This window comes from Hibiscus syriacus, unplaced genomic scaffold (assembly GCF_006381635.1).
Source record: "Hibiscus syriacus cultivar Baekdansim isolate YM2019G1 unplaced genomic scaffold, ASM638163v2 tig00110156_pilon, whole genome shotgun sequence".
Taxonomy (NCBI): domain Eukaryota; kingdom Viridiplantae; phylum Streptophyta; class Magnoliopsida; order Malvales; family Malvaceae; genus Hibiscus; species Hibiscus syriacus.
The window spans coordinates 3780140-3852228 of NW_024062606.1; the positions used below are offsets into that span (position 1 = coordinate 3780140).

The 72089-nt window shown below is 33.7% G+C and overlaps 6 protein-coding genes and 5 pseudogenes across 6 annotated transcripts; 4 read left to right on the plus strand and 7 right to left on the minus strand.

Moving 5' to 3' along the window:
- Window positions 1–4418: 4418 nt before the first annotated feature.
- Window positions 4419–6953, minus strand: LOC120216131 (annotated as a pseudogene).
- Window positions 6954–11493: 4540 nt separating this feature from the next.
- Window positions 11494–12466, plus strand: LOC120216132 (hevamine-A-like). The gene has a single exon (XM_039213647.1). The coding sequence runs from the start codon at window positions 11513–11515 to the stop codon at window positions 12407–12409; it is 897 nt and encodes a 298-aa protein (XP_039069578.1). The 5' UTR covers window positions 11494–11512; the 3' UTR covers window positions 12410–12466.
- A 2383-nt stretch (window positions 12467–14849) lies between these two features.
- LOC120216134 (plastidial pyruvate kinase 2-like) lies at window positions 14850–20138 on the plus strand. Its single transcript, XM_039213649.1, has 12 exons — window positions 14850–15192; window positions 16126–16413; window positions 16641–16806; window positions 17177–17311; window positions 17458–17568; window positions 17664–17752; window positions 18097–18159; window positions 18291–18466; window positions 18818–18920; window positions 19053–19201; window positions 19520–19628; window positions 19811–20138. The coding sequence occupies exons 1-12, from the start codon at window positions 14956–14958 to the stop codon at window positions 19916–19918; spliced, it is 1734 nt and encodes a 577-aa protein (XP_039069580.1). The 5' UTR covers window positions 14850–14955; the 3' UTR covers window positions 19919–20138.
- A 225-nt stretch (window positions 20139–20363) lies between these two features.
- LOC120216135 (WD repeat-containing protein 91-like) lies at window positions 20364–21501 on the minus strand. Its single transcript, XM_039213650.1, has 4 exons — window positions 21383–21501; window positions 20858–21181; window positions 20664–20772; window positions 20364–20573 (listed from the first exon to the last, which is right to left on the minus strand). Exons 2-4 carry the CDS (start codon window positions 21169–21171, stop codon window positions 20454–20456), a joined length of 543 nt encoding a protein of 180 aa, XP_039069581.1. The 5' UTR covers window positions 21172–21181; window positions 21383–21501; the 3' UTR covers window positions 20364–20453.
- A 2668-nt stretch (window positions 21502–24169) lies between these two features.
- Window positions 24170–26255, minus strand: LOC120215854 (annotated as a pseudogene).
- Window positions 26256–29578: 3323 nt separating this feature from the next.
- Window positions 29579–35061, plus strand: LOC120216133 (annotated as a pseudogene).
- Window positions 35062–36170: 1109 nt separating this feature from the next.
- On the minus strand, window positions 36171–38777 carry LOC120215880 (reticulon-like protein B1). Its single transcript, XM_039213409.1, has 5 exons — window positions 38521–38777; window positions 37619–37799; window positions 37386–37527; window positions 36408–36477; window positions 36171–36328 (listed from the first exon to the last, which is right to left on the minus strand). Exons 1-5 carry the CDS (start codon window positions 38717–38719, stop codon window positions 36171–36173), a joined length of 750 nt encoding a protein of 249 aa, XP_039069340.1. The 5' UTR covers window positions 38720–38777.
- A 2397-nt stretch (window positions 38778–41174) lies between these two features.
- On the plus strand, window positions 41175–59697 carry LOC120215856 (annotated as a pseudogene).
- A 2739-nt stretch (window positions 59698–62436) lies between these two features.
- Window positions 62437–64596, minus strand: LOC120216136 (UDP-glycosyltransferase 88A1-like). Its single transcript, XM_039213651.1, has one exon. It carries the CDS (start codon window positions 64589–64591, stop codon window positions 63161–63163), a length of 1431 nt encoding a protein of 476 aa, XP_039069582.1. The 5' UTR covers window positions 64592–64596; the 3' UTR covers window positions 62437–63160.
- Window positions 64597–65030: 434 nt separating this feature from the next.
- On the minus strand, window positions 65031–67538 carry LOC120216137 (protein SGT1 homolog). Its single transcript, XM_039213652.1, has 10 exons — window positions 67283–67538; window positions 67115–67184; window positions 66768–66892; window positions 66504–66636; window positions 66322–66418; window positions 66127–66192; window positions 65848–65986; window positions 65668–65750; window positions 65480–65584; window positions 65031–65371 (listed from the first exon to the last, which is right to left on the minus strand). The coding sequence occupies exons 1-10, from the start codon at window positions 67440–67442 to the stop codon at window positions 65264–65266; spliced, it is 1086 nt and encodes a 361-aa protein (XP_039069583.1). The 5' UTR covers window positions 67443–67538; the 3' UTR covers window positions 65031–65263.
- Window positions 67539–68995: 1457 nt separating this feature from the next.
- LOC120215882 overlaps window positions 68996–72089 on the minus strand; it is a 3312-nt pseudogene continuing 218 nt past the window's right edge.

The window sequence follows — 72089 nt, forward strand, 5'->3', positions numbered from 1 at the left end:
TTGTTTTCTTTTATGTTCTTTTTTCCATTGCTTTTCTCGCATGGCCTTTCCTCGTGAAGAAAGAGAGGTTCAGACAAATCAATTAACAAACGCGGCTCTCTCATTGATAGGTTGTTGAGAAACGAAAGCACGACTGTTGGATATTCTGGAATGGGACATAAATGAAAAATTAAAAGGATGAAAGGGATTCAATTGAATAATTATTTTTTAAGAGAGCAAATGAAAATTATGTTAGGAACCCCTGCATGCAGTGAACGGGGGTATGTCATATGTGTAAGGTTGGAGGGCCATGGCCCCTAAAAACTTTGGTTTAATTGATTTTTAGGCCCTCTTAATTTGAAACTAAGAGGGCCTAAAAATCAATTAAACCGATTAGATTTGATTTTTGCTTTTAAGCTCCGTTTCTTATGCAATTTATTTTCCCTTGTATCCGATATATTTTGGGGCGTTGAATTCAAGTTCAAGGGCTATTGAATGGAGTTGAAATGATCGACCGATTTGACATGAAAATGGAGGTAATACTTACTACTATTTGCATGATTTACTAAACACATTGAGATTGATTATTGTATGAATGAATTTTATTGGACAATTTTGCATAGTTAATTATTGGTGGACTTGAACCGGATTCGATAAAAGTTTGGTAAACTGTATAACACTCGAGGGAATCGTATAAGAAATTGGAAGACCGATAAGAAAAAAAATTAAAGCTCAGTGATTATTCAGTAAATTAATTAACCTCAGGATCTGTAAGCTTTGATTGTTTTCTCTAAAGGATAAATGCTTAAATTATAGAGATAAGAATTTATGAAAATACCCTTGTGAAGTAAAAACGATATGAATGGACCTGAGTTAGGGAATTGACCTGAAGATGTATTTCTATCTTGATAGAATTATAGAATTACCGATTGAACTTCTGATTTGTCCGGAAGTCTTGAAATTTGGTTTCTAACCCTCGAAACCACATCAAACTCAATATTTTGACTTATGAATAAATATATGAAGACTGACCTATTGGAAGTATTTTATATATACATGAATTGGATTAAATGATTGGAATATCCTTAGACCCGTAATACCTAAAATAACCCTGAAAAGTCATACCTGAACTTAAAGAGCTACGTTGCACTTGTTAAATATTCGTGTTGTTTAGAAAAATTTTGATAATCGATTTTAATCCTCGAGTTGGCAAAATATTTAGAATTTTCGAATTCTAGAATATTCACCCGAGGACTAAATTATTGGAAATGATACATATGACTGAATTGAAGAAAATAATTGGAATGCCCTTGTGTTGAGAAATGATGAAAATACCCTCAAGTTCTGAAATGACCTAAATACCCTCATGACTTGGATTAAGTGAATTACTTTGGATAAGTTTCGAAAATATTGGTAAAACTTTAAATGTCGTTTTGGCTACAAGGATTATGAAGTATGACTCAAGTATCAAGTATGTCAGCTATTCGTAATACCCATTCGACACGAGAATAAAGATAAATAAATGGTGTACGAATGCACTTGAATCTCTTTGGCACCAGTGCAAAGAATTTAAGAAGATAAATTGTTCAACTTCTAGGTTCAATGGAATTAAGGAACCAATCCATAAAGTGTTCCTATAGAAGTTCTGGGTATATACCGAAATGGTGAGACCTATGTAGTTCGTTTGGACTTGGGAGTCGATAAAGTTATTAGGAATCTCGAATACTCCAAATTTCAGTTTATCCTTATTTAGTCGTCTTGCAGAAGTTTCTTCAAGAATCAAGCGACTAAAATGCCCTTCATGCCTGAATATTGGAACCTTTCAGATATATCTAAAATCGTGAATCGCCCTGATGTCGCAGTCCCTAAATACTCTGTTGATGTATATGAATCCCAAATTTCCCGATGTATCAGCCTCGAATGTTTGATTTGATTCGTAGGACTTTACTCATGGAATCAGTTCGAAATCTATCTAAAATTCTGCCACCTATTTTCTTACAACTATCCAATACTTCTGAGAAATAAATTGGACCCTCTAGTGTGTTCCACACATTTGATTATTTTTCTCTAATTTAAAAATGAGATTTAATATCTTGAATAAAACGCAATCTCTGATTTCTGATTTATGTTTTCTGATACAACCATGTTTGGATCATGATTTTTCGATATTACTGTTTTTCTATTCTGGGTTGGTATATTGAAGGAAGTATCTCAGGCATAGTCTATGACTACTAAATCTTTACCGCAAGCTTCTTTACTTTGTGCTTAGACTAATACCTTAACGCATGCTCTTCTGCTTTGTGCTCAGGCTAAGACCTTACCTTTTTTTTTTTTTCTGAAGTCTGATATTTTCCGCTACATTGATGGAACACACTAGATTCCTAAATTCAAACTCTTGAATACGTCCGATTCTTCTAATCTGTAGACTCTCTGACCATTATTTTCGCGGATAAATTAAAGAAGTTCGAATTTCTCTCTGGAATTCGTAAATACTTGTTTCACTAAGAAATTTTATGTATTACTTTTATCTGTTTGTTCTTTAGCACCTTATGGTAGTTTTGTATTACTGAGCTTTTTCAAAGCTCACTATATTACTATCATTTCAGGTTAAAGAAATTATCTTCTACTTTTATCGACATAAATGGAAGTTTCACTGGCGTCACATGTAGAGTACGGAGCATGTAATTAGGATGCATGTAGGTTATAGTTTACTTTTATATTACTGTCTGAAACTTGTTTTTACATAATGTATTATTGAATTCTATTTTGATATTTGAATTTATTTATTTATTAAAAATGTTTTAAGGTTTGTCGGTTAAAGTTTTCCTGTTTGTTCCGGACTTTCAGAGTGAGTCGCTCTGGTTGCCCTAATGTGACACCTCAGATTGGATCGGGTCACCCATATCGATCTGTGGGTGTTACAAAGCAACTTCCTAGAGTCGAAGGAATGTTCTGTAACTTTTATAGTCAAGATACTCAATGAAACATTATCCAGTAGTCGGGGACCATTTGTGTACTTTACCCTAAAATTAAATAAATTGATTCCTAACTCTTGTTTTAAAATTTAAATTAATGGTTTAATTATTATTTTATATCTAATTATGAAATTTTAGCTCGACTCCGTCCCTGTATATGTGCAGCCATATTTTCACAGCTATCCGTTGCCGTTTTGGTAAAATATTATAATATATGGGTATATTATTTGGATTATTTATCACCTGTTTGTGCTTAGATGTGTCTAATTTGTAATTGATTAGCTATATGTGTTACGATTTTGTTTTAATTTTTTAAAAATTGTTTTGTTGTCAGTCAGTGTAGTGAAATTTGGGCATTTCACGCGTACAGCAGAGAGGGACTAAATGGAGGTCATGATATGGGAAGGTGGGTGATAATGTCTTGTTTCCAGTACAATTGATGTTACCATTGCCTGTCACATGAAATTCTTGGGGCACATGCTACTTTGGTCCAAAGGGAGCCGGTTCATCGGTCTAAATTATTCGAGTTTGAAATTATGATAAATTCAATTCAATTTATATATATAGAGGTAGAAGGGTAACTTTTATCTCTCAAATAGACTCAATTTATCACTTTTGCTATTATCATATTTTTGCATCAGTTTAACCCTTAAAGTTGCTCAATTACATCATTTTATATCTTACTCCTAAATTAAAATCCTAAATTATAAACTTCAAACCCTAAATGTTAATCCCATAACCCTAAACCTTAAACAATAAATCCTAAATCTAACTTAGGGTTTATAATTTAGAGTTTTTAATTTAGGGGTGAGGTTTATAATTTAGAGTTTTAAGTTAGGGATAGGGTATATAATAATGCAATTGAACAACTTTGAGGGTTAAATTGATGCGAAAATACGATAATACTGAAATAATAAATTTAATCATGGTGACCTCAAGCCTATTATATATATATATATATATATATATATATATATATATATATATATATATATTTTTTTATAAAATTAAATTAAATCAAATCAGATTTATTATATTCTAAATCATAACCTGTGGAAAAACATCAACTCTCCGTTAATCGAGAGTATTAAGTAGGTCATCCTAATCAATGGATCTTTCGAACATAAATCTTCGAACCAACTACAAGTCATAGATGAAATTTTTGGACAAAATCTCAGACTTATTTAATCTTTTAAATTAAATATTTTCATTGTTTATTACAAATAACAGCAGACGCCTAGTGGCTGAAGTCCACAAGCCAAAAGAAGAAGAAGAAGAAGAAAACTATCCTATATACCCATGAAATGGTGGTAGCGTGGCCTGCTTGCTGGGCCATAGAGGTGGGAATTTTAAACAAAGGAATCAATTTCTCAACTTGTTTCTGGTTTTCTTGTCCATTGATTGTGGTTGATTATGTTGTTCTACAAGAAACACAAAGGGCAACGACAAATCAAGAGCTAAATAGATCCAATAAGTCATTCACTGAGCAAAATTATGCTGTTTGAATGATACAATAGCGCAAATGACTACACTAGTTAATGACTTGGATAATCAAAAGCCCTTCTCCATCTCCCTATTTCATATGAAATTTTAAAAGATTCTATAGTGATTCATTATTCTAAATGAATCTCTCACAGTGGAACTGTTGAACAGGAGGCTGTTTCAGCTCCTACATGTGGGGTTGTTGTTGAAGTGTAGTTTCGAAAGATGATTGCATCCCATTGTTAGCTCGTCGAATGTCCTCCACCAATTTCGCTACGTTGGCCATTTTCAGTCTCTGCTCCGGCACTCTCATCACACAACTCATTGCAATTTGTAGCAGCTCCACCATTTCCTCCTCTATATTCGGATACCGTAAGAGTTCCACGTCGAAAACTTCGGCCGTCCACTCTTCTCGAACCACCGAATGCACCCACCTCACCAAGTGAACAATCTCCTCGCCACCGGTGGCATGTATTGGTGATTTCCCGGTTAACAGCTCAAGTAAAAACACCCCGAAGCTGTATACATCAGATGCTTGAGTTGCTTTCCTTGTGTCTATTACTTCGGGAGCACGGTTCCCCGCGGCACGCAGTATGGGCGGAGGCATTGGACTCATCACTTGTACTAAACCGATATCCGAGATGCAACCGTATCGTTCTGCGTTGAGGAAAATGTTGGAAGCTTTTATGTTTCCATGAACAAGTTTGCCATTGCTTTGTGTGTGGATATAAGCAATGCCTCTAGCAGCACCGATTGCAATCTCAAGCCTAGTTTCCCAGTCCAGATGTGTCCTGCCTTCTCCCCTTTTACCTGCATCACGTTACCATAGATTGAGGATAAAAACTAAAGATTATATCGAACAAACGGACCCGTATTCAAGTATAACGAGTTAGTTTACCATGTAACAAATCAGAGACACTTCCCAGGTCACAGTAATCATGAACCACAAGCTTCTCATCTTTTGAATAATAATATGCTCCAAGTGCAGATACATTCTCATGCCTGATATTGCCAATTACCTCCATTTGTTGCTCGAACTCCCGTTTCGCCGAGGCTACCTCTTTCAACCTCTTCACCGCCACGGTTGTAGAATCCTCCAAGGCCGCTTTTTATGTCACCCCAAATGTACCTTTCCCAAGCACCTCAGCAGAAGCACTCAACAAGTCCTCGAGATCGAATGCCATATTACACCCCTCGAAGAACACAAGCCTGTTGTTCTTGCCACGACTCTCAGAGGTCGTTTTCTTCAAAGAGACGTCTTTCTTTACAGTGTTTTCTGGGAGTTCTTGTGGCCAATTTCGTCTCTTCGAGTGACGACACATGATCAAAAGGGCAATTAAAACACACAACAGGACACAAGCTCCGATTATTATCCCTAAGAGTGCGGGTTCACCGAGTCTATTAGCTTTCTTGGATGGTTGAGAAGTCGGTGCTTGACCCGGGAGAGGAGGAAGGACAATGGCTGATGATGAAAGATTACTATTACCAGAAAAAACCCAGTTTGGGAATCCTTGAAGAGACTTGGGGATGATACCAGTAAGATTATTGTTGGATAAATCAAGCTGTTGTAAGCTAGTGATACTGATATCAGGAATATCACCTGAAAGCAAGTTATGAGAAAGATTCAAAGCCATGAAGTGATCCGATTTCGACACAAAAGGAGGAACGCTTCCATTGAAGGCGTTGCTTGAAAGATCAACGATTGTTAGATTACCCCAAACTGAGAAATCAGGCAATGGACCAGAAAACTCATTGAACTGAAGATAAAGTGTGGTCAAATTCTTGAGTTCAACAAAATCTAAAGGAAAAGAACCAGAAATGGCGTTGGATCTAAGGCTCAAGAACTCAAGAGCTGATAATCTACTCAAAGTATTGGGTGGAATAGGGCCTTGGAATTCCATTCGAGGCAAATGCAGACCAATAACTCTGGAATTATCACTGTTGCATGAAACTCCAATCCAGGTGCTGCAAACAGAGGCTTCCTTGCTCCATTTGAGAGAGCTTGAATGATGATGAATATGTTCAATGAAATCTAACAATGCTTGTTTATCTTCAACTGGGTCTGCAAGTATAGATGAGAAAACTTCCCCCAGGATGAATATCAACAATGGGTTCATTTTCTTTCTCATTTTTCCAGCAACCCAAACAATTCAAATCTCAGTAAAAGAGAGAATCCTTTGAGGAAAATTTTGGCCACATCTACATGAATTTGAATGAACAGAGATATCAGAAAGTCAGAAACACAATCATTGAAGAATAAAAAAGCAGCAGCTTTAGGTCTATTTATCTGTTGACATTTCCTATCGGTTTCTACATTTTTCTCTACATTTTCTCAACAACCAAACAGTTAATCCGCAAACTCCAAAGAATGAAAACACTAAGAAGAACAAACTTACTTGGAGAGAAGAACCCAGAGGCCAGATCAAATGAAAACTCGAGAAAGCTTCAGAAATGACAAACTTAAGAACTTGCACTGTCAGTTAATCCCTGGAAAATTGAAAAAGGGCGCAAAGATGAATACAGAAAACAAATAAACAATTAAATAAGGCACAATATTCAATAATCAAATCAGCTACTCCATTAGATGATAATCATTTGACAGAAAGATTTATCATTTATGAGCTGTACTTGCTTGAGAGAGCATCCTCACATGCAAAAAAACAAAAACAATAATAATAGTGCCGGAAGACCTTGAAAACTCTACGTGAAGACAAATAACGGAATACGAGGTGTTTCTCCCGAAATATCACCATAATCTTATATATTTCTCTATCAGGCATATTATATTTTTTGATCTAACTTTTTTTTTTTTAGGAAATCACGCCCCTAAATTACACTTTACACCCCATAATAGAAGGTGCCTTATTAAATGTATAAAAATTTCATATGTTAATTTTGTAAATATTTTTATACTGGTACTAAATACGTCATTAATTTTTATTATGATAACATTTGTGTAAAAACGTAGCATTTTAATTGTGGAGACAACTACGGAGTAACTGAATTTTTGTCACAAGTTAATAATAGAGTGAACAATGTGTGTAATGGTTGAGTTTATTAGTATTTTAGTGTGTAACAAATTTATTTTTTATAATAATAAATATTTTATAATTTTAAAAATTATAAAAATTATATATTTTTGAAAAAATTATTGAATAATAATTCATTTGAACCCTAAGTTGTAACTAAAAGTTTATTTTAATATTTTTATATTTTTCAACAATTAATTTTAAAATACAATAATTTTTTTTAAAAATATATGAAATTTATAATTTTTTAAATTATAAAATATTTATCATCAACATCATTTTGTAAAATAAATAATAATTATAAATTTTTTTATAAAATTATTCATATTTTAAAATACTTACCCTCAAAGTTTTTATATACTAGATTATACTTATTGTGTAATTTTAATACAAAAATTTAAATAATTTTATTAAAGAATAATAAATATTATTAACTGTTGTTAAAATATAAAAATTAATGAATAATAATTAATTTGATCCCTCAATTATAATTAAAATTTTATTTTAATATTTTTTATATTTTTAAACAATTAATTTTAAAATACAATAATTTTTTCAAAAATATATAAAATTTATAATTTTTAAAATTATAAAATATTTATTATTATAAAAATAAACTTATGACACTAAAATACTAATAAACTCAACCAGTACACACACTTCATTAAAACCTCAAAATACTGAAGTTTTTACACATTTGGTAAGGTGCGCCCCGGGGCCGCGCCTTCGATCACGTTGTGTAAAGCGCAACGGTTTAGGGGCACTTCCTGTAAAAGGTGTTATATCAAAAAATATAGTCTGAACGGTACATGATCGAGAATATTAATTGAAAAAAAAGTGATTTTTTTGGGTAAAAACGCGGAGTACGAAAATCTGATTTAAAAAAAAAAGGTCGGAAGATAAACACACGAAACTCATTAATTACTTTTATATTTGTATTCATCTAAAAGCTTAAGAAGAAAGAATATGTTAAGGATCCATGCAAGCGTTTTCTTTCTTCTGCCATTGATGATTGTTTTATTAATCTGTAGGCTGGAGCTGGTTTTTTGTGATGATCAAGGAAAGTTTTGGTTATAAAAAAGGAATTAAAAAAAAAATCAGGAAGAATTAATTGGAGGGAAGGTGATAAGATTATGTCATTGTTAAGGAATTATTGCGAAGATTAATGATTATATTTGTGGCAAGCTATTCATAATAAATCATACATATAAGCATGGTACATGACCCCATTTGCTTGCGAATTATGTATTAGAAAATGTAATTATTATCCAAGAGTTGGTTCGCGTGTTAAATATTTTGATTTCGTTTCAAGTCCAAGTTTTTGTGAACGCGTTACAAAATATTCTCGTTGAAAAATTCACTCATCAAATCTAAATGTATGACTCGGATCAATCCAGGTTAACTAATACGGAATCTTTGAGAATGAAAAGACGACAAAAAAAAATGGAATTATTAGACCATTTGTCGCTTTATTTTCTTGACAAATGCGAGAGCGAATATAGAGTGGACCTTAATTTTCATGTAGTGTCACCTGTGTGGATTCGTTCGTTGCTTCAGGACGACGATGTCAAGAACAAATTTAAGAGCGGGCAAAATCGCCTAATGGATTGCCGACGGTGACACAGCTGAACGACAGCCACCACCACACGTGTCAACTAATTATTTTCACATCAATGCAGATGCTCTACCATCGACTTAAATTCATGATGTTTATTAGAATACGTATTAATTATGTGTATAATTTATTATTATAGTTATAATTTTTTATTATAATTTTAAATATTTTTTAAAATAAAATCAACTTCTTTTACTTGGATAATTTTTTTTATAACAATACTAAATTTAAATTTAATTCAATATGATATTATATATTTTTTTTTTATAAATTTTGATTAAACTATATTCAAACTTAAATTTATAGAAAAAAATGGATCTTTTACAGTGATTCGTCCCGAAAGCCCATGATAATAAAACCCCAGAAACATAAATTTTGGGCCACCTTTTTTTTATATAAATTTTAGGCTTAACTGTTATTTTTGTTCATATAGTATATTCAATTTATCGTTTTTGTTTCTATCGTATTTTTACATTAATTTAATCCTTAAAATTATTTAATTGTATCATTCTATACCCTACTCCTAACTTAAAACCCTAAATTATAAACCTGAAATTAGAGTTTATACTTTATATGTTATGTGGTTATAGTTTAGTGTTTTAAGTTAGGAGTAGGGTATAGAATGATGTAATTGAGTAATTTCGAGAGTAAATTGATGCGAAAAAGACAATTAAAAGTGATAAATGAGATCTAATACAGGGGCAAAATTTACCTTTTTACCTAAATTTTATCATGCTTAGAGTACTTGTGTAGTATATATATATATTATGTAGTGGTAAACTTATCCATCAAAATCTTATTGTGGTTGTAATCATATTTTTATTGAAAAATATTATACATGTTAGAGTAAAAAATTAATAAATAATATTCAATATAATTATTAATATTTAATTTATTGATGGGTTAATTTTGATAAAAATTTATAAGTTTTATTTATAAAATTAAGATTTGATTCTTAATCTTGATTAAGATACTTGATACCTTTAACTCGTTAAACGGTCTCCGTGTTAAAAACGAATGTTAATATCCATATAGATCTTGAGCTCGAATAATTATGTTTACAAGATGTTTTACGTTATCAATAAACTAAAAACTTTTTTGAACATATACTATATTATAACCACCGTACACTATTTTTAAAAAATAAAAAAATTATAATTTCTTATCTCATTAAATTAATTTTTATATTATTTAAAAAAATAGATAATAATTAATTTAAAATTTGAGAATTCAACATTTTCGACTATTAGTAGTCTATGCTTCTAGACGTACATAATGCTTGTGTCCATTGACTCGCCGAAAGGTGGAAACTCGTGGAGATTCCACTAGTCAACTTACAGAAAGCTACCATTTTCAACAAGACTTTAGGGAAAATTTATTTGACCATTTAATTTTTAAAATATATATTTTCAATAGTAAGATCAACTTTTATTATTTAATTTAACGATTAATTTCATATGATTATGGTTCGTAGTGTTAGATTAAAATCTATAACTATAGACACATATGTACAATGTTATCATAAAATACGATATAAAATTAAATGATCAATTATGTTACACATGTCATAAGACATTAAAAGTATCACGAGAATAAAAGTGCATATACCATCAAGTTGTAGTTATAATTTGATGAGAGATTAACTCATAAATCATATAATAACTGATTATTCGGTTATATAAAAAGATAGTCATCCACAAGAAATATGTAAATTTATATTTTCTCTTATCCCGTCAAATAATTTATACTCAAAAGAAACTTATCTTCTTAAAATATCACAAATACTTTCTAAGTGATTTCCGATAGTGGATTTAGATACACTTTCGTAATCTAGTATTTTACTTTTGATGATTTAAAATGATTAGATCTTAGGTTTGATTTCATATTTATAATGTTTTAATTCTAACGCATAATTTCGAGCAAAACCAAAAAATTGAAGCGATAAAATATTTATACTTGTGTGTGTGTTAGGATTCACTTACACTTGGTGTACAAGTTTTAGTTTTACTTTTATACCCTTTTTGGATAGTTGGATAAGGGAAAATCAATGATTCTCTCTCTCTTAAAATGAGGCTATTTTAAACTTTCGGTCAGACCGAGTGACTATAAACGAGTTTAATTTTTTGATCGAGTTCAAGAGGACCAAAACCCATTTTTGATTTCGGTCCATGGATATCCCTACTTGTATCTACTTAAAAAAAAGTAGATGGACTATGTTAAAGAAATTAAAAGAAAATATATTAAATCTCAAAAGTTTGAAGAGTGTAGGGAGTAGGACAAAATTAAACCATTGCTATAGTTGTCTGTTTTACTTTTTTTTTTCCACCACAAATCGAGGGCTTGAGAAGACTTTGATTCTATTGGAACTGCATTTCAAGTCTCTATAAAGCCGAAGGCCAGTAGCTCATTAGAAGCACACATCTTCAGCAAAAATGACAAGTAATTTAGTTTCACTACTCTTCTTTCTCGTCTTAGTTTCAGCACTGATCGGAGCTTCGCACGCCGCCAGCATTGCTATCTACTGGGGCCAAAACGGAAACGAGGGCACCTTGGCAGCAACATGTGCCACCGGCAGATACACCTACGTTAACATAGCTTTCCTCAACCAATTCGGAAATGGTCGAACCCCCGGACTCAACTTGGCCGGCCACTGTAATCCAGCATCCAACGGTTGCGCCGCCACCGTCAGCAGCGGCATAAAGAGCTGCCAAAGCCGAGGAATCAAGGTCATGCTCTCCCTCGGAGGCGGCGTTGGCAGCTATTCACTAGCTTCTCAAGCTGACGCCCAAAACGTAGCTGATTACCTATGGAACAACTTCTTGGGCGGCAGATCGCGTTCCCGTCCATTCGGCGACGCCGTCTTGGACGGCGTCGATTTTGATATCGAGCTCGGGTCGAGTCTTCACTACGATGACCTCGCCCGCTCCCTATCAGCTTACAGCCGCCGGGGAAGAAAGGTGTACTTAACGGCAGCTCCTCAGTGTCCGTTTCCAGATAGATTATTGGGGGCTGCTCTTAATACAGGCCTCTTCGACTACGTCTGGATTCAGTTCTATAACAATCCGCCATGCCAGTACACGTCGGGCAACGTTAACAACCTCTTGAACTCGTGGAACCGGTGGACTTCATCAATAAACGCGGGGAATATATTTTTGGGGTTGCCGGCGGCACCGGCGGCGGCCACAAGCGGGTACGTTCCGACTAATGTGTTGACTTCTCGAATCCTTCCGGTTATCAAGAGATCATCAAAGTACGGTGGCGTTATGCTTTGGAATAAGTTCTATGATGATAGAAACAGTTACAGTGCCTCCATTTTAGCTAGTGTGTAGAGGCCATATTTGGCTCGCTAATATTATTAAATAAATCGAGAGAAATCCTTATCACCAGCAATTATCGTTTCAATATCATTTCGATAATAAAATATCCATAGATTCAATACGTTACAAACTAATCTTTTTTTCATTAAAAATTTAACAGGAGATTGAGCGATATGTTAATCTATCGACTAATATATGATAAAATATAATTTCATAATCTCAAATTATTATTATATATTAGTTAGCATGTTAACATCTAGTTCAAATGATCATTAACTTTTTAATGAATAAGGATGAGTCTGAAACATAATTAATAATATAGTGATTATTTTATAACTTTTAATAGTCAATAGACTAATTTATAACTTTTAATAATCAATTAACTCAATAAAATAATATTTTATAATCGATGAACCATTTATATACTTTATCCAAAGTTTTAGTTGATAGTTTCAATTGAGATTTAATGAGATCAAAAGATTTTTTTTATATAAATTTGAACTAAAAAATAGAAAGAATAAGAATTTGATGCGATTGGAGAAACTATCGAACGACACTAAGAATAAGACAAAAAGAGGTGTCAGTTCAATAAAAATAAAAATTTTATGATTCACCTCACTTATCGTATCAAATCAAAACCAAAACATGTTAATTTTTCGATGATAAACATAAAAACTCATCACTTAAATTAATCTAATCAATCATATATTTCTTTCAATTCTTGAGTATCTTGTAGACATGTTACGTTTTTTAAGGGTAAATTATGTATTTTGTATTTAAATTGTCAATTTTGGTATATATTAAAATCTAAACTTTTATTTTTTTCAAAATCACATCTAAATTTTAGTTTTTATTTCATTTTAGTATCAGTTATTACAAACTTTAGTTTTCATTTCATTTTAGTATTTCGTTCAAAATTTTAAGTTAAGTTTTAAAAAAAATTGAAAGTTTAAGTACTAAATCGGATTAAAACTGATAGTTTAAATACTAAACACATTAAATTTTTAAGACTTAAATATACAAAAGGTGTCCAACCTATGCTTGTTTTTTTAGTTTAGTGTCTAACGTTTATTTCGTTCCAGTTCGGTGTCTAACGTTTTATTCCGTGACTTAAAAGGGTCTAATCATGACGGACCGTTAAGTTTGACCATTAACCCATTAAAAATGCCACTTAACATTTTTTTAGGATAAAATATATAAATAGTCCCCAAACTTTTAGGGCGCTTGCATTTTGGTCACCCTCGTTAACCTCCTTCTCCTTCTCATCCTCCTCCTCCTCCTCCTCCTCCTCCTTCTCATCCTCCTCCTCCTTCTTCTTCTTCTTCTTCTTTTTCTTCTCCTCCTCCTTCTTCTTCTTTTTCTTTTTCTTCTCCTCTTCCTCCTCCTCCTTCTTCTTCTCCTTCTTCTTCTTCTTCTTAAGTGTGAAGTCTATATATATATTTTATACTAACTCATTTTGATTTAAAGCCGCTAATGAATTCACAACACTATTAGGCTCACACATACACGATAAATCTCCACCATCCAAAACTGATTCAAAATATTATTTTATTAATTCTCTCAATTGTTAAGTTACAAAATAATATTTTAATTATATAGTTTTTTTAGTTCATCGACTATTAAAAGTTACAAAATGATCACTCAGACTATTCATTATGTTTCAAACTCGTCATTTTTTGTTAAAATTGTGACGATATTCTGAGTTGAATGTTAACTTACTGATTGTGATATGATAAAATTTAATCACATAATTTTAAAATATTATCATATTCTAGTTATTATGTTAACGTCCAACTTAGACCACTGCCAATTTTTTAACGGAAAAGGACGAGTTTAGAATATAATGAATAGTCGAGTGATCATTTTATAACTTTGAATAATCGAGAGACTTAATAAAACAATACTCTATAGTCATGAGACCATTTATATACTTTACCCTTAATAAAATTATCAACGTAGGGAGGTTTCGATGTTATTAATTAGGTAAACTATCTGTTTAATATTTAAATTATCCATTTTAGTTCGTTTCAGTACTTAAACTTTTAATTTTTTTAAAATTATATCTAACGTTCAATATACATTTAATTTTAGTATCTATCGTTAAATACTTTACACGTCTAGTATTTAAATTATTAGTTTTGGTTCTTTTAATACCTTAACTTTCAATTTTTTTAAAATTTAACGTTTAATTTTAAACGGACACAAAAATGAAATAAAAACTAAAATTTTTATCGATAATACTAAAATAAAATAAAAACTAAACTTTAAATATAATCTTAGATAAATTAAAAATTTATGTACTAAAATAATAAAAATTGATAATTAAAATACTAAACTCGTAATTTAATATTATTAATCCAAAAGTCCGTACTATTGTCGATACAAACTAAGCACCAACCTCCTTTCATCCTTCTACAAGCAAGTATTTGGCGGCGATTTCTCCAATGTCCAACTTATTTCTTTAAAAGATCAACAAAAGATTTCCCTCACCATTTCATCCGCTCCTCTTCCATTAGACGTTTTCATTTTCCTCTCTTTCACTGCTCGCATTTCAGCAAATGGCGCAAGTGGTGGCCACTAGATCGATTCACGGCTCATTCTTGAGCCAAGGCTCTGGATCCGTTCACGAGCGAGCGGCCAAGGTTAGGCCTGCGAGTTTCGCTTCGAAAGTGCTGGCACATGACGAGAAGAGGAACAAGGGCGTCGTGATTAGGAGGAACTATCGGATTACTGCTAAGAGAGCCGTACGCGTTGAGCCTGAAGTTATTCCCGTAACGCCGGAGGATGTACCGAAGGTTTGTGCAGCTGGGAACCTTTTTTTGATCGTTTAGCTTATGTGTTTGGTTGGTTAAAAAGCATGCGAAAAGGAAAAGAAAAAGGAGAACATGTGTCGATATTTTCTAGATCTTAGTATGTTTTTGGATGAAATTAGAAACCGATAAAGCATTAGGCTAAATTATATAAATGTAGTGGTACTATGGCGTACAGTGAAGTTGTATAATGTTCTGTTTGGTTTGTTGACCATGCATTATCCTATAAAAGGAGAAATCTGGTAGCCGTTGTGCACTATAGTCATGGTTTCATTGACAATCTGACACCAAACCATGAGAAAAATATTCGAACTCACGTCAAAGTTTTCTGCTGAGATATTGTTATTTGTTTGAAGCCAGTGTTTCATTTTCTGCTTGTTATGTATTTGCCAAAGATACTATCTGAAAAATGAATGACATAAAAGTAATTCATGTATCTGTGTAGTATTCGTGTACTTCGCTACGTTGTGATCTTGTTAAAATATTTTATGTTGGCATAAATTTTGATACCGTAATAATTTGTATCATATAGATATTGAGATATTGGTGTATTTATGTTGTGTTCATGGAATTCTTTCAGTGTTGTTTCTAATGTTGCCACGTCTAGCATAACGTATCAATGATAATGGGATGATTCCACCTGTTTTCCCTCTTACAGAAAAAATAAATGGAGCATTGAAGTTTATAACAATTTAATATTTGTGGGTAGATTTAGGAAGTTTGATTTATATGTCCTAGCTCACCTAAAATTTAAGTTTTTGGTATATGCACTCTATTATAGATTGAGGGCACTTCAGTTGCACGACATAATATATATGATTTTAGTTGTCATTATATCTATAATCAAAGGACTTATCCTGGGAAACCATTGCTTATATGTTATAACATTCGGTAACTTTTTTCTCTCTTTTTCTTCAGAGAGAGGAGCAATATGAGCAATTAATGGGGATTCAACAACTTGGTGACACATCAGTGGCTATGTGGTCCAAACCTACCGTTAGACGTAAAACAAAGATTGTTGGCACTATTGGTCCTTCAACAAACACTCGAGAAATGATTTGGAAATTGGCTGAGACTGGAATGAATGTTGCTCGTTTGAATATGTCTCATGGAGACCATGCATCGCATCAGAAAGTTATTGATTTAGTTAAGGAATATAATGCACAATCAAAAGACAACACTATTGCAATCATGCTTGACACCAAGGCAAGTTTCCCTCAATTTCATTATGTTCTACTCTGTGACGCCATGTTCAGGTTGCTTGAGTAATTGAGTTTGTTAATTTATTGTGTAAAGCCATTATAATTAGTTAGACATAGTGATGTTGGCAACAATAAACAACCGATATCATGTACATTTCTCTGATAGTTCTAATCCTTTTCATTTTTTTATAGTTTATTGTGTTCTTATGATTATTTGGTTCTGTTTATCAGGGTCCTGAGGTTAGGAGTGGCGACTTGCCCCAACCAATTACATTAGAAACTGGACAGGAATTCACTTTTACAATTCGGAGAGGGGTTGGGACACCTGATTGTGTCAGTGTCAACTATGACGATTTTGTTAATGATGTAGAAGTTGGTGACATGCTTCTTGTTGATGGTATGTTACCATGAGACTTTCAAATGCATGTTAAAGTACTCTTATTAAAATTTCCCCCCTTAATGTTTTATATGAAATGCAATTCATACTTTCTTGGGTCTTTCTCAAGTCGTAAATGAAATGTTTATCGTTATAGAGGAAATTTCTTTGTTCTATTTAATTAAGATTTTTTATTGAATAAAATTATGTAGTAGTATACAATATCTCTATATTTTATTTCTAGGACGATGTGTATCCTTTCATTATCAAACAAGAATTTGGTGTTCTGGATTATTCTTAAGTGATGAAAACAGAACACTAGAAAAATCTCAAGAAACACTTTTTCGTTTTGTTGATTATATGCTCCTCTGACTTTTGATTTGTGATGTAGGTGGTATGATGTCATTAGTGGTGAAGTCTAAGACAAAAGATTCAGTGAAGTGTGAAGTAGTTGATGGTGGTGAGCTCAAGTCTAGGCGGCATTTAAATGTCCGAGGAAAAAGTGCTACACTGCCTTCCATTACTGGTTGGCCCTCTAATTTTAATTGATGAAAAATTTACGCTGCTTTGTAGAATTTTCACTTTCCTCCTTTTCTTTCGCTCACTCCCCCTTCACTCGGTTGAGGGATTGTAAGGCACAACGGATTAACTATTTCCATTGATTTTCTGCAGAAAAGGACTGGGATGACATAAAATTTGGAGTAGACAATAAAGTTGACTTTTATGCTGTTTCATTTGTTAAAGATGCTCAAGTTGTTCATGAGTTGAAGAATTATCTGCGGAGTAAGTTATCTTGAGATTTTTCATGAACTAGTAACAGTAGACTTGGTATATGCTTTAAAGTCTCCGCTAATGATTTTTTCTTTCGCTTTTGGCAGGCTGTGATGCTGACATTCATGTTATTGTTAAAATTGAAAGTGCAGACTCCATTCCAAATTTGCATTCAATTATTACAGCGTCTGATGGGGTGATCACTTAAATCTTTTTGCTGAATATTTAATGCAGCTAATTTTAGGTTATTTATGTGTAGAAAGATATAAGTAGTTTTCTGGCTATTTAATACATTTTGTTCTATATTTGCCTAAAAACACTCCTTCATTCAGGAAAATTGGTGCTAAATTATTATGAGGCCGTTCATTTCAAATATTAGGTAGCATCTTTGGGTTTAGCTGTTACTTCTTTTTACCATCTTCTTTACTGTAATGGGGAAAGCTCTGGGAGTCTGGAATATGATTTGAAGTAAACTCTAGTTATTACCACTTCAGTGATAGATGTGTTGTGTAAAAAGTAATCCATGTTCTTTTATTTTAGGCAATGGTTGCAAGAGGAGATCTTGGTGCAGAACTTCCTATTGAGGAGGTTCCTTTGTTACAGGTTCGTTCAGGCTTTTTATTTAACTGTAAAGACTGGATTTGGATGAATTATTAAACACGTTTTCTAAACTAGAAAAGAAATGAAAATGTGTTTATTTATCCATTTAGAATTCTACTTGGTGTAAAATGTAGGAAGAGATAATCAGAACATGCCGAAGCATGGGGAAAGCTGTAATTGTGGCAACCAATATGCTTGAAAGCATGATTGTTCATCCAACACCAACTAGAGCAGAGGTATCTGATATTGCCATTGCTGTTCGAGAGGGTGCTGATGCTGTCATGCTTTCTGGAGAAACAGCTCATGGAAAGTAAGGAAGTTAAGTCCATTGCATTTTACAAATTTTTAAACTTATTGCTCTTCTTACCCCTTTTTTCTTGTATGTCTAGCAGCCCTTGTTAAATTTTCTATTAGAAGTAGGTAAAGATTAGGAAGTTTAGTTTAAAAACATCCCTTGTGGTAAACAGGAAGTTTATTGAATATCCTTGAATTCTAGTTGGTGAAGGTATAAGAATACTTGAATATCAACGTAGCAAATATCCCTTGGACAATATCGTCGGGTCAGCTTGCTTTATATTTTCTCTTGAGCGGTTAATTTATGGACAGTATATGTAAATTGCTCTACCTAAATGCAATTTGAAAAAAATTCACTTTCTTGTAGGTTCCCATTGAAAGCTGTTAAAGTGATGCATACGGTTGCTCTGCGAACTGAAGCAACCATACCTGGTGGTGAAATGCCACCTAATCTTGGACAAGTGTTTAAGGTCACTTAACACATTGCATGCACTTTTTATAGGCTTTTAGGCCTCCTTTTTTTCTTTGTTTCTTGGCCATATTCTCAATACTTTCTTTTTCTTTATCAACTATCAATATTGACGGGAGTTACTACTTCATAGAACCATATGAGTGAGATGTTTGCATATCATGCAACCATGATGTCAAATACTCTTGGACTTTCCACCGTTGTCTTCACCAGAACTGGTTTCATGGCTATATTACTTAGCCATTATCGTCCTTCTGGCACCATTTTTGCCTTCACAAACGAGTGAGTTTTTCCCATTCCCGAATCTGAAATTTGTTACAATTGTTTAACCTTAGTTAAAGGCTCCCCCTTTTTGTTTCTCTCTCTTCTTTATGTCCAATTTATTTTGTATTGTGGCACATTAATGGTCTATCCATTTGAGTTTTGACTTGATGAAGAAATATTAATCGGAAAGGGTAATGGGCTGAGAATATCAATGAAAACATAAGTGCAATAGTTGGCTAGTAGTGTATGGCCAAAAATGAGTATCTACTAGACTACCAGTACCGGGCGTTGCAGGGCTTGAATGTTAGACTGACAATTACTTTAATGGTCATGCAGGAAAAGGATACAACAAAGATTGGCTTTGTACCAAGGGGTATGCCCCATATACATGGAGTTCTCAGATGATGCCGAGGAAACCTTTAAGGATGCTTTAGCTCTGCTACAGGTAAAGTTTTAGCTTTTGTTCATGCATCAGTCGGTTCACGTTTATTTTGGAACCTGGTATCAAGTGGTTCATTGATCGTACTGCATCTTGGTGCTGTTTGTTGCCTCCTTCCCCCATTTCCTCTTAGAAAAATGGATCGATTCTTTATATACCGTGCTAGAACTAATATGATTGATGTGCAGAAGCATGGAATGGTAAAGAAGGGAGAAGATGTGGCACTTGTTCAGAGTGGCAAACAGCCCATCTGGCGATCCCAGTCCACTCACAATATTCAGGTCCGCAAAGTGTAGAGGCTTGAAGATTAATGGAGAATCCACTTGACCGATTGATCATCTTCATGCAAATTCTTAGTATTTCGAACAAGCGCAGAGAAAGAAGAGGATCCAGGTTAGGTTTTAGTAGGTTCCTTCACGTCATATGATTGATTGGACACGTTTGGTTTAGCCTGTATTGTCTTTATTTATTCTGGGTTTTCTTCTGTTTGCTTTAATCCATGGATTGAAAAAAAAAACTACCATCCTTCATAATAACAAATGATGTTCACCTGCAGTTGGCTTGTTGTTAATTACTGATATGGAGAGACAGAGCACAGTTCACAAGTAAATGAAAAAAAAAATAGATTTACGGTACAAACATTCAATGACTTACAACGTCAATCACGAGATTACCTCTTCCAAACACCAGCAAACGGATGGCATGCTCAAACATGCAAGCAAAAATGAAAAAAAAAACTATTTTTTCATACTACAAAGCCTATAATTGGTCTTCATTTACCCGAAATTGGGAAGCAGATACAGATGTAATGTTGTCTTCATGGTATGGAAGTTATTCGAACCGAGTAGTCTGCTGACCGGTCAAGAAAATCGGCAAGGTTGGGTGCCAATCCACGGTTGTTATTGCTGCAGTGTGGGAAAGAGTTCTGAATCCGCTTGAATGGCCTTGTACCTGATCCATGATAAAAAATATATATATAAAGGCCGAAACAATTAGTTTTGATACTGGCCAATGATTGTCAAAAGGCAGCGGATAACTCACCTGAAATATGGGTGCCCTTACAGAGCCGGATGTTACTAATAGCTGCCTCCCGTCAGCATCCGATGACATTTCATCTCTACAGTATTTTGACCTCTTGGAGTCGGAAAACCTACAAAGTGTAGTATCCACGTTACTAAATTCGGTCCCATTAATGAAACAGAACGAAGATGCAACCGTCAAGAAATGAAAATTACCGGCTAGAAGTTTGCAATGCATGAACAATGTAACACCGAAGAACAGAGCACTCCAATTCCGACAAGGTTTCAAGCATCGCGGTCTCGGACCATGACGAAAACCATTGCTCGAAGAACCTAAACAGACCAACTAATTTCTCGGCCTGGAATTTAGGAATATAAACCGCGAAAATCAAGTCTAACATCTTATTCACTTGAAAGCCGTTACCAATATCCGTACACAACTCAGTCTCAAAAGATTTTAATGTATTAGTAAATCCTCTGAAGACCAAATATTCCCTCACAAGCTCCTCCGCCTGTTGCATAGTGTCCATCTGATTCAATCTACAGAAACAAAGAAAACCTTAAGCACTACAAACTAGGTGAATTCTAGGATCAACCAAATATTAATCAAACTATGATTCAAAACATATTATGAAAAGAAAACTTTAACCGAATCAAGAACATGAAGAATTTGGTCTAGGGTTTGGTGCAACTGTCATTCTAAATCTGTACAAGATTACGAAAATTTTACAGAGATTGTACCCTGCAGAATTACATGGCAATCGAACGTAAAAGGAAGCAAAGCGTATGGATTGGGGGCTTCAATCTTGAATCTTGCATTTAGAAAAAGAATCTTTAGATTCTTCGATGGAATTTGCTAAGAGCTTGGGTGCTTTAAATATATATAGTGATTTTTATGTACCTTTTTTTCCGGTTAAATTGCTGATTACGTGTCACATACTGTAGCTGAGTTCACTTTTCAGTAGCTAATTGCTAATTTTTATTTGGGATAAATTAATTTTTAATCTTAAATTTTAATAAATTTTTAATTTGGTCATTTTTTGTTTTTCATGATATAATATAATATCAGAGTATTATATTTAGAAAAAAATAAAATTAATAAAAATTATCAGAATTAAGAATTAATGTAAACACTTTTCTATTTTTACTAATTATCCACTCATATTATCATATAATATAATATTCTTAGTTTCAACAGAAAAATAAAAATTAAAAATAGAAAATTTTATCAAATTCAAGGGTTAAAAAAATAATATCACCCTTTTTCTATTTTTACTAACTAACCACTCATATTACATATATAATTTTTTTATTAAATTACTTTGATAGGAAAAGAGAATGTTGAATTTTTGAATTCGGGTAACGATCTTAACAAGGTACGTGTATTATCAATAGGTTAAGAAAATTCTAAACAAATATTACCTTATAATCGTTTAGACTAATAAAAAATTGGATAAATTATGCGTTTAGTACTTAAATTATAAGTTTTTATCTGTTTTAGTACCTAAACTCTCAATTTTTTTCAAAACCATACCTAAAATTAAGTTTTTGTTTCATTTTAATACTCGTTCAAAATTTAACATTAAATTTTGAAAAAAATGAAAATTTAGGTACTAAACACGTTAAGTTTTTAACGGCGGGGTACTAAAATAAAACAAAAACTAATAGGAACTGGTATTTATATATACACTTTTTAATAGGAAACCTGATAGTTTAAGTAAACATTAGTTATGGTTTTGAAAAAATTGAAAGTTTAAATATTAAAACAGAGCAAACCTAATAGTTTAAGTATTAAATACGTAATTTACCCAAAAAAGTAATAGTAACTGGTATTTATATATACACTTTTTAATTTTTTTATATAAATATGGGGTGAATGCAATGTATTATACGTTTAAATATTTAAATATTTGATAATAAATACTCATACATTTATATACAAGGTGTTCGAACCTTGAATCTCGAGGAATAACAAATCCCTTAATCACTAAAATTAGTTAATCACTTCGTTAAGTTAATTCTACACTAATGTACTAAACGGTGCATCAAATTATATAAATCAATGCATCAGAAATTCACACAGTTTATTATTATTTATTATTATTATTATTATTCATTCTGTATGAAACCTTATTTATCATATGCTTATACATGCAAATTTCTGGCTTTAATAGCATAAACCTGAAACCTCGTCATCGGCTTGCTTATTCACAGTTCCCTGCTCCATGAAACTCAACTCCAGCTGATACCGAACCCAGAAGAAACTAGGCAGAATATCCAACAACGCCAGGAAGTAGATCAAAGACGACTACATGGACAAAACGAAGGGCAACCAAACCAAGTTCCGGCATTGACCGCCGGATGAACAAGCTTGCTGTTTGGTTATTGAGACAAAAGCTACGGCTTGGAATAAAAGGTAAGCAATCGTTAATAGCCGCGTCTTCTTCTCGTAGAGATGCATGTTTCTCTTTTGTTTCTCGGCAGTGAGCTCAGCAATGGTGAATAGTAGTTGCTGTGGTTGATGATAACGTAAACGCAACGTGAATTTATATAGATGATGTGAGCGCGTTTTTTTTCGTTAGTTCCTTGTGACCTTCGAGTGCAGATTCCAGGAAGATGGATTTTAATGGAAACTAGTTTTTGAGTAAATTACACTTTTAGTACTTAAACGATCAATTTTGGGCCGCTTTAGTACCTAAACTTTAATTTTTTTCAAAGTCATACAAGAATTTTAGTTTTTTTTTTTTCATTTTAGTACCCGTTCAAAATTTAACGTTAAGTTTTGAACAAAAATTTAAAGTTTAGGTACGAAAACGAACTAAAACTGATAGTTTAAGTACTAAAACGAATAAAACTAATAGTTTAGATATTAATACCTAATTTACCCTTTTTTGTGCATAAAGTAAATTATGGGTGTATATTAATATTACTCCTTCTTGACTTTTGTACGTGTTGTTTTCTTCACGGGTTTTTTTTCTGGGAAAATAATGGCGAAGACTTAGAACCATGTGAGAAAAGGAAACGTTTGTAGATTGTTATCGAGGAAAGAACACATGAAACGTGGTGCTGTGATGATGAAAACCTTGTCCCCCTGTCCCAGTGACGTAATAGTAATAAATTACGGCCGCAACGCTGTTTTCAATCTTATAGATCATCGGGGTGACATTGTTGAATATCTGCAGGTAGCCAGAGATGACGGATGTGTAGTCATGGTAAACGAGCTTGACTGATTAAAATCCCTTTTCATTGCTCTGTACACATGTTACAAGCCTTCCTCGACAAGTTCCGATACCGTTTGAGGCATCGGCGGCGCGTTGATATCCATCGACCCTTCGAGCATTTTCACCACTTCCCCCATCGAAGGCCTCACGATGACCTCGTCTTGAATGCACCAGAAGGCGACTTTCAACGCTCGGGTCAGCTGTTCTTCGTCGACTGCACTTCCTAGTCGTTTATCCGCGACTTTCATCGGCGTTCCGTTTGTCATCTCCTGCACGTACAATTGCTAAATACGATTAAGTAGATACAATTTTTTTTTGAGCTATATGGAGGATGGATCGTTAGGACTAATGAGTACAGAGTATACCTTACAGGCCCATCCGGGGTAGAAGAAGTCCTCGGCATCGTAAGATATGTCGAGGTTTCTTCGGCCGCCGAGAATATCCAAAAGTAGTATTCCGTAACTGTAAACATCGGCTTTTACGGTTAGACGGTTGCTAACCCATTCCGGTGCTAAATACCCTCTAGTTCCTCTTACCATAGTAACAACATGCGAGTGCTCTCTTCCCATCAACTTGGCTAGTTCGAAATCGGATACTTTGGGGCAAAAGTTCTCGTCCAAGAGGATATTTTCCGGCTTGATGTCGCAGTGTATTATCCGGTTTCTGCATTGCTCGTCAAAGTACGCAATCCCTCGTGCGATCGCAATGACGATATTGAACCGAGTCGGCCAATACAACATCCTATCCAGGCACTGATGGGAAGGAAAGATCCACTTGTCTAGGGATCCATTTTTATAAACTCATACACCAGAAGACTACCAACAAAAACATATAGACTGCTCATTCGAACAAGTCATTTTACAAAACAAACTGAACAGAGAACAATGAGTAATTCGGATTTATTACCGGTGTGAACCCTCGGAGCAGTATCCGCATAGGCGAACCATGTTCATGTGATGCATGGAGCCAATTGTGTTCACTTCGGTTATGAACTCCTTCTCGCCGTGCGGAAAAACGCGGTCGAGTTTCTTGACAGCAATCAATGTTCCATCCGAAAGACTTCCCTTGTATACGCTTCCAAACCCTCCTGCAAATGATCATATCAATTCCAAGTGCATATGTGAAACTCTGAGATTCTGCAGTATATGTATATGTATATGTCTCTGTCTTACCTGTTCCGAGCAATTGAGAAAAATTGCCCTGCAAATCGCGGTAGCCGAAATTCAACGGTGCCCCTTCAAAGATCAAAGAGCTTTCAGTGGATTTCTTTATATCTCCTTCTATGAACATTGTAATACAACAGTAGACAAAGTAGGCCAATAAGGACACCCATGCTTAGTACAATCCGAAGCACCAAAATCTTGTCATGAATAGAACCAGACCCGGACCTATCACCACCTGGACCCAAAGAGACATTAGACCTGACCTTAACAACAGGGTCGAACCAGGGTCCTCGAATCCCCCGTAGTCCAAGCATCTCCACACTTTGAGACCGTGGGAATATCACTGTAATTTGCCAACACTGAATAATAAGAGAAATAGTAGTTGGTTTGCTGTACTGTTGCAATCTTGAAGTCTGAGGTCCGATTTCTGTTCCAATAATCGCATTTTCCGGTTGTCGACTTGTTCAAAGAGCAATACGTTCCATTAGCCGGACCGCTTACCTTGGAAGTACCGGGTAAACATGTACAAGAAGCATTCGTCTTGCTTCTATCCAAGTTACATATCCCGTTGCCGCATATACCAGCAATGTCACAGGGGTTCGACACAGCTGCCCATTCAGGTACCCATTGGCGCGAACCATTAACATCGTTATCCTATCGATACAAACGTAGGTTGCCATTAATCTCGATGATCAATCTCCAAAGCACCGATAATCGGACATTCGATTTATTCGTAGCCGAAGATAATCCATCATAGTCCCCATCGTTCTTATACACATAAATCGCACCGTTCGACAACTGGCCATAGACGACTCCGAAGCTTCCCGCTTCGTCTAAAACCGCAACGACATCGCCGGTAACGTTCGATATGTCGGGTGAAGCCCAATAGGAATAATTCGAGTAACCTTCAGGGGAATGATCAAATGTGTCGGGCAAGTTGTATGTCAAGGCAAGTGTTAATGAAGTGGGCTGTTGAAGCATCTTGAGAGCATAGTAGCTGCCATGGGGGACCGATTTCGATGATGTTAACTCGAGTGACACAGTCAAGGGTTGGTTAGGAAGAAGTGTATCCGTCGGATGCGCGAAACTCTGCCACGCAGGGCGGTTGTTGGCCGTGTAAAGGATGAAATTCCCGGATTCTGACATGACGGCGAACTCGGCTCGGCTTCCCGACGTGTTTGACGTCCAAACGGTGTCGTCCCGTCCATCAGTACGAGATTTCCGGTTGTGTCAAGCTCCAGGATTGCATCTTTGGTGACCGGAGAGTTTGTAGTTTTCGTAATGACTACAGATAGTGACGGGGTTTTTTCCATAAAAAAGGGGAAAATACGTGTTTATTATCTAAAATATCAATTTTAGTCCGTTTTAGTACCTAAACTTTTTTTTCTTTCAAAATCATACCTAAGGTTTAGTTATTGTTTCATTTTTAGTACCATGTTCAAAATTTTGCATTAGCTTTTGAAAAAACTTAAAATTTTAGGTACTAAAACGGATCAAAATTGATGGTTTAGATACTAAATGCGTTAAATTTTTAACATCGAGGTACTAAAATGAAACAAAAACTAATTTTGGGTATAATTTTTTTAAAAATTAAATGTTTAAGTACTAAAACAAACTAAAATTGATAGTTTAGGTACTAAATATATAATTTACCCTAAAAAACCAGTGACCATCCGGTAACTATATTCCATAATTCAGATTCAAAACTAGATTTACTAAACAAGGGTTAATTGGACCGACGTCGTTAAACTATAATCCAAATTCTAATTAGTCTCAAATGTATATTTTAAATATACTTATCGTCAAATTGAACTGATAATTTAACGTCAAGCCGATAAGTAAACTAATAAAAGAATCTAACTGATACAATATAATACTTGGAGCATGTTTCAAAGTTTAGGATCAATTTAGAATCTTAAAATAGTTACGGGATATGTAGTACAATTAACCCATTAAGGAAAATATAAAGCAGAACGTACCTATTAGTATTAGCTGACCAGACTAAGATTCTCTCTCCGGGAAGCTCAGTGAACCAAACCAAATCCCGATCAGAAAACGGTCACGAGAGTCCGATGGAGTGAAACCAAAAGCAAATGTACCATTATCGGAAACCCAACGTCGTCCCTGGTCACTAGCCAGCAACCTCGAGCCCAAACCGATTTGGCCGGCAATGCAGCCGGAGAATCCGATCAGAACCACCAACCTAAACAACGCCGGAGCGAAAGAAGAAGAGCTATCAGCCATGGAATACACAGTTCTAGAATCAAGAGACTCGAACTGAAGATGAGCCATCTTTTATGTCGGTTGCATGGCCACGATGACGGAAGACGAAAAGAACCCATTTGGGGGAGTGGGGACACGAGTGCAGAGTTTGGTGAACTAAAAGTTCGAAAAATGTTTGCCACCGAAACGGTCGGCTGCTGATGCAGCCGGACGCCATGGCACGTGTCGATACGCTTGTGTTTTTCGATCTAGGTAATCTTTTGACCAACGTTTTTCCGTCATTAATTATTGTGGGGTTGGTGTGGTACTTTATGATGTTGACATTTCATTTGTCATGTTTTTGTTACTGATTTAGTTTATCTGTCATGTTATCTGCCACATTATCAATTATCCGTAGACTATCATGTCAGCACCGTAACGGTCAACGAGAAAAACGTTGGTTTTGTGGCCAAATTTAGTTTATTTTTTGAATTGGAGGGTTACTTTGAGAGAAAAAAATAATACGAGGATCATATTAAATTTTTTAAAAAGTATAGGGACCTCTGATATATTTTTTTCCAAATATAAATAAATGTGTTATTTTACGTCCCAAGTGCTTATATTAAAGCATGTACCCCCATTTTAAATATGGTAATTAGGTAGGTCTTGGAATTTACCTAGTGTCGAGCTCATTTTAAAGCATGCCTTCTTCATTTTTTTTCTTGTTTTTTCCTCATACTTTGTGGCACTAATAAGTCACAATGAACGGCTAGAGTTTAATGGGTCCATTAATGGCACACGCATAGGCTCATAGTTATATATTTCTATTGGTTATTAGGTTATACTTTTTGCATTGGGAAACAATATCAATGTATTATCCTATTATCCACACTTCGTTTTTTTTATTAATATGATACAAGTATAAAGATATATCTGCTTGTTCGTTTAATTTTAACCGAACACAAACAATTAAAGTAATAAAAATTTTTGTTCATGTTCGTTCATTAATAAATATAGTTTGTTCGTGTTTGTTCATGTTTGTTCGTTAAAATGATAAACGAACACAAACGAACGAATATAAACGGACACAAATAAACGAACATAAACGAACGAACATAAAATTAATTGGATTTATATTTGAGAAGAGTTTTTTTCTTTCCATATATTTTTTTGTTTAATTGATTTGAGTATTCTTTTGTTTGGGTTTAAAATTATTAGGTCTTAATATTTTAAACGAGTACGGAGATTGAACAAAATATAAACAAACATACATAAATATAAATAGAATGATTGTTATTCTTTAAATTTTTTATTTAATAACGATATTGTAGGAATATTTGACTGTTCATTATCAAATAATTAACAAATCTTTCAAATATATATTATCATATAATTACCTATACTAAACAAACTCATACGACGACTATTTTTTACCAAAATATTTAAATAAAATAAAATAATAAGATTACATAAAAATATATGTTAAAAATATAACTGAATAATTTAAAAAGTAATAGATATAAACAAATATAAATATCAAATGCGAACGATGGTGATATAAGTTGAATAACTAACTTTATCATAATCCAATTGTTATCGATCTTTGATGTTTAAAGCACCGGTGGAGCCGGCCATATATGACACCCCAATTTTTTTTAAAATTTATAAATTTGATACCTTAAAATTTATATTTTTTAAATTTGACACCTAAAATAAATTTGTTGACACCTTAAAATATTTTTTTTAAAGCTTGACACTTTAAAATAAATTTTCTAACTCTGCTCCTAGTTTAAAGATATAAAATATATATATATATATATATATAAGAAAGTTAATCAAATAAATATAAATTGAATTTTATTTCTATAAATATATAAAATATTTGAAACTGATTTATAATATTTGACAAATTATTTCACAACTGATTTAATTTTATAATATTTCACCACTGATTTATCTCTAAAAATATATAAAATATTTGAAAGCATTATCATTTATCACAACGAAAATGTTTTTTTTTTCTTACACTATGATTAGTGAAATAAATAAAAAAATCAATAAAAATAAAATAAATAAACAAGGAGAGAAGCCGGTCACCGGAAAAGTAAAAAAGAAAACAAAGCCAAAAGCAAAGTAAAAACTTTCACGTTTGTTTTTTTCCCGGGAAAATAGTATTTGTATAGCAATTTCGTCGCTATAGTGTATGTATAGCATGCTATAAATAGTTGAGAAGGCAGGCTAATAGCTTTAGAGTTCTTTACCTGTCAAAATACCCTTTAAATCAATGTTTTATTTGGCCTAATATATATATATATAGCTAAATTCATTTTCTCTTCGATTCTCAACAACCCTTTATTTATTTTTTCATCTCTGAAACCTCCCTTTCCCTTCCATTTTCCTTTCTCTTGAATCTTCTCTCCTCCTTGGGTGTGTTTTTATAGGAATATTTGGAAGTTTTTGTTAAAAAGGATCGAACTTGTATCTGCCAAGATAGAACAAAGGAGGAAGAAGAAGGGAGAAAGACAACAAAAGGTGAAGTTTTTGTCTTTTTATAAGGAAAAAAACGGTTCTTTTTGTGTTGTTAAACAGGGAAAATGGATCAAAAGGGGATGTTTTTGTCAGCTTTAAGTGTTGGGGTTGGTATTGGTGTTGGTCTTGGATTGGCCTCAGGGCAAACTGTGAGCAAATGGGCAGGCAACACCATTGCAGATGATGGTCTTACAGGGGAGCAGATTGAGCAGGAACTTATGAGACGAGTTATAGATGGAAAACTCTACATGGTCACTTTTGATGACTTTCCTTATTACCTTAGGTAAAGCCAATGATGGGTCCTTTTTCTTTGTTAAAAGGAAGATCAAATGATTTTTTTGTGACATACTGTCATCATTTGTTCTTGTGTTTGATATTGATCTCCATTCAATTATAGAAAGAGGAGAAACAAAAAGTTAGTTTTGGTATGTATCAACGCTCCATGTGCAATGGCCTGGCATGGAGGCATTCTTTGCACATGCTACTCAAAGCCATTTAACACCCTTGATCTTTTTATTTTGTTGCATTTTCTTGTGCTTTTTGGATGTATTTTGATTATATCAATTTACTCTTTTTTTGTTCTTCAGAGATATATTTTGGATCATGTATGGGCCATTGAATCTGTTCCCATTTTTGTCATGAAAGTTATGCAGACTGAGATTTATATTGATTCTTCAACATGATAATGCCTGTTGCATAGTGTTTGAAAATATCAATATTTATTTAATGATTTCAAGTTAGAATATAGACTAATTTTGGACACTCTTAGATCTTGAACTTCATGAAAGCTGCAGGCTTTGCTCTGGCTTTGAATGTTCCTTCATTTTATGTTATTTTGAGGGATTTCTTCCCCTTTTTGGGTAAAATTCTGAGGGACTCTGCCCCTTGATGACTGCTGTCAGGCCTTTTAGTTCTATTTTCTCATCAATTAAGTTTATTGGTCCACTGAAGTTGGAGAATTTACATCTTATTCAAAACATATACTACTAGAAGTTTAAGGCATTCATTCTGGTATTTTTTGAAGTTATACTAGTTTCACAAATTTGCTCCTTTTAATGGTGTTTAATACAGCAAAAGAACTCGGGCGTTATTGACGAGTACTGCATATTTCCAGTTAAAACAAAGCGACGTTTCGAGGCACACAAGGAACCTTTTTCCCGTCAGCAAAGCTATTTTGCTCTCAGGACCTACTGGTATGTATCTGGAATTGTTTTCTGTAATTCTACATAATGATGTTGTCTGTCCTAGTTCATTATTAACCTAGTGTTCTTCCTTTTTTATTCTTGTGAAGAGCTTTACCTGCAAATGCTTGCCAAGGCTTTGGCAAATCACTTTGAATCCAAGCTACTGCTTTTGGACCTTACTGATTTTTCTCTCAAGGTAAATAGGCACAACTTTAGTCATCATCGAGCTTCAACTGGCGCAGAATCCTACTTATTTGTTCTATGATTATCCTGTCACAGATGCAGAGCAAATATGGTTGTACCAAGAAAGAACTTGTAAGTTGTATTTTTGGTTTTGTTTTTTTAATGTGACTGTATGCACACATAGGGCATCGTTGTGCTTGACTCTGAAATTGAGTGATGTGGTTCAGCAATTTATCCCTTTGATGTGCCTTTCCGAGTTGATTCAATCTTATTGATTTGTGGTCGATATGATATTTACCAATGCATATCACACTCTAATTTAGTTGAATCTTTGGCAGGCTTTGAAGAGGTCAATCTCGGAGGTGACTTTCGATCGAATGAATGACTTGTTCGGTTCTTTTTCCCTCCTTCCACAAAGAGACGAAACAAACGGTATTCTTTCAACATGTTAAATGTACTTGTTAACCAAAGAAAATTGCCTACTTAGGCTTCATTTTTCTGCATTTTGATTCTCTGCTGAAGCCTGCTTGGGTAGTCATGTTCTTGTTATTTTGTTTTTGATTCATCTTCATTAGATAACCTTCTCGGTTTTACTTTTCACTTGTCATCTTAATCTCTTCATGTCTTATTGGTTCTCCATTTCTGTACTTTATTTCAGTGTAGTTTTAACTAAGATTCTTCTTACAGGCACATTTCGTCGACATGGTAGTACTACTGATATAAAGTCCAGGTAAACACTTTTATCCTTTAGCTTATCCCATTTTCACGGTACAAGAGTACAAAGTGGTTATCGACTTATCGTATTTAGTGGCCGGTTGTTATCGCTGGATTGGTGTGTCCCCTATTACCTTCTTGTTCATTCATTTGCAGGGCTACGGAAGGTTCGAGCAATCTTCCGAAGCACAAAAGAAATGTCTCTACATCATCCGAGATGAGTTGCATCTCTTTGACTTCAGCTGTCACAAATCCAGGTTACCCTTCATATATCTTCTTTAATTCTTTCCGGAAAGCCTAATGATATGTATGGTTTTATCAATTATTACAGTCAAAAGGTTAAATTTATCGATAATCTTCGGCCCTCGTTTTTGTTTGTTGGGTCAGTGCACAAGCGAAGTAGGAGTTGGTGCTTCGATCGGAAACTTTTTCTGCAGTCACTTTACAAGGTATGCCGTAAATTCGAAGTAGTCATTTTGGTGATAAATCATGAATGATATTTCTAGATGATGATAATATTTTCCGAAACTTTTTCTGCAGTCACTTTACAAGGTATGCCTAATGATATTTCTTGCAGGTGCTGGTTTCGGTATCGGAAACCAGTTCCATCATCTTATACCTGAGGGATGTCGATAAGCTACTTCTTCAATCAGAACAGTTATATAATCTGTTTCAAAAGTTGTTGAACAAACTTCCGCATTCCGTTTTGATACTCGGTTCTAGGATGCTGGGCACAGAAGACGAATACAGGGAGGTCGACGAGAGGCTCTCGGTAATATTCCCATACAATATCGAGATCAAACCACCCGAAGATGGAAAACATCTTGATATCTGGAAAGCCAGACTCGAGGAGGATATGAAAGTGCTTCAAGTTCAAGATAACAGAAACCACATTGCCGAGGTACTTGCAGCAAATGACCTCGAATGCGATGATTTGAGTTTGATCTGTCATGCGGACACCATGATCTTAGGTAATTATATCGAAGAAATCGTGGTATCGGCAATCTCATATCACTTGATGAACAATAAGAATCCGGAATACCGAAACGGAAAGCTTGTTATATCATCCAAGAGCTTGTCCCATGGATTGAACATGTTCCAAGGAAAAGTTGTGAGAAGGATACCTTAAAATTGGAGACAAAAGCCGAGTCTGCCAAGGTTTTTCTCTAATGCTAGTTTGTGTTTTTGTAGAAATCAAGGATCTTGGTAATTTTATACTTATGGATTAAATGTTTACACCTCTTTGTTATCCTTAGGAAAATAAAGGAGTAAAGGCTGTAAGTGCAAAAACGGAACCGAAATCCGACACCGCTGCATCCGGAATAAAAAAGGAGACCGAGAAGACCCTTTCCGGTGTGAAGGAGGACGGAGAGAAGCCACGACGGGCAAAAGCACTTGTAAGTTGATGTATATTACCCCTTTTCTCGGGGGTTTTTTTCTTACCACTGATATAACGTTCGTGCAGGAAGTTCCTCCCGATAATGAGTTTGAGAAAAAAATAAGGGCCGAGGTTATCCCTGCTAAGGATATCGGAGTGACGTTTGCCGATATCGGTGCCATGGACAATATCAAAGAATCGCTTCAAGAGCTGGTCATGCTCCCTCTTCAAAGGCCGGATCTCTTCAAAGGCGGGCTTCTCAAGCCATGCAGGGGAATATTACTCTTTGGGCCTCCCGGTACCGGGAAAACAATGCTGGCAAAGGCCATTGCAAATGAAGCCGGAGCAAGTTTCATTAACGTCTCGATGTCCACCATCACGTCGAAATGGTTCGGCGAAGATGAAAAGAATGTGAAAGCATTGTTTACACTAGCAGCGAAGGTTGCGCCGACCATAATTTTCGTGGACGAGGTCGATAGCATGCTGGGGCAGAGGACTAGAGTCGGGGAGCATGAGGCTATGCGGAAAATTAAGAACGAGTTCATGACACATTGGGATGGCCTATTGACCAAAGCTGGCCGGCGGATTCTTGTCCTTGCTGCAACCAACAGGCCATTTGACCTTGACGAAGCAATAATTAGACGTTTCGAGCGCAGGTAAGTTCGACCGGCTTTGCTTACAGCTCGATATGAATTTGATAATATCTTATCTTACTCGTGTGCTTTCCATTCTGATCAGAATTATGGTCGGCCTTCCGTCCGTTGAGAGTCGGGAAACAATTTTGAGAACTTTATTGGCAAAAGAGAAAGTTGAAGATCTTGACTATAAGGAGCTTGCAACCATGACAGAAGGATACAGCGGAAGTGATCTCAAGGTTTGTATTCTATCTCACAACATTTATCATTGATTTATATCGAACTATTATCAACTAATGGCCTAAAAAAACTGCTACCGGAACAGAACTTGTGTGTGACGGCAGCTTATCGACCTGTTAGGGAGTTGTTGAAGCAAGAGAGGTTGAAGGATCAGGTGAACTACACTACCTCTTTGTTCTATTACCTTGTCTTCCTGTTACTCGAATCCAGTGACGATGTATCTTATCTATTTCCGATTTCAATAACTTTCCTATAGGAGAAGAAGAGGCTAGACAAGCACGTGGAAGATGCATCAGAGACGAAAGACAAGATAGAGCAACGAGTAATCTCTTTGAGGCCTTTAAACATGGAAGATATGAGACAAGCAAGGAATCAGGTAAGTTCTTGTCATTAACCTTGTGCCTGCAATGCTTCAACATCTTCATCGGCGAAGTTCGTGTTTTGCCATTAACCATCGGATGACGCATTCGAAAACTGTCACCGATTAGTCATATTAGTCTTATGTAAATCTGAAAAACACACCCTTTTATTTTCCATCTGCAATACCAATATCAAAGGTCATTTTAAATGCATGTAGGTTGCTGCTAGCTTTGCTTCCGAAGGTTCGGTAATGGCCGAGCTAAAGCAATGGAATGATTTATACGGCGAAGGGGGTTCGAGAAAGAAGGAACAGTTAACTTACTTCCTTTAGCTTGTAAAACAAGGCATCTCAAATCCTCATCGACAGAGTTCTCCATGAAAGATGCAAAATTTCCGTGATGCCAAAAGCCCTTCAACAAAAATACAAGTGTTCAACCATACTCACCGGCCTTACATGGGACGGGGTAGCATTGAAGATCGACAGCTCCGGCCCGGATCCAAAATGCCGAACAATACAACCACAGAGCTCTTGTTAGGGTGTGTGAATTACATTGACATATATATATATATGGCATTTGTATATGATGCTTGGACAATGGTTTTTTAGAGAAAATGTTACATGAACCATTTGGCGTCAATATTTTGGGTTTCAATGTTCTAAAGGAAGGGTGTTTTATTTTCCCCCAATTTTATTGGATTGTTTGGAGATTATTAGTTAAAAAAGTTTGTGATTAAATTATGAAATTTTTTTGGTTGCCCCACTTAGGTTCGCTTGAGACTAATATGTTTAACATAAGCCTCATTCGTTTTTTTAGTAATGCAATTTTATCTATGTACTAAAAACTTTGATTGTATATTTTTTTTTATTAATTTACGATCTTTACAAGTAATATTTGTTCAAACGCTTTCAACCGTTTAATAATGAATGTTTAAATATCATATAATTTCTACCAACATAGGTTAGTTCAAGTGGTAAGCAGTTTGATATCAAAGTAAGGTCTCGAGTTTGAGTCTTGTGTATGCAAAGATCTTTGTTGGGAGACTCATCCACCAAACTAGATAGTTCATACGAATAACTTCATGCTGGGGAGTGCTGAGAGACGATAAAGGTCGATAATAAGGTGTGCTGAGAGACAATGGCAATAGGGATTCCACAAAACAATTGGATCGTGCTCAGTCCTAGAGGCGGAGTACTGAGGAGTGTATGAGGTTTAAATGGTTCATTGGAACTTTGTGCGAGGAAACTGATTCTCGAGGTAGATAATAAGGAGGTATGGATGAACAGCCATAGGAAGGATCTTATGAATGTAGACCTCTCGATATGTCAACATGTCTAGAAGATGCTGGAAAGTGAATGGAATGGGAAATTAAGGTCAATCACGTTCACCGGGAGGGCAACCGATTAGCAGACTGCTTGGCTAAAATGAAACAAAATCAATTGGGAATAGTTCTAACGTTCACATCAGCTCCAGAAGACGCCAAAGTTTTGGTGAAGGCAGAAGAATGTAATTGGATTAGATTAATTAGTTCTAATCCATATATATATATATTTATGCACATACATGCATACAAAACACCAAACCATCTAAAAACTAACACATCCTTTGGGAACCATATTCAATGAGTATATCTGCAACTAAAACATAAAAGTTGGAACCGAGAGACCCAAAGATGATCAGTCACAATGAAAACAAAAATTGATTTCAGCAAAAGGAAATGTCTAATCTCTTTTCTTGCCTTTATTTATATTAGCCATAACCTTCTTCTCTAATATTACATACTGCTTCTTGATCTCAATTATTGCTTTCTCAGCATGTGCATCCACCTTGTCCTCGTATTTCTCGTACAACACCGGCACGGTGTAGAGCAGAAGAAACACTGTGTTATTACAAGTCTTCGTAAAATCCGGATGAATTTCAAGTGTTGCAAAAAAGACGAACAAAATCGAATTCCTTACCGATGTAGACCAATGTCAAGAAGTTGAAACAGCTCCCCAGAACTGAGATGGACCATAATCCAGCGACGGCCTAGAGAAGAGTAGACTAGTCAGTTCCATCCAAGAGTGGCTTTTAGTCTCTAAGTTTGACAATTTTCTCATTCCCCCCCCCCCTGAATTTGATTGTTTTCTTATTTTTAGTCCTTTAGATAACATGACACTCTAATATTGTTACACATGACATGACACAAAAATGTCATGTCATCAACTGAAAAATATGGACCAAAGGATCAAATTAAAAAAAGGGTAAACTACATCAGATATCACCCAACTTTAGATGTATCGTTTATACCACTGAACTTTCAATTTTGTCAATTATAGCACTGAACTTTGATTTTCGTTTCAATTATACCACTAAACTATTAAATCGTTAGTGGCACGATGACATGACTGGCAGGCGAAGACACCTCACAAAACGAGGTCGTTTTGATCTGGTTGTTAACGATTGAACAGCCCAGTGGTATAATTGAAACGAAAATCAAAGTTCAGTGCTATAATTGGCAAAATTGAAAGCTTAGTGGTATAAATGATACAAGGCCTAAAGTTCGGTGGTATCAGGTGTAGTTTACCCTTGAAAAAATACCAAATTCAAAGACTACAAGTTACTCTATCCCTTGTTTTCTTAGCAATAGCCTACACAAACATAACAGCTAGCAAAATACCTAGTAACTTTGAAGACATAGCACAAGTTGGATTCAAAGTGAGTGTGGGTATAGGTATATATCCAACATGAGCATGTTTCATATATTCTAGTTTCGTATTTTTGAAGAATCATAATATATATTCATATTCAAATATGTATCGAAAACGATTATTTTATATGAAGAAATGACACAGACTGTAACCAAATTCGTGCTAGAGATGGATTTTTCTTTATTATTTTTCAGAATATAATAGTTAACTAGAAGAAAGCAAGGAGGGACATTAACGTTAACATACACCGAGAAACGTCTTCAAATCTTTGCCGGTTGCAATGGTCCGCGCAACATTCACAGCTCGGTTAATTTCAGTAGATAAACAAGATGCAGCTTTAAGGAGACACTTCTCAGAGATCACAACTTCTGGGATCGTTGGTGGGGAACTTCGAATGAACAATGTTGATAAAGTTGAAATTAAGATTTTAATCACACAATCATACAAGGAACAAAAGAAGAATGATTGAAGAACCTTACTTGTTGATGAAATGTGAGGCATTGGACCATAGGAAAAGGACTGATAAAAAGAGTATCAATATGTGGCAAACCAGAGTGATCAAATGGTAATCAAGAACTTCAAAGAGAAACCAGAAAGTTGTTACGCCACCCAGCACGGCTCCAGAAACTCTCTTGTTCCTCCACAGAAGAATATCAGCAGCTGAAAATCAACATTGAATGAACATAAAAGACGATAGCAAATCATAGAAAAACAATAATCAGAGCTTTAATTGAGCAATGTCACAAGATTCATCTACTCATAATATCATTCACAACTCTCAAATTTTTCAAAAAAATACATTAAAATGAAGACGATTACGTTGAAATCCTCACTTTCGTAACTGGACTCAATCAAACAAAAGAACGAAGCAGGATTCTGAAAAACTAGCATGAAACTAAACGAAATAAATTACATAAACAGGGAAATGCATAAAAATGAAGACAATAGCATTGAAATCGTGGATTTTAAAGATTTCGTATCTGGACTCAATCAAGAGAGAGATAGAAAGCAGGATTCTGAATGGTAATTCTTTGATTTAAATATCAAATTAAGAAATCAATTAGTAAAACAGAGCATTTCATAGAAAGCGAGCAACTGATGCTGATATGATAAACTAAACATCGCCAAAACAATAAATAAAAATGAATTAGCAGAATCTAAATATACATACATATAAACGATAATCATACGGAATAGTTTTACGTTTTCCGGAGCCTAAGACTTGGTGAAGAAGCTTCGGAATAGTAATTCTTTGATTCAAACATCAGATTATGTAATCAATCAGTAAAACAGAGCATGCTATATAATGCCGATTTAATAAAAATGAATTCGCATAATCTATATTCACATATAAAAGATAAATCAAACGAAATAGTTTTACGTTTTCCGGCGCCTAAGACTTGGTGAAGAGGCTTCTCTCTGCCGAAGAGACGATAAACCTTGGACTTGAAAGGGAGTTTGTGGCCATGAGAGCGCTTGTCGTCGTCGGAGTCGGAGGAAGAGGAGGATGACTTACGGTGGATCTTGTCGGAGATCTTATCGGCGATCTCCTCCATCTTCGACTCGATGAGCTCCGCCATCGGATGCAATTTGCGGTTGGTTTCAAAGGATAGGAAGGCGTAAACCGAGGAGTTTAAATTTGTAAATGCCAAATGGGGATCCCAAGCTAAGGTCTTACGAGCGTAACGAAAAACGAGGGACGTGCTAATTTCTTGCATTGGTTATTTATTCTCTTGCCTCCCATTCGTTTTAAAAATCTCTTCTAATTGGATTAAGGCTGAAATGACATAAAATCCTATATTTTAACATTTGTATTTAGTTAAAATATTAGTTTAAACTAAAAATAAATACATAAATTATGTTTTTTTAGGTATTTAAACTATTTTTTTATCAAATTATATACTTAAATTATTATATTTAATTATTTTAAGTCCCAATATTTTTTCAATTAAAATTTTTTTCCGACTAATAAGATATTGACATGTCACACAAAACTTTGTAATTATTTTTTGTGAAAAAAACATTTTAGGGGCTTACAATAAAAATGAGAATAGTCGGTTAGGTCAAATTTATTTTCTGGATAAATTATACATTTAGTATCTAAACTATCAATTTTAGTTTGTTTTAGTATTTAAACTTTTAATTCTTTCAAAATCATATATGATATTTAGTTTTTGTTTCATTTTATTGCCTGACATTAAAAACTTAACGCATATAGTACATAAACTATCAATTTTGGTTTGTTTTAGTACCTAAACTTTTATTTTATTTTTTCAAAAACTAACATTAAATTTTAAATTGTGTACTAAAATGAAACAAAGCTAAGTTTTAGGTATAGTTTTGAAAAATTAAAAGTTTAGGTACTGAAACATTTCAAATTAATAATTTAAGTACTAAATACGTAATTTTAGTCTGTTGTAGTATTTAAACTTTCAATTCTTTCAAAATCATACATGATATTTAGTTTTTGTTTTATTTTAGTATCTGACGTTAAAAACTTAATGCATTTAGTACCTAAACTATCAATTTTGGTTTGTTTTAGTACCCAAACTTTTAATTTTTTTTTTCAAAAACTAAAGTTAAATTTTGAAATGTGTACTAAAATGAAACAAAAACTAAACTTTAAGTATAGTTTTGAAAAATTAAAAGTTTAGGTACTAAAAATACCAAAATTAATAATTTAATACTAAATACGTAATTTACCCTTGTAAAACAGCTTCAAGTTGATATTTTTTTAAATAATATGAGATAATATTATTATTATCTTTTATATATTTAAAAATGATCCTAACAATTTTTTTGGGGTACATTTTCCAATTAGATGTCTAGATCTCTATTTATCATATATATAGGCTAAGTGCGGGTGTAGGTTTCTACATCAAAAATCAATTCGAATTTCGAGCCGGGTGATAAATAAATAGTATAATATTTAAGTCAGGTTCATGTAAATTAAAAACTCAGTCTAACTTAGTCCGATCCATTTCTAATATCAACTCTTAAATCTTAATTTGTAACTTATACTATTGGTTATTAATTTAGGTTAAATAATCATTTTAATTGAATTTTTAAAATTATAAAATAATTATAAATATGGTATAAAATCTAAATTAAATTAAATTTTATTAAACTGTTACAAATTCAGTAAATTTTATCAAATTGTTAGTATTAACACGTTATTCTTTATTTCTTTTATATAAAGTGAATAAAGATAATAAATTTTATCACTAAAATAAACTTGTAATGTAATAAAGATACGCCTCTAAAATTCACGTTGTAAAATATACTTCCACATAAATGTACCTTTATTAAATTGATGTTATAAATTTTATAACTTTTAATAGTTACATGATTAATGCATATGATAGTGAATATAAATATGGGCACATGATGACCAACTTGGTTGAAGCTATCAATTCGACCTTAAAGGGGCGCATCATTTACCAATAATAGTTTTGGTTAAAACGACGTATTTTCGTTTGGGCGCTCTTATACCCTTCAAGACTATAATCGTTTTGTAGAGTACATATTCCGACTTTCAAAAGTATTTAAAGTATATGAATTTGAGTTCCCTATAGGTAATGAGAAAGACCCATATGGGGTTCATAATTGGCTTCATATTGTTATTCCTCCCCACTCTCATCGTCATCATCATCAGCAGTAGCAGTTACATTTTGTTGATGAGGGGCGAATGATGATATAGCACCTCCATAGAATAAGGACCTTGGAGGTGTATGACTAATCTTCTCACCGCTCATAGAAAAATGTGAAAACTACGAAAACATTGACATTGATTACTGCAAAACTGGGTCGGAGGTGTCTGATTCTGTGGTGAAGCATCACCTGCCAAATAAGCAACATATGAAGCCCAAGTTGGATCTACAGGCATGGGACTATAATATCCGCTAGGAGGTGTCATAAAACCCTGCGACAGTGGCATCTGAACTGAATATGGTGGCATATGAAATGGATGTGGTGGTATTTGACCTGGATACGGTGGAATCTGAAATGACTGTGGAACATAAATCGATGTAGACGATGGCTGTTGTGATAGTTTTGGTGCTGCAGCTGAGGATGAATTGGAAGCGCATGCTCTCTATCTACGAGTCAGGGGATGGTGATATTGTGACGGTGCATGGTTTTCTCGACACCGATGAATGCTCCCGCCTCGTGCTTCCTCAGAAAGTAGAAATGCCTTCTTGTTCGTGTTGAACCACTGATAATAGTCATCCACAACCGAATAATGATCCATATAAATTAGCTCCTTATGGGGAATGTGTTCACATCAATCCTCCCAATTATTACCCACTCATTGTGCTTCATCAGCCAGTTGACTTCTGTAACACCCCAACCCGTACCCGACCCGGATCCGAGTCTGAGGTGTCACATTGACTTTTCAAACTTTGACTCTTGACAAAATTCAAGAAAATTTAAAACTTTCATTAAAGTAAAAGTGGTTTATTTACATAAATTGACCACAAAAACCAAAATTGATCAGAGCATATTTAACTCAATCAATTAGTACATGCCAACTATATTCAAAATAACCAAAACCATTTAAATCATCTATTTTCTGATCTGAAATTTTGTAAGGAAGATGTTGACCTGTCTTACTATTCTTCACTTCTCTTCTAGCTTCTGTAACCTATGTGTGAAACAATCACACGCTAAGTCTATGACTTAGTGAGGCATAAAAACTTATAATGCACTTTATAACATATAACAATGCATGCATGTTCTGTTCTATCATGCTATACCAAATTACATGATTTCTCATATCATGTAAAATCATATCAGATTAATTAAAATAAATACATACATACACATAAATCATCATTAGCAGTTTATCATGTAATCACATACTTTTATGCTTAACCTTTTCAATCAAACACTATACACACCCAACATCATATCATTTCTATAACATTTATTATATCACTAACATATATTTGTTTATATCTCTTGATTAACCCATGTACATATGTGAGAACTATAGATATGTGACTCTATGGAGGTTGTGCACTAATATTGTCACCACATCTCATATAAATGCACCGAAGTGCCACGTAGAATTGCACCGTAGTGCCGCATAGAATTGCACCGAAGTGCTATATAAGATTGTCCCTAAGGACCACGTAAAAAATTCCTTAAGAATCATATACATATGCCAAGGATCAAGTATGTGTCTCAAAAGACCTCACACATGTTCCAAAGAATACATATATGTCCCGAAGGACCGCGTAGACCCTCGACTCTTGGCATGCCAACTATACCCCTAGCTCTCATGACACACAACATGTGCATTGTCATTTATATCATTTCATATTCACACATGCATATTTATTATCTTTTATCACATGTCTGATCTCTTATAATCTTGTAATCACATAGCTCATGTCATTTCTTGTAAAATCACATATATCATGTAATCCATATAACTTATACACTTTCTCATATGTTAATATGGGTCACATCACATGAATCATATCTTTTCATATAGTTTATGTTTTATTCTCTTATATTCTCATACATGTAATACATATCAGGCATGGTTACACAACTCATTTCTATATAACTTGCATGTACCTATATTCTTTTTCATATACTCACATAGTCATATAGTAAAATATTTCATATAACCTAATTAATCACATCACATAGATACATACTCAAATACTCATTGTTACATATCACTTAAATTATTCATTTTTACCTAATCCATGGTTATATAGCTTCTATCACCAAGTCACTTATCTAATCTCTTATTCTCATATGTTCATATTTATCATATAACACATAAGTTTTATTGCATATTTGTATCGCATTCCTACATCACTAATTCATAATATAATTTACATCATATCATCTACCTTATTCTGTATTTCTTGGTATGCACTTACATTGCCTAACCTACATTATACTTATAAACATGAATATATTACTTATATTATTTCTTTTATATACAATTTAATCTATTTACTTAATTCAATTCCGTACAACTCCTATAATCATTTCATATCACTCCATAGCTTCTATTATACAACTAATGTATCATAATTTTATTTAAGCATATGAATCTTTCTCATTTATCTTATCTTATATACTCATAGTATCACTGAAGTTCAAGTCTCCTAGTTAATATATTATTTATGCAACCTTTGCTTACTTAGTTCATATCATTTCTCATAAACTCACTTTTACCATATTCTCATATTATTACTTAAATTATCTCATATCATGTATTCACGTAGTAATATTTCATATATATATATATATATATATATATATATATATATATATATAGATCTTATCGCATAACTTATCTTTTATATTCATATAATTTATTATCATATCATATGGTTTATATCATCATAACATAGCACATATTCACATCAACCATATAATACATATATACAATAACATGTCAACACATATAAATCATACACACATATACTTATATTTATGAATTCATGTATTTTACTATGGAAAATAGACTTGTCGTAAGTCTTATTTCCATTTAACATCATATACTACTAATATGCACTCACCTGGCCTCACTAGTCCATTCCAATCTCTTATCTTCCCTTTTATCGATCTTACTTGTCAATGATTCCGGAACTCGTTTAGGCTCTGAATCTACATAATTATACATTTTAAGGCAATTATTAGATACCTACACCTTGTAATTTGATACTAGCAACTTAAACGAACTTATTAAACCAATATTACAATTTTCCTTTAGGGGGAATCGGTTCCCTCCTGTGGGGGTATCGGTTCCCCCATGACATTCTGGAATTTTTTTGTTCGTTTGAAGGGGTATCGGTTCCCCTTGAATGGGTACCGATTCCCCTAGCCCAGAAATTACATTTTCAGCACGAAAAAGACTTCATTTCAACTTAAACACTTCCTATTTCAACCTCTTTTATATATTAAACTCAAACACACATACTTAAGCCCATTTGTACTCATTTATACCATCTTAATTCTCAAAAACCTTTCCTCTTATGAAATTCAATAATCATACTCAAATTTCAACATGTTCTAAATTCCTTTCTATCACTCTAAATCTCTTAATTCAACTATTGACAAGAAAAATTTAACTTCAAATTCTACTTATCAATTTTTTTCCTCCAAAATTTCATATAAAAACTCCAAATCTTTAATCTCTCTTAACCCCTTCATTCTTTGATTTTACCGTAACCCAAGCTTTCCTTAAGTTTATCCATCAACTAAAGATCAAAACCAAACTTAAAATTCAAATAATAATCAACTAATAAAACTCTCACCTTTGCCTTGCTCTCCCAGGTATGAAGAAGAAGAAAGGAGAAGAGAACTCTGGATGTTTCTCACATTTCCCACGTTTATATTACTCAAAAAGGGAATATAAAAATCTTTCCTACAAAAAGACCATTTTACCCCTTTAGTTAATCCATCTTTACTATTTAATCCAAAATCCTTTACTTAAGTCCCTGAACTTTTAGCTTATTTCAGAATTGAGCACAAAGTTTCCAAATTTTACATTTTAGTCACTGACTCAGCTTTTGGGATGTTACAAATCTCCCTTCCTTTTAAGAAAATTTTTCCTCGAATTTTCACTACATACCTTTATAATATCATGCTTTTTAATATTTTCATGTTGCTTCCATTTCTTAATCTTTCCTGTTACCACTAACAAACTTACCATTTTCCCCAAACTCAAATCTTCATATGCATCCACATCTTTATAAGTCCATATAATATCATTCATTATATAGACAGTAACCCTAATCCTTATTCATCAATATTATGAATCAATTGATCTTTTTCATCATTCTCTATGTGCTTTGCACATAAATCAAACTTTTTCTCATTCTTAATCCTTGTCTGTATTACTACACACAATCTTTTTATATAACCCTTACGTATTTACTCAAAGAATAATCACCTGTTCTTGTTCTTCTAATAATTGAAAATTGTATCGCTCCATATCAAACTCATAACTGATATTTCAATATACCCTTGTCATCCTTGATCTTTTAAACTCCATATTTGACTTTTCCCATCCCTTTTTATTCATTCAAAAACAAAATCTTCTTATACACATATCATATATTTTCTTTAATATTCACATGCTCTTTTCTTATCATTTATACTCATCTCTGATTACTGATCTTCCTCATATCTTCGTAGCTTGATAATCTACTGTACTTATACATAACCTTATTCTTTGTCATTTCTTATACTTGTATTTCCTTCCTTAAAACACCCTTTTAAACATACAAACACTTTTTTCCTTGCCTACATCATATCTATATGATCAAAATCATATCCAAATCCACATCATACTTGATTAACTTAACTTTATCTTTTCTTAAAATCTTATAACTCTATTATCCATACTATTACAATTAATCAGTAACAATGCTTCAATTTAGGGCATAAGCCCTAATCAAACTACTCATATTCATCTTCTCAGTTGAAATCCAACTAGTGCAATTTACGTACTTAACAAATCCACATTTATTCTCATACACCATGCAATTTCTGTTGTTCCAACACAACCTTATAATTCCTTTATCTTATAAACTGATCACTAATGTTCTCATTCTTAAACTCTTCTTATCAATCCTTATCTTTACTCAAACATATGAATCCTCACCTTCTTCACTATATCACATTATTATGATCAAAATATACAACTATATCCAGATCCACTTCATATTTGGTTATCTTATCATGACAATATCTCAAAATCTTATAATTACAACACATTTTCCATCACATCATCTGGTTAGCCAACGCTAACTCTTTCCATCTAGAATGTAAGCCCTTATTATAGCCACACTCTTGCTTATACACAATACTATCTCTTTGTTTCAACCTCATAAGCTCTGACTTTATAAGTTTTCTACGCTTGTCATTGATGCACTTATTCTTGAATTCTCCTAACTAATAACCACATCCATAAATCTTCTATCATTCTTATGTTAACATCTGTTCACAATACTTCAACTTCTCCACATAGTAACTAAACTACTCTATCTAACTTCTTCACTTCAAAACAGTGGAAACTTTTTAGCGTTCTTATGGTGACACTTATTCACCATATTTTATCTTATTCACGTAATAACAAAACTAATCCATATCACTTTTTTGATTCAAACAGTGAAGATCTTTTATCACTATTCTGATATGATTTCAACTTTCTGAAATCAATCTTTGATTTTACGAAAAACTTCCTGAGGTGTTCGCTCTTCATCCTGCCTGGCCAGGGCAGGTGAATTGTTATCACAATCAGGAATATCGCCTCTCACTTCACTTCGAAATTACTATAATTATAATTATATTATAACATAGCAATCTAATTCTATTAGCAAGACAACACACTCCTTACACTATCAGATCATAAATTTTCACTTATATTGGCATGTACACATTTTAAAAACTCTTTTACCTTCCGTTTAAGCCTAGAATCGGCTAAACCTTGGCTCTGATACCATTAAATGTAACACCCCAACCCGTACCCGACCTGAATCCGAGTCTGAGGTGTCACATTGACTTTTCAAACTTTGACTCTTGACAAAATTCAAGAAAATTTAAAACTTTCATTAAAGTAAAAGTGGGTTCTTTACATAAATTGACCACAAAAACCAAAATCGATCAAAGCATATTTAACTCAATCAATTAGTAAATGCCAACTATATTCAAAATAACCAAAACCATTTAAATTATCTATTTTCTGATCTGAAATTTTGTAAGGAAGATGTTGACCTGTCTTACTCTTCTTTGCTTCTCTTATAGCTTCTGTAACCTACGTGTGAAACAATCACACGCTAAGTCTATGGCTTAGTGAGTCATAAAAACTTATAATGCACTTTATAACATATAACAATGCATGCATGTTCTATTCTATCATACTATACCAAATTACATGATTTCCTCATATCATGTAAAATCATATCAGAGTAATTAACAATAAATACATACATACACATAAATCATCATTAGCAGTTTATCATGTAATCACATACTTTTATGCTTAACCTTTTCAATCAAACTCTATACACACCCAACATCATATCATTTCTATAACATTTATCGTATCACTAACATATATTTGTTTATATATCTTGATTAGCCCATGTACATATGTGAGAACTATAGATATGTGAGTCTATGGAGGTTGTGCACTAATGTTGTTACCACATCTCATATAAATGCACCGAAGTGCCACGTAGAATTGCACCGTAGTGCCGCGTAGAATTGCACCGAAGTGCTATATAAGATTGTCCCTAAGGACCACGTAGAAAATTCCTTAAGAATCATATACATATGCCAAGGATCAAGTATGTGTCTCAAAAGACCTCACACATGTTCCAAAGAATACATATATGTCCCGAAGGACCGCGTAGACCCTCGACTCTTGGCATGCCAACTATACCCTAGGTCTCATGACACACAACATGTGCATTGTCATTTATATCATTTCATATTCACACATGCATATTAATTATCTTTTATCACATGTCTGATCTTATAATCATGTAATCACATAGCTCATGTCATTTCTTGTAAAACCACATATATCATGTAATACATATAACTTATACACTTTCTCATATGTTAATATGGGTCACATCACATGAATCATATCTTTTCATATAGTTTATGTTTTATTCTCTTATATTCACATACATGTAATACATATCAGGCATGGTTACACAACTCATTTCTATATAACTTGCATGTACCTATATTCTTTTTCATATACTCACATATCATATAGTAAAATATTTCATATAACCTAATAATCACATCACATAGATACATACTCAAATACTCATAGTTACATATCACTTAAATTATTCATTTTTACCTAATTCATGGTCATATAGCTTCTATCACCAAGTCACTTATCTAATCTCTTATTCTCATATGTTCATATTTATCATATAACACATAAGTTTTATTGCATATTTATATCGCATTCCTACATCACTAATTCATAATATAATTTACATCATATCATCTACCTTATTCTGTATTTCTTGGTATGCACTTACATTACCTAACCTACATTATACTTATAAACATGAATATATTACTTCTATTATTTCTTTTATATACAATTTAATCTATTTACTTAATTCAATTCCGTACAACTCCTATAATCATTTCATATCACTCTATAGCTTCTATTATACAACTAATGTATCATAATTTTATTTAAGCATATGAATCTTTCTCCTCTATCTTATCTTATATGCTCATAGTATCACTGAAGTTCAAGTCTCCTAGTTAATATATTATTTATGTAACCTTTGCTTACTTAGTTCATATCCTTTCCCATAAACTCACTTTTACCATATTCTCATATTATTACTTAAATTATCTCATATCATGTATTCACGTAGTAATATTTCATTTATATATATATATCAAAGATCTTATCGCATAACTTATCTTTTATATTCATATAATTTATTATCATATCATATGGTTTATATCATCATAACATAGCACATATTCACATCAACCATATAATACATATATACAATAACATGTTAACACATATAAATCATACACACATATACTTATATTTATGAATTCATGCATTTTAGTATGGAAAATAGACTTGTCGTAAGTCTTATTTCCATTTAACATCATATACTACTAATATGCACTCACCTGGCCTCACTAGTCCATTCCAATCTCTTATCTTCCCTTTTATCGATCTTACTTGTCAATGATTCCGGAACTCGTTCAGGCTCTGAATCTACATAATTATACATTTTAAGGCAATTATTAGATACCTACACCTTGTAATTTGATACTAGCAACTTAAACGAACTTATTAAACCAATATTACAATTTTCCTTTAGGGGGAATCGGTTCCCTCCTGTGGGGGTATCGGTTCCCCTTGAATGGGTACCGATTCCCCTAGCCCAGAAATTACATTTTCAGCACGAAAAATACTTCATTTCAACTTAAACACTTCCTATTTCAACCTCTTTTATATATTAAACTCAAACACACATACTTAAGCCCATTTGTACTCATTTATCCCATCTTAATTCTCAAAAACCTTTCCTCTTATGAAATTCAATAATCATACTCAAATTTCAACATGTTCTAAATTCCTTTCTATCACTCTAAATCTCTTAATTCAACTATTGACAAGAAAAATTTAACTTCAAATTCTACTTATCAATATTTTCCCCCAAAATTTCATATAAAAACTCCAAATCTTTAATCTCTCTTAACCCCTTCATTCTTTGATTTTACCGTAACCCAAGCTTTCCTTAAGTTTATCCATCAACTAAAGATCAAAACCAAACTTAAAATTCAAATAATAATCAACTAATAAAACTTTTACATTTGCCTTGCTCTCCTAGGTATGAAGAAGAAGAAAGGAGAAGAGAACTCTGGATGTTTCTCACATTTCCCACGTTTATATTACTCAAAAAGGGAAGAAAAAAATCTTTCATACGAAAAGACTATTTTACCCCTTTAGTTAATCCATCTTTACTATTTAATCCAAAATCCTTTTCTTAAGTCCCTGAACTTTTAGCTTATTTCAGAATTAAGCACAAAGTTTCCAAATTTTACATTTTAGTCACTGACTCAGCTTTTGGGATGTTACAAATCTCCCTTCCTTTTAAGAAAATTTTTCCTCGAATTTTCATTACATACCTTTATAATATCATGCCTTCTAATATTTTCATGTTGCTTCCCTTTCTTAATCTTTCCTGTTACCGCTAACAAACTTACCATTTTCCCCAAACTCAAATCTTCATATACATCCACATCTTTATAAGTCCATATAATATCATTCATTATATAGACAATAACCCTAATCCTTATTCATCAATATTATGAATCAATTGATCTTTTTCATCATTCTCTATGTGCTTTGCACATAAATCAAACTTTTGCTCATTCTTAATCCTTGTCTGTATTACTATACAAACAATCTTTTTATATAACCCTTACGTATTTACTCAAAGAATAATCAACCATTCTTGTTCTTCTAATAATTGAAAATTGTATCGCTCCATATCAAACTCATAACTGATATCTCAATATACCTCTTGTCATCCTTGATCTTTTAAACTCCATATTTGACTTTTCCATCCCTTTTTATTCATTCAAAAACAAAATCTTCTTATACACATATCATATCTTTTCTTTAATATTCACATACTCTTTTCTTATCATTTATACTCATATCTGATTATTGATCTTCCTCATATCTTCGTAGCTTGATAATCTATTGTACTTATACAAAACCTTATTCTTTACCATTTCTTACACTTGTATTTCCTTCCTTAAAACACCATTTTAAACATACAAATACTTTTTTCCTTGCCTACATCATATCTATATGATCAAAATCATATCCAAATCCACATCATACTTGATTAACTTAACTTTATCTTTTCTTAAAATCTTATAACTCTATTATCTATACTATTACAATTAATCAGTAACAATGTTTCAATTTAGGGCATAAGCCCTAATCAAACTACTCATATTCATCTTCTCAGTTGAAATCCAACCAGTGCAATTTACGTACTTATCAAATCCACATTTATTCTCATACACCATGTAATTTCTGTTGTTCCAACACAACCTTCTAATCCTTTATCTTATAAACTGATCACTAATGTTCCCATTCTTAAACTCTTCTTATCAATCCTTATCTTTACTCAAACATATGAATCCTCACCTTCTTCACTATATCACATTATTATGATCAAAATATACAACTATATCCAGATCCACTTCATATTTGGTTATCTTATCATGACAATATCTCAAAATCTTATAATTACAACACATTTTCCATCACATCATCTGGTTAGCCAACGCTAACTCTTTCCATCTAGAATGCAAGCCCTTATTATAGCCACACTCTCGCTTATACACAGTACTATCTCTTTGTTTCAACCTCATAAGCTCTGACTTTATATGTCTTCTACGCTTGTCACTGATGCACTTATTCTTGAATTCTCCTAACTAATAACCACATCCATTAATTTTCTATCATTCTTCTGTTAACATCTATTCACTATACTTCAACTTCTCCACATAGTAACTAAACTACTTCATCTACCTTCTTCACTTCAAAACAGAGGAAACTTTTTAGTGTTCTTATGGTGACACTTATTCACCATATTTTATCTTATTCACGTAATAACAAAACTAATTCATATCACTTTTTCGATTCAAACAGTGAAGATCTTTTATCACTATTCTGATATGATTTCAACTTTCTGAAATCAATCTTTGATCTTATGAAAAACTTCCTGAGGTGTCCGCTCTTCATCCTGCCTGGCCAGGGTAGGTGAATTGTTATCACAATCAGGAATATCGCCTCTCACTTCACTTCGAAATTACTATAATTATACTTCTATTATAACTTAGAAATCTAATTCTATTAGTAAGACAACACACTCCTTACACTATCAGATCAGAACTTTTCGCCTTCTATTGGTATGTACACATTTTAAAAACTCTTTTACCTTCCATTTAAGCCTAGAATCGGCTAAACCTTGGTTCTGATACCATTAAATGTAACACCCCAACCCGTACCCGACCTGGATCTGAGTATGAGGTGTCACATTGACTTTTCAAACTTTGACTCTTGACAAAATTCAAGAAAATTTAAAACTTTCATTAAAGTAAAAGTGGTTTATTTACATAAATTGACCATAAAAACCAAAATCGATCAGAGCATATTTAACTCAATCAATTAGTACATGCCAACTATATTCAAAATAACCAAAACCATTTAAATCATCTATTTTCCGATCTGAAATTTTGTAAGGAATATGCTGACCTGTCTTACTATTCTTCGCTTCTCTTCTAGCTTCTGTAACCTACGTGTAAAATAATCACACTCTAAGTCTATGACTTAGTGAGGCATAAAAACTTATAATGCACTTTATAACATATAACAATGCATACAAGTTCTGTTCTATTATGCTATACCAAATTACATGATTTCCTCTTATCATGTAAAATCATATCAGATTAATTAACAATAAATACATACATACACATAAATCATCATTAGCAGTTTATCATGTAATCACATACTTTTATGCTTAACCTTTTCAATCAAACACTATATACACCCAACATCATATCATTTCTATAACATTTAACATATCACTAACATATATTTGTTTATATCTCTTGATTAGCCCATGTACATATGTGAGAACTATAGATATGTGAGTCTATGGAGGTTGTAATGATGTCACCATAGCTCATATAAATGCACCGAAGTGCCACGTAGAATTGCACCGTAGTGCTGCGTAGAATTGCACCGAAGTGCTATATAAGATTGTCCCTAAGGACCACATAGAAAATTCCTTAAGAATCATATACATATGCCAAGGATCAAGTATGTGTCTCAAAAGACCTCACACATGTTCCAAAGAATACATATATGTCCCGAAGGACCGCGTAGACCCTTGACTCTTGACATGCCAACTATACCCCTAGGTATCATGACACACAACATGTGCATTGTCATTTATATCATTTCATATTCACACATGCATATTAATTATCTTTTATCACATGTCTGATCTTATAATCATGTAATCACATAGCTCATGTCATTTCTTATAAAATCACATATATCATGTAATACATATAACTTATACACTTTCTCATATGTTAACATAGGTCACATCACATGAATCATATCTTTTCATATAGTTTATGTTTTATTCTCTTATATTCTCATACATGTAATACATATCAGGCATGTTTACACAACTCATTTCTATATAACTTGCATGTAACTATATTCTTTTTCATATACTCACATAGTCATATAGTATAATATTTCATATAACCTCATGAATCACATCACATAGATACATACTCAAATACTCATAATTACATACCACTTGAATTATTCATTTTTACCTAATCCATGGTCATATAGCTTATATTACCAAGTCACTTATCTAATCTCTTATTCTCATATGTTCATATTTATCATATAACACATAAGTTTTATTGCATATTTATATCGCATTCCTACATCACTAATTCATAATATAATTTACGTCATATCATCTACTTTATTCTGTATTTCTTGGTATGCACTTACATTACCTAACCTACATTATACTTATAAACATGAATATATAACTTCTATTATTTCTTTTATATACAATTTAATATATTTACTTAATTCAATTCCGTACAACTCCTATAATCATTTCATATCACTCCATAGCTTCTATTATACAACTAATGTATCATAATTTTATTTAAGCATATGAATCTTTCTCCTCTATCTTATCTTATATGCTCATAGTATCACTGAAGTTCAAGTCTCCTAGTTAATATATTATTTATGTAACCTTTGCTTACTTAGTTCATATTCTTTCTCATAAACTCACTTTTACCATATTCTCATATTATTACTTAAATTATCTCATATTATGTATTCATGTAGTAATATTTCATTTATATATATATCATAGATCTTATCGCATAACTTATCTTTTATATTCATATAATTTATTATCATATCATATGGTTTATATCATCATAACATAGCACATATTCACATAAACCATATAATACATATATATAATAACATGTCAACACATATAAATCATACACACATATACTTCTATTTATGAATTCATGCATTTTACTATGGAAAATAGACTTGTCGCAAGTCTTATTTCCATTTAACATCATTTACTACTAATATGCACTCACCTAGCCTCACTAGTTCATTCCAATCTCTTATCTTTCCTTTTATCGATCTTACTTGTCAATGATTCTGGAACTCGTTTAGGCTCTAAATCTACGTAATTATACATTTTAAGGCAATTATTAGATACCTACACCTTGTAATTTGATACTAGCAACTTAAACGAACTTATTAAACCAATATTACAATTTTCCTTTAGGGGGAATCAGTTCCCTCCTATTGTGGTATCGGTTCCCCCATGACATTCTGGAATTTTTTTGTTCGTTTGAAGGGGTATCGGTTCCCCTTGAATGGGTATCGATTCCCCTAGCCCAGAAATTACATTTTCAACACGAAAAATACTTCATTTCAACTTAAACACTTCCTATTTCAACCTCTTTTATATACTAAACTCAAACACACATACTTGATCCCATTTGTACTCATTTATCCCATCTTAATTCTCAAAAACCTCTCCTCTTATGAAATTCAATAATCATACTCAAATTTTAACATGTTCTAAATTCTTTTCTATCACTCCAAATCTCTTAATTCAACTATTGACAAGTCAAATTTAACTTCAAATTCTACTTATCAATTTTTTTCCAAAATTTCATATAAAAACACCAAATCTTTAATCTCTCTTAACCCCTCCATTCTCTGATTTTACCGTAACCCAAGCTTTCCTTAAGTTTATCCATCAACTAAAGATCAAAACAAAACTTAAAATTCAAATAATAATCAACTAATAAAACTCTCACTTTTGCCTTGCTCTCTCAGGTATGAAGAAGAAGAAAGGAGAAGAGAACTCTGGATGTTTCTCACATTTCCCACGTTTATATTACTCAAAAAGGGAAGATAAAAATCTTTCCTATGAAAAGACCATTTTACCCCTTTAGTTAATCCATGTTTACTATTTAATCCAAAATCTTTTACTTAAGTCCTAAACTTTTAGCTTATTTCAGAATTGAGCACAAAGTTTCCAAATTTTACATTTTAGTCACTGACTCGGCTTTTGGGATGTTACAACTTCTTTTTGCCCCGTCTATCGATGTTATGTAAATTGTCGAGATTCCTAGATGCTTCAAGAATAGATTGTATGAAACCAAATTGGCGGAGCACATGATCAGGGGGATGTCATTCGAAAATAGCATAACATATTAGAGGGACCACCGCCATCCATACATCTAATGGGTCACTCAAGTGAGGTGGGATGCAATGTCTCATTTCTTCAGTAGCATAAAAAGTCTATTGAAACTAAAACAAATATATATAATTATTATCAAAATAATATTTTAATTATATAACAATAATTAAATTTAAGTAATAAAATTTAAATACATACATGTATACCAGCCTTTTGATCAATAAGTAGCCGAATTTTTTCCAATTCATCTGGTATATCACGATGATCTTTCCTTATACATGACCACCTATTCAATGTAAAAAAATTATTATATACTCAAAACAATTATTTATATACGAACTCAGTATTAAAATTACCTCAATAATAACGGGAAGACTAATAGGTTTTTCACGACGGACATAAAAATGGCATGTGATACCACACCCATGACTGTAGAACAAAGAGACATTCGTCGATAGCATTTTTCGATAATCAGTTGCTCGATACATTTCTCTATATAGAGATGCCAAAACCACAGAGCTCGAACTGAATGAGTCGATAACTCGAAAATATGTGAGGTGACGCAACCTCATACAATGAACTTGGTTGCGAGATTTATCGGACATCAAAATCTCTCATATGAGTTGTAATATCCAAGCTTCAGAAAATATTTTATCTTGTTCCTCGGAACATTCGTCGCTCAACTGTAAAAAATTTGAAGCCAACCATGGTAACGATATTCGAACACAATTGAAATTAGGCTGGATGCCTCCAAGATACTCCTCGTACAAGGAATGTCAATCACCATCCGCCACGCCAAAAATGACATCTCCATCTACTGGAAGCCTCAAATGTAAAGAAATATCCTCCAGCGTAATAGTGCACTCCCCACACGATAGATGGAATGTGTGTGTCTCTGGTCTCCACCTTTCAATCAATGTAGAAATAATGTTGGATTCAAGGTTACAATGCCCTTCATATCTAGTTATGTAATCGAACCTAGCCTCGACTAAATATAGCCAAACACGATTCGATATCTCTAACTTAGCGTTACAAATAAATAGATCTAATATAAAATCATTTCCTAATTAAATAAATAGTATACAATTTTAAATATAAACTAATACTAAATAAATAAATCAATTCACAATAATAAACATAACACAATTTAAAATTGTTACTGTATCGACAAAATATCTCGAGATATGATTTCTATCTAAACGCAACAACCTGCCTTCCATTTTATAAATGTAAAACATAAAAAAATTAGTACAGTAAAATATAATAAAATAATAAACTATTTAATTATTATAATATAATAAAAATAATTTTACTTTCTAAAAACTATAACATAACTCACTTGAAGCTTGTTAGAAATAATGATAAAAGTAAGAACGAGTGTTTTTTTGGTATGATTTAAAAGTTGTATACGGTGTATTTATAAGGGGAGGAGTAGGTGGTAATTAAGGGGGAGTGACGGACGGTTGAGGGTATTTATAGAAGGCACAGATGGTGATTCGCACCTTTCGTCGCGTGTTACCTTTACCAGGAAGGTACGGATAGTGGTCCGCACTTTGCCCGCGCGACGTCAACTCAGATAAAAATATAGGGAATGCGTGTTTGGTGATATGCGCCTTCCGTCCATGTTAGCAAATGAGTGTTAGATATGTAAAATTTGGTCAATGGGTACCTGACAGGCAATTATTGATTATTTGGGTGCTTTTGGTAAAAACGCCCAATATTCATTATCGATGATAGTCGATAATGACTATCGGACCTATCGAATATAAAAGTGAAAATGAAAATAACCAGTACTATAGTGTTGAACCTATATTTTGATATAATAAATAAGGATAAATATTTTTGGAGTTAATTAAATTTGTTTAAATGATTCAAAAATAATTCAAAATCCACAAAACTTGAAAAAAGTTTTCCAAGTATTTTTGACTTGATCTACACCTTATAGTAAGTTTAGAAACTCAAAATATGACAAATTATTCAATTCTTGGTGTAAGTTTTCGAAACCTCTGAGGCAGAATGCTCAAAGTTTAAAAATTTTCAGCCTAGTTTCGAAATTCCCTTGCCTGGTTTCGAAACCCTTGTACTTGGTTTCGAAGCCCCTTGTACCTGGTTTTAAAACTATTGTGCAAAAATATTTTTGCAAAATGAAATCCCTTGTTTCAATGATCACATTTTTGAAAGAGGTCTTCGAAAGCCCCTCTAGTGATTTCGAAACTATTGTGCAAAAATGCTAAAATTGAGGGGATTAAAGGCTTCCAACGACTTTAAAATATCCCCAACAACTATAAACGGTCACAAGCTCATTCTATCATATAAAAACAACCAAAGCACACTTGAAGAAAGTTACTACACCAATCCAAGATTAGAGATCAAGAGAAAATAATTTTCATTCTTATTTCATTCATTTTCTATTGTACATAAGTATATAGAGCTTAATTTCATATCCTTTGTTTTATTCTTGTGAGTTTAAATATTTGTAAACACCCACCTTGTGAGGCCTTCTTATTTACACAAATCAAACTTTGTAAATGGGGAGTGATGCCTTAGAAAAACTGAAGTGGTTCTATCTTGGCCATTGAAAAGATAGAGTTGCAATGTTACACATTATCCTTAAAGGTAAGAACAAAATAGTAAATTTGTTGAAATGATTAGTGGTGAAAAGCTAAGGTAATGAATGTATACTTTGGTTGAGAAAGTCGAACCACTGTAAATCGATTTGTGCCAAAAAGTTCTATTTTTTGTTCAAGATTCCACCAAACTTTATCAAAGTCAATTCACTCCCTCTTGACGATTTTTGGTTGATCAATCGAACCCAACATGTAGTTTACCCTAAATACTTTAATCAAAAAATTTTAAAATCATACCTAAAGTTTAGTTTTTATTTTATTTAGTATCTCGTTCAAAATTTAAGATTTTTTTTTTTGAAAATTTAGGTATTAAAACATACTAAAACTGGTAGTTTAGGTACTAAACGCTTTAAGTTTTTAACGAATGGTACTAAACTGAAACAAAAACTAAACGTTAAGTATGATTTTAAAAAAATTGAAAGTTTAAGTACTAAAAATGATAATTTAGGTACTAAATGCATAATTTACCCTAAATTTTTTTATTATATCTAGGCTAAACTATGTGTTTAGTACATAAATTATTAGTTTTAGTATGTTTTATTACATGAACTTTCAATTTTTCAAAACCATAACTAATATTAAGTTTTTGTTTCATTTTAATACCTAACGTTAAAAACTTAACGTTAATTTTTAATGGGTGCTAAAATGAGATAAAACAAAAATTAAACGTTATGTATGCTTTTAAAATCATTAAAAAATTAAATACTAAAGCAAGTAAACTAAAATAATTTAGATACTAAACACGTAGTTTACTATTATATATATATATATCTTTCTCTTTCTTGTCCGAATCTCTTTGTAAAAGTGAATATCAAAAGCTTACCTCCTCACCTGAAACACCATTTTCAATTTCCTGTCATCAAAGGAAATGCAGAGAGCCAGTTTTTAGAGCTTTTTAAATAGCTAAAATCCCCACCACCCGAAGCAGAAACCCTAAAAGATCACTCTGCTTTTCTCTTTGGATTCTTTCTCCTTTGTTTCTTATCCGTGGAAGCTCTGAATTTTCTGAGGTTTTGGTTATGGTGTTCATAAAGTGAACCAAACCCATCCTTGTAATGGAAACGGCGGCGGCGCCACCACTACCACAACCATCGAGGTTTCCGATCATGATTTGGATGAAGGAGACGATGGTTTCATCGACCTGCAGTTCCCTTTGCATGGGGTTAAATTTCGGGTATTTACTCCCAAGAAACCGAAACCGGAGGCCACGAAGCACGAAGAGCGTTTCACCAGAGAAAACAGTTGGCGGAAAACAAATGGCAGAACCGATGATTCCTCGAAGAGATCTTCCAAAGATCTGGTGCACAGATACTTGAACGTAATCAAGCCATTGTACACAAGAATCAACAGAAAGAACAGTCAAAGCGACAAGGTGGGAATCTCCTGCGACTCACCGTTGTCTTCTCCGGCGACGGCGTATTCCACGAAGGGGAAGTATGGGAATACAAAGGGGCTTACAAGCATCTGGAAAAGAGCAAATCGTCGTCGGCATCGGCTTCGCCGATTAACCGGAGAGATGATTCATTGCTGCTACAACACGATGGTATCCAAAGCGCCATTTTGCATTGCAAGAGATCATTCAATTCATCGAGAGGTAATAATCATAGAACAAATTTTAAAACTCTGGGTTTATTTTAAAATTCGATTCCCAGCTCGTTTTCTTTTTCTGGGTTTTGTTTGGCGGCAGAATCTTCTTGGTTGTCGAGATGCACAAGTGATTCTTCTTCGCAAGATAAATTAAGCAATGCATCTTCAACAGGTATATATATATATAGAGAGAGAAAAACAATCTTTTTCATTGCTGATTAATCTTTTTCTCTGATTCCCCCCCCAGATTCTTCTCTGTTCTCACGAGTTACAAGCAATTCAGCAAGAACATCCGGCGAAGAAGGACATGCATTCAGCACCTGAAAGAAAAGAGACGATTTTTATTATCACGATGATGTAAAAATTCAAAACGGAAACAAGAAAAAAACAAAGGGAAGTGTTTTTTTTTATTGTTAGCTATCATGAGCAGTGGTTGTTGAAGTAGGGTTTCTCACATGTAAAGTTGAAGCTTTTGTCATTATGAAGAAATTTAAACTTGTCTCTTGATTTTGGATATTTTTCTTCTTCTTCTTGTCGGGAGACACTGTTTGGTCTGATTTCTGCAGTTGGAAGCAAATATCATGTTTGGTTTGAAAGGTCAGATTTTTTTCACATCAAAGATGTGATCATGTTTTCAGTCACACTATTGTCTTAAAATTAAAGATTTAATCCTTCAATTTTAATCTTCTATAACTTGATCCTTCATTTTTATGATGCTATTATTGTTTTTTTGGTTGTAATAGTAGCAACCTATATTCCAGACAGTAACAAGACCAACAACAAGAAGGATTAAAAAATGGGTAAATTTTGCGTTTACTATAAAATCTATCAATTTGATCATTTTTAGTATCTAATTTTTTATTTTTTTTTAAAAATCATATATAAAGTTTAGTTTTTGTTTTGTTTTATTTTAGTATTAGTTGTTAAAATTTTTAGTTTTTGTTTCATTTTAGTATCTAATTCAAAATTTAATATTAAGTTTTGAAAAAATTTGAAAATTAGGTACTAAAACGAAAAAAATTGATAGTTTAAGTATTAAATACGTTAAATTTCTAACAATGAAATATTAAAATGAAATAAAAATAAAGGTTTAGTTAAGTATGATTTAAAAAACAAAAGTTTATATATTAAAATAAATTAAAATTGATAGTTTAAGTATTAAATGTGTAGTTTACTAAAACAATGTCATTATGGTCATGGTTGTGCCTAGGCTGATCTTATACCACCGGACAATTGTTTACCACAATTTGTTTGTCTTTATTCCTATCTTCCAGTCTGCATTGTATAAATGAACCAATCATTTTAATATACGTTCCATTTAAAGTTTAGATTTTATTTATTTATTTTCAACCCTAAATTTAATTTTTAATAGAATAAATATCTTTCAAATAGATAACATCTAGTATATATTACTAAAAGTTTTATGATACTTAAAAATTATGTACTAAGAAAAAGGATAAACTATGTAGATAATCTCCTATATTTCAGTCTTCCGATTTTGGTCATTAATTTAAAATTAAGGGGAATGATCCCTAATGTTATCTATTCATTCCATTTCACTCACTAATATTATCAATCCATTCAATTTTAGTCCCTCAATTGTTAACTCTTATTCAATTTTAGTCCCTCGTTCATGTTAGGGACTTAAACAGAAAGGGTTTGTAACCTCCTAGACCCTGCCTATGCGTTTCGACTAAGTCTAGTGGATCACATTATGATTCTTAAAGACATTTTTCCGAAACCGTTATTAAATCAATGTAAAATCACATTATAAATGACATGAAATTATAATAAATCATACTATCAAAACCCAACTTGTAAATATAATACCAATAGGTAATAAATTAATTTAAAACATATCTTAAAAATCAAATCACGATAAACCGAATAGTAATAGCAAAAATGTCATCATATTAAAATCACATACTTTAAAATAAGGTCCATGTCAACAAAATAAAGTCAACTTGCAAGGTAAAAACATTACAATCAGATATACTTCAAGAGATATGTTGATCCTCCAAGTGCTCGAACCGAGGTATCTAACCAACAGTATCTGAAAGGGGAAAACATTTTCGAAAGGTGAGCTAGGCTCAGTGTGTCCCAACATTTCCATAAAATCACAATAGGTACAAATCATAGTCCAGTAATCTCATAAATTCGTAAAAGAATTTAACTTTTTCAAATCATAGTTTAAACCCTTTTCTGGTACACCATCAGTAGTTCCCAAAATTATTTTCCATATAGCTTACTTTATGCACATAGCAAAAAGAAAGCCGACTTAAGGATAGGCTATGAAGCTTGTATCCTTAAGCCCAAGTCAATAAGTCCATATAGCTTACCCTAAGCACACAGCAAAGGAAAGCCGACCTAATGAAACATCTTGTGGCCCTCAAGAGTCACATTAGGCCCAGTTAGCTTGATCAGAGCTATTCCATCGTATTTAAATTCCAAAATTCAATTGCACCATGACATAAATTCCACAAATCCAAAAACATGGTAATCATATACCATTTCAAAACAAAAATTAGATAGCAGCCATATTACATAAATTGTCACATTAAATTGGTGCATCCATAAAACAATAGCCAATGAATTCGGCGTACCACATATTAAAACCAATAAAACAGTTCAATAATAAGTAGGGAACACACCTCGACAATAGGTTCAAATAGCAAATTTACTGATTGCTGGTTTCACCACGCTCTGCTACAATTTTCGAACGGGTGAATACTGGCACACGTGGTTTAACTGATCTAGAAGAGCTGGGTCGAGCTGTCGAACGATCCGGAGAGTCTCTTGTACATTCAAACAATAATAATCTATCAGCCCCAAATCTTAATTAATTGTTCAAAACTAGAATTCTTAAGTATATAAGCATTTTTCGGGTTTGACTATCATTTTGGGGTATTTCGAGTCTGAATTTGGCCAAACGGATTGCGGAATCGGAATCATGACGTCGAAAAACATAAAGTTTGACTTTCTGAAAATTCAGATACTTGGTTAAAGTCAAAGTCAACCACTTTGACCGTCGTTTCGGAGGCCTTCGGGTTCGAATTTGATAAAACGGACAGCGGAAACGGATTCGGCACGTCGAAAACTATCAGGATAGGTATACTCGGAAAAGATTAACGGTCGTTTAATGCTCGGTCAAAGACATTTTAAGTTTTGGTCAACGGTCAACGGTCAACGGCTATCAGGATAGGTATACTCGGAAAAGATTAAAGGTGTCATCGACGGACGATCCTGATCGAACACAGAACTTCGGGTTGTTTGTATGCATAACCGTTAACACGAAAACCAATATAATTCTGGTCTGGGACACGGCTAATAGTTACTATATATAACAAGCCCTTCATTCGGTTCCTTAGGTCATTCGAGTCAGCCGACGAAGATTCTTTGGTCACTTTGTGCATGGATATTGCTTGGTGCCAATGGATATGGCGAATCACTGGTCTTTATAGTTTCATCGGTACTGGTATTCGCTTCCAAACATCTAAGGTGTCGAATGCGCTTGGTTCGGTTGTGGTCTTGAGTCAACCATAGTATCTCATTGAACTCATTGTTCAACGTGAGGTCAGTTGCTCAAATGACTGTCGGGAACCCAAATTTTAACTACTTCAAATAGGAAACACAAGCACCAGTGTTGGTTTCGCCTACAGGTGCAAACAAGTTGGGTTGGTTGTGCTCACAATGGCAAGAGTCGGGAATTAAGAAAGATTAATGCAATACTGAACTTGAACTTGAACAATGTAAGAAAGATACATATCTGGAAAGCGGTATCAGGTCCGAGTTTTCGACATTTACGGCTTGGTCGAAGATGGAAGGTAAGGTGCATTTGATGTCTTCACGGAAACGGAGGAAGGTGAATGGCCGGAGCGATCTGCAGAAATGAACCTAATCATTACAGTTAATTAGTAATGTAACCATTCATCCATGTACTGTATTTTCCATGCCTTCATTTCTGCTTCCATGACTTGAAAAGCTCGGCCACCGCAATCCGAGAGGAACCTCCCTCGTTCACCGCCACCCTGACTGCATTTTTCATAGCTATAATCCGCTCCTTAACCCAGTCACCTTCTTTCGACTCCATCAAATCCTTAACTCGTTTCTCCACCTCAGTTGAACACACCAACCCAGTTTCCAACTCCTCCATTGGCAAAGCAATCTTCATTTCTTCCACCATCAACACCCTATTGTACCTTTGCTCCGCATAAAGTGGCCACGCCAGCATTGGAACCCCAGCACACACCGCCTCCAGCACCGAATTCCAGCCGCAGTGAGTTACGAACCCACCAATAGAGTCATGACTCAACACGGCTGTCTGAGGGGCCCATGATTTCAGTAAGTATCCCCTGTCTTTGGTCCTATCCAAGAACGCTAGAGGAAGCAACGATATCAGGTCTGGGTCGACTTCTTCGTCAATGCCCAAGTTTCGGTTCTCTGATGGAGGATTCCTCACCACCCACAAGAATCTATGCCCACTTCTCTCTAATCCAACAGCAATTTCCATTAATTGTTGCATCGAAAAAAATCCAGCGCTACCAAAACAAAGAAACACTACACTTTTACTAGGCTGCGAGTCTAACCATTTTAAGCATTCAGGGACACCATCGCCACCGCCAGCAGCGGCGTTAGCTATGAAGGACCCGATGCAGTAGAGGGGACGCGTCGCGGAATTCGGCACGCAGAGTCCATTAGCAATCGCCTTGATGGCCCTTGGCTCCATGTATTCAAAAGTGTTGAGAATAATCCCAGCTAAGTGAGTCAAGCAAGTGGAGATATCTAAGAAAATTTCATACATCTCGTTGCGTTTGAGTATCGGCGATGGCATATCCGATGATAAAATCGGTGGCACGCCGGGGATATCAACGAGAAGATCACGGTAATCTTCGAAGCTTTGGGTGAATTTGTTGTGGAGGGTGGGGAGATACAGTAACGAAGCAAGAGAACCTGCGGCACCAGTGTAGAAACAGTAAGCTGGGAGGTCAAGATCTGAGGCGACTTCAAATGCACTGCGGCTGCAGAAGAAGTCAACGATGATGGCGTTGAGTGTGTAGCTTTCGGAGATGGTAAGGAGGGAACGGCGGAGGTTGGGTATGTTGAGGCGGATGAAGTCGAAGTGAAGGGTGTCTAAGTGGGTGGTTGGTGGATGGAGATCGACGGTGGGTAGGTTGTTGAAGGTGATGGCGGAGGAGGCGGAGGCGGAGGCAGAGAAGAGAGGTTGGGAAGGAATGGCGGCGACCAGGATGTGGATATAAAGTGAAGGCTGGTGGATGTGAAGGAGATTGGCTAACTCCACCATAGACGCATGATGGGTAACCCAAGGTGCTGGGTAAATAACTATGGCTTCCTTCTTCGCCATTGTCGATACTGGTATTACCCACATATGAATGGAAGCGACCAAGCAAACTATATATATATATAATCAGAAATAAAGGCCAAATAAACATCATCGCATACCAAACAGTCGATCAATCAACTACCATTCCACCAAATCTGCCTCAACCAACGAGGAGAGAGAAGTTTTTAGCATTTCATGTAAATTCAAACAACCATATTGCTTTCTCTTTTCTGATTTTTTTTGTACATTTCATTTAGATTTTAAAACAAAAATCATACTCATTACCATCCTCGAAGACAGAGAAAAGTGAAAAAGAAGAGAGGGGAAGTCTAGGGCCGACAACCAGTGCATGGCCGGTGCTGCCGCTGGCAACAATGATGATGTGAAAGGCAGGTGCTGGATGAAAGGGGATAGAGCGTCCAGGTGTTTTGATTGTCAAAAATCACTGCTGCTGCCTGTTGACAAGGCTTAGAGAAAGAGATGGGAAAAAGTCACATTCTTCATTGCATAACTTAAAAGTTCGTAAGGTTTTCACCAAAATATAACTACACAAACCCCAAAAGAGACCTTTAAAACGAAGGGTACTAAAGCAACAAGAAAACAATCCAACTACCTCAACTTGGGAACAAATTTAAACAGTCAAGCATAGCCAATTTGACATAATGAAATATTGAAGATATGTATACAACACTGCAGTTGATTAAGAGAACAAAGAGCTCAGTACTCCCACTTCTTTAGCTCCATACCATCCGGAGGACTTCCTTCCACCTTCTTTACACCAACTTCTTTCCAGTTTGTTGAAAGAACAGTCCCATTTGATTCCACCTGCAAAGCACACATCAAATAGATCATTCAAGCCCTGTATTCCGACCACTATTTTATCCTGAAGACTATAGTTATGCATAGCAAACTCCTTGAGTAAAAATATCTTACGAAGGATTTCTGCATGGCCCTTCTTGCATCCTCATCTGCATCTTGATAAATGTCCCGGAAAAATTTGTTCAATGCCGCATCACCATCCAGCTGTTCATCTTTCTCCTGAAAACCGGCCACAAAAGGTTGTGTGTTAATGGTGATTGTATTCCACAAAGGAAACAAATAAATTAAGATGTTTCATGTACCTCTTTCTTTACTTGGGCTTCAATTTTATCCCAATCCCTTTTTGGTTTGGAGGATGGGTACGCTGGTCTCTCATTTGCAGTAACTATAACACAAGAATTCGATATGATCACAAGTCCATAAAGGATACTCACAGTTTAATTGCTACTAATAAAGATAACATAATAAGGAGATCGACTTACCAGAAGATACATTAACCCTTTGGGGAACAGCAGCTTCCCTGCTATATTCAAGGGATGTCCAATGAATTGGTTCAGCTTTTGCTAGCCGAATTTCAATTTTAGTAGACAAAACATCATGTCTGCACCTGTCGGGTATTATCTGTTCAAATAAAGGCAATTGCCACAGAAAAATTAGCATAGCAAAAGATTGAATAAAAACCTTGCGCTTGTCAATGCATGCCAACCTTATGCACCATACTAATCTTACTCTTAACCAGAATCTATTAATTTCATGTATACCTTTCCAAATAAGCGAGGTTGGAAATGATAAGCATCTTTACCGGGAGCATTAATGGCTACACTTAGCTGCATGGCAACAAAGAAAGATGGCATATCTTTAGCCTATATACTAATGAAAAACTCAATGCTACTCATTGAGCAAAGGTCAGAGACGTGAAAGGCAAAAATGAAGACAGGTGAATTATTATAACTTACAATTTGTTCACCATAATCAACTTTAACACATTCACGAGGTATTCCCTTAGCAAAAATTGTGACAACAACTTCCTCTGGCTTCTGGTAAAATTCATGCCTGTGCAATAATTTAGACAGAATTAGCTGCAAATGATCCAATATAAAAAGCATTGATATTACAAAAGGTTCACATAGGCACAAACCTATAAGAAGGTTTGGCCGATGCTGCCACAGTCACAGGTTCAGGCAGACCCTTGTCGGACAAAACTTCTTTCACAGGTACAACATTTGTTGTCACCTTTTCCGATGCCTGCATTGGTAATTCACCAGTTTCCTCTAAACAAATACACAAAATCATTAGTAACATAATGCATGTTATCAGTACAATAACAGGATATCTTTACTTATAAAGCAATTCTTTCAGACAAATTCATTGCACTAAAGAGCAATTCTTTATGACTATAAACCTGCAATACGCTCTTCGCATTCTTTAATCAACTTGGGAAATCTTGAGTCTCCTGGTGCCAAAGCAGCGCCATCCTCCAATGCAGCCTTGGCAGTTTGATACTCCTCAAGCTTCATACACGCATTACTGCATACATATTTTTACATATTATAAGCTTCGGAATCACTACCTAGAATCAATTATTAGAACTTTTTTCCTATAATAATCTTCAGGAAAACAACTCTACGAATTCCTTTAGTAATCATACAGTAGATTCTACAGCAGAACGCACCGAAGTATGCCATGGGCAAGCCAAAATTATGAAATTAATGGGGGGAAATAAAAGTGGGCAAGGGAAAATCAACTAACGCTTTGCGCAAGTAGGCTTTAGACATGGAAGGGTCCAACTCGATTGCTTTGTTTGCATCCGCCACAGCCTCTGCGATAGAAAGAATTGCAAAGCAACAAAAAGATTAACAACTAATCTTTAAAAAAGCATATATAAATTGAGGTAAATTGGGTAAATAAGGGAGGTACCAGGAAGATTATTGAGTTTGATGTTGGCTTGAGCGCGGTCGGCGTAGAGCTCGGCCTGTTTAGGGTTTTGTTCAATGGCTTGCGAGTACAGATCGAGGGCGAGTTCGAAGTGGTCATCGATGAATGCTTCTTTGGCCTTGGTTTCCAGAGCAGACGCCATTAGAAGTTCCCTGGGAGAACAAACACAATTGAGAGGTGGATTTGGATTTCCAGAGAATTGAAGAAGAATACGATTTACCCAATAATAACAGATTAAATGGTATCCGATTTTTATTTTTTTTCATCGACTACTCGTATTTCTAATTATAATTAAATTACGCGAATTGACAGTATTACCCTCGTAGCTTTAGGGTTTTTTTTAAAAATCAAATAATTTTTTAATTATACGCGCGATTATATTTATTTAGATTTTTTAATTATACGCGAATTGACAGATTAAATGGTATCCGATTTTTATTTTTTTTCATCGACTATTCGTATTTCTAATTATAATTAAATTACGCGAATTGACAGTATTACCCTCGTAGCTTTAGGGTTTTTTTAAAAAATCAAATAATTTTTTAATTATACGCGCGATTATATTTATTTAGATTTTTTTATTCAATTAATAACGCGCACCGTAAATTTAATTGTTTAATCTAGATCCTTAGAGGATAATAAATAATATTCTTTTTTTATCATTAACACAAAGATAAAAGACAAAATAAGAATTAATGATTTATTACAATATATACATTCAAATGTGTTTAAATATATATGTACCAATGCGTTTGAACATCTACGAATAATAATAATTTTTTTAATTATCGAGGTAGTTTGATCTATTGTCTTAGTATCCAGGGATAAGCTTAAACATGTGCAAAAAAAAAGTAGTAATTAATATGTGTATATTCCATGCTTGCATGCCCTGTAAAGTTCATCAAGCAATAAAAAGAAAAGGTATGATTGTTGGTATCCAATGTGAATACTTTATAATACGGTATGTATTTTTTTATAATTAAATATTTAATTTATAATTACTCGAACAAAGCGACCTTAGTAATTACTTTAGTAGTTAAAAGGATGATTTTTAACCTTAGATATATCAAGTTCAAGCACTAATTACTATTGAATTTTTGAACGATCATTATCAAATAGTTGAGAGCTTTTAAAACAGATACTGTCAGCACTAAAGCTAATTGCTCCCTGAACCAACAACGAATCTATTATTATCTCATAAACAAAGAAAGCTCCTGCCTTGAATAAGCAGCAATTCGAATTTGCAAAGAATTACTTTCCATGCAACTGATGTTTGTTCTTTTGGAAGAAACATTTTCGAGTCATTTTGCAACTCCAACTCTTTCAAAGAATGTATATATACATTCACAGTCCTGTAATAAAAATGGGTCTTCAACACCACTTGCAGTTTAACAACACCCTCGTGTCTCTATGCCAAATTCTTTGGAGTGGACAAAGCACGCCACTTCTTCGACGAAATGCCGCAAAAAAGACTCTTGGACTGGGATGCTAATATGATGCTCGAATTTGCACCCCTAGATATACTCATGTTTGTCTCACCATGTATAGTAGATCTGTCCAACTAGCATTACTAGGTGAGACGAAAGTAGAACAATCAAGGGCTGATGTACATAGTTTTATTGGAAATCGTTGCACACTCGTTTACATAGTTTTAGTAAAAATCGTTGCACACTCATTAACATAGTTTTAGTGGAAATCGTTGCACACTCATTATTTTAAGAAAAATATTAAATTTAACAATCTTACTGATTAAAAATATGAAAGGACTGAAAATATGGTTTGTGTTAGGGTAAGCAAGAGCAAGAAAACCGCCGCAACAAATGATATGAATGACCAAGGAGTATTGAAATAATCTTTCCTCAGTGTCGCCATCCATCTGTTCAATCTTATCTCGCAATGCTTGTTCACCCTACAAAATATCTCAGCATAGTACAAGTCCCGTGACATGTAAATGGATTCTCGGAGCTTGTTAAACATTTGGGAAACTACTTCATCATCTCCCAACCAGTTGTCAAGAACTCCACTCTTGCAGAGTAGCTGCACATCCTGGCCCGTGTTGATGAGGTTATCCATGAAAACCACGTAATCGACAAAATAAGTCGGTTTCTCAACGGGGAAGAATTGTTCGAAGGCCATGAAATTGCGTAATCGGCGCTCCGTTGAGTCATCGACTTGTAAAATTGGAATCCTCAGTTGTTTGGCATCTGGTGTAAACTTTATACCACTGGTGCCAAAGAAACTGATTCCCGAGTCTTCCAACTCCGTTGCACTACGTATGAACTTCCACGAGCGTTGGGAATTCGGCTCTGCTACTGCTTCTGCTTGTGCTTTAGAAACCCGGTGTTGTTCTATTCCTTGAGCCGAGGGAAGGTAAGTACTGTGCACTATGTCTAGCAGATGGATAAAATCTCTCTCGGGTAAGCGACGGTGAGACAACTCAAAGAAATTAAGAGTCAACTTAGCGAATTGGTTGATTTCTCCGGGTTCTGGCACTATCATTTGGTACAACTTGAAGAGCACAGAGAAAGGAAGCTGATTTTCAAGCAGTAACAAATCATTGCGAATGTCGGCTTGAATTCGCCCCACCTTAAAAATACCCCCTGGATAAACCTTTCGAATCAGCTGAACAATGAAACATCCATCGAAGATCATCACTTGCACAAATTTCTGAGATGGTAAGTCAAGAGGTTCTTCATAGCATTTGCGGGCTTCATTTTCAAACGGTGTCATTTCGCTTTCAAATTCCACCATGCCACGGTTGGTTTCTTCAGCAACCTCCCAAAAGCAACGTTCTTTAATGACTTCCATCGGGGCCAAGTGTGGCTTTCCACGATGGTAAGGACCAAATTGAAATCACATTTGGTTCATAGGCTTTTTTGTTTACTTGACGTAGTCGATGAGGCACTCTATGCATACAACATGTCTCCTAAAGCCATCAGTTGCACAAAAGCATCAATAAGTAATTTCTTAATTTATAAAGAAAAATAATAATAAGTTAATTCGTGATTTATGACGTATGCTTTTTCAAATACCTTGAACATGCTAAGAGCTCGAGATGTTTTAGTCTTTCCCCTGGATGAACTTATAGGCTGCACCACAGGCGGAATTGCAGGTTCTTCCGTAGCAACTGACGCAGGTGCAGAATCTTCCGTAGCCACTGGCGCAGGTGCTGACGGTGGCACTTCTACAGATATGGTAATTCTTTCGTCTGAAGCCATGTCCTGCACAAAAAGTTAATCTAAATCACAGTCCGTAATTTATTTTAAAATTATGAATATTATTTTAATTATGTATTATAATTTATTAAATAGAATAGATAGATTATTCAACGTACTGTTTTAAAAGTTAATGGTAAAAAATTGTATGTAGAAACCAATGCATAAAATTTATGCTAGAGGATGAACCTATAAATTTTAAGGGAGAACAAATTTATGCAATTTTAAGAGAGTAAAAATAATTTTTTAATAAAAAATATATAAAATTTTTAAATTTTTAAATTTTTAGAAGAAATAATCGTTTTCTATCCACATCTCGATCCTTTCTGAGTAATGTATGAATTATATATTGTGATAAAACCTTTTCCCTGTGCAAAAGCATGCATCGGATACTCTTACACTGCTATTACGAACTATTAAACATATTGATAGTTATCAATGATCAATGATTACTAACAATCATTTGATATTGAACACTCACATCTCTAACATTTAAGGTGTTGGAATTCAAGACCTTATTGAGCAATAACAATTCTTTTACAACTGAGATCATTTGATTTGTATTATTTTTAAAATGATTAATATTATTTTAGTGATATATTATTATTTATTATATAAAATAAATAAATTATTCAAGTACCGTTTTAAAAGTTAATGAAAAAAATTGTAACATTTTGAAGGAATTATATAGAGTTAATGGCATCATACCTCCTTCAATTATGACTCTAATTCTAAATTAGTCCCTAAATTTGAGGATGAAATTGAAAGATTCAAAATTTAAGGACAAATTTAGAATGAGAGTAATAGTTTGGGGATGATATAATAGTTATTGTTTGGGGACAAAATTAGAATGATAATCAAAAGTTTAAGGACTAATTTAAAAGTTTAAGGATCAATTTGAAATAAAGTTCATAGTTTGGGGACATATGTTGCAATTGACTCAATTATATACTGTGATAAAATGATTCTCTATTAAATAAATTATTCTTTTAGTTTCTAAAATTATGAAGTTTTTAGTTGATAAAATGATTAAATTGCCCCTTAACGCTCAAATAATTTTACATTTAAATCTTAACTCTAATAGAAATTTCTTGACTTTGCCCCCTCACGGTGTACGAGGAGTTTATGCGTTATATATAAAATTATTTAATTTTAGAGTATATAAATGGTCCTCCGATTATAGGGTATTGTTTTATTAAATTCCTCTACTATTAAAAGTTATAAAATTGTCATCCAACTATGGAATGTTATTTTTTAAAGTCCCTCGATTATTAAAAGTTACAAAATGATCACCAAACTATTCATTGTGTTCTAAACTCGTCTTTTTCCGTTAAAAAATTAACAATTGTTTAAGTTAAACGTTAACATGATGACTGAGATATGATAATCGCTTGAGATTCTGAGATCATATTTTATTATATCACAGTCAACATGTTAACGTTCAACTCAGGATACAGTCTATATTTTTAACGGAAAAAACGAGTTCAGAACATAATGAATAGTCGGGTGATCATTTTGTAACTTTTAATAGTTGATGGACTCAACAAAGCAACATTTTATAATTAGAGGATCAT

What these genes read in the sequence shown, in the direction of transcription:
- LOC120216132 (XM_039213647.1), top strand. Translation starts at nt 11,513, where the DNA reads ATGACAAGTAATTTAGTTTCACTACTCTTCTTTCTCGTCTTAGTTTCA.
- LOC120216134 (XM_039213649.1), top strand. Translation starts at nt 14,956, where the DNA reads ATGGCGCAAGTGGTGGCCACTAGATCGATTCACGGCTCATTCTTGAGC. An exon ending in CGCCGGAGGATGTACCGAAG is followed by an intron (nt 15,193 to 16,125) that starts GTTTGTGCAGCT and finishes CTTTTTCTTCAG; the next exon opens with AGAGAGGAGCAATATGAGCA. An exon ending in ATTTTTGCCTTCACAAACGA is followed by an intron (nt 19,202 to 19,519) that starts GTGAGTTTTTCC and finishes ATGGTCATGCAG; the next exon opens with GAAAAGGATACAACAAAGAT.
- LOC120216135 (XM_039213650.1), bottom strand. Translation starts at nt 21,171, where the DNA reads ATGGACACTATGCAACAGGCGGAGGAGCTTGTGAGGGAATATTTGGTC. An exon ending in GCATTGCAAACTTCTAGCCG is followed by an intron (nt 20,773 to 20,857) that starts GTAATTTTCATT and finishes TACACTTTGTAG; the next exon opens with GTTTTCCGACTCCAAGAGGT. An exon ending in TAAGGGCACCCATATTTCAG is followed by an intron (nt 20,574 to 20,663) that starts GTGAGTTATCCG and finishes ATCATGGATCAG; the next exon opens with GTACAAGGCCATTCAAGCGG.
- LOC120215880 (XM_039213409.1), bottom strand. Translation starts at nt 38,719, where the DNA reads ATGGCGGAGCTCATCGAGTCGAAGATGGAGGAGATCGCCGATAAGATC. An exon ending in GCCTCACATTTCATCAACAA is followed by an intron (nt 37,528 to 37,618) that starts GTAAGGTTCTTC and finishes GTTCATTCGAAG; the next exon opens with TTCCCCACCAACGATCCCAG. An exon ending in ATTTGAAGACGTTTCTCGGT is followed by an intron (nt 36,478 to 37,385) that starts GTATGTTAACGT and finishes ACTCTTCTCTAG; the next exon opens with GCCGTCGCTGGATTATGGTC.
- LOC120216136 (XM_039213651.1), bottom strand. Translation starts at nt 64,591, where the DNA reads ATGTGGGTAATACCAGTATCGACAATGGCGAAGAAGGAAGCCATAGTT.
- LOC120216137 (XM_039213652.1), bottom strand. Translation starts at nt 67,442, where the DNA reads ATGGCGTCTGCTCTGGAAACCAAGGCCAAAGAAGCATTCATCGATGAC. An exon ending in AAGGGTTAATGTATCTTCTG is followed by an intron (nt 65,751 to 65,847) that starts GTAAGTCGATCT and finishes CTTGTGTTATAG; the next exon opens with TTACTGCAAATGAGAGACCA. An exon ending in AAGCCCAAGTAAAGAAAGAG is followed by an intron (nt 65,585 to 65,667) that starts GTACATGAAACA and finishes GCCGGTTTTCAG; the next exon opens with GAGAAAGATGAACAGCTGGA.